Source organism: Rutidosis leptorrhynchoides, chromosome 2 (assembly GCF_046630445.1).
Source record: "Rutidosis leptorrhynchoides isolate AG116_Rl617_1_P2 chromosome 2, CSIRO_AGI_Rlap_v1, whole genome shotgun sequence".
Classification (NCBI taxonomy): Eukaryota; Viridiplantae; Streptophyta; class Magnoliopsida; order Asterales; family Asteraceae; genus Rutidosis; species Rutidosis leptorrhynchoides.
In genome coordinates this window covers 582,152,900-582,224,988 of record NC_092334.1, presented here as the reverse complement: position 1 = coordinate 582,224,988, position 72,089 = coordinate 582,152,900, and the positions used below count along the sequence as shown (strand labels likewise).

Sequence of the window (72,089 nt, the reverse complement as noted above, 5' to 3'; positions counted from 1 at the left end):
AATCTTGTGTTCTATTAAAATTTACGAAATGATTATTTATGTTAAACTAATGAACTCACCAACCTTTTGGTTGACACTTTAAAGCATGTTTATTCTCAGGTATGAAAGAAATCTTCCGCTGTGCATTAGCTCATATTAGAGACATTACTTGGAGTCATTCATGGCATATTTCAAAAGACGTTGCATTCGAGTCGTTGAGTTCATCAAGATTATTATTAAGTCAATTATAGTTAGATGTATTATGAAATGGTATACATGTCGTCAACTTTCGATGAAATGAAAGATTGTCTTTTCAAAAACGAATGCAATGTTTATAAATGTATCATATAGAGGTTAAGTACCTCGCGATGTAATCAACTGTTATGAATCGTTTATAATCGAGATGGACTTCGTCCGGATGGATTAGGATGGGTCTTCACACATTTAACCGAAATATTATGTGTTCTTACAACTTCTCCATCCTCACTCAACACACAAATCCAAACTCAAGCAAAAACAATATCGTGAAGTACAATATCATTTTAGAACTTGGACCTAAATCATATTTACTTGTCCTGACTACTAGTGAGAAAAAAAAATTAAAATTTAAACAAAACAGCTGCTAATGCCGTCGCTGTTTGGAGAAGATGAAAAAAATATGATTTCAATTTCGAACGCATTTTGGACAAAGATTATAACACAACTTGTGTTTCAAATCACCCCTAGAAACTTTCTGAACACTCAATTGAACCTAAACTTTAACAGAAAACTCAAATTTAATCATAGAACGTTGTTTGACTTTTTATTCCTAAAACTTTGACTTTGAAATTAGAACGCGATAAAAGGAATTGGAACATGTAATTTTGCAGATAGTTTGGCTAAAAGATTCCTAACATTATGGCATTAATACATTTTGAAATTGTTTTGAAATCGAGCATTTTGAATTTATACTCCAAGAACAGAGGTCATAAAATAAAAAAAATAAAAATCTGAATTACTTACAATCTGGTTCTGTAAAAAAAATATATATTGTAACTGATACAGAGGATGGAGAAGACGAATTGAATCCCTCAGAATGATTGAGGATTCGAATGCCTTATGGTGAGAAAGGGGTCGACAGAATTGACAGGCGCCACAAAAATAAAATAAAATAAAGAAAATAAAAGAAGAAGTAATTAAAACTGTTGAAGTGGATTGCTAACCAATTTTGTTTGTATTCTGTGATAACATTCGTAATTGGTACTGAATTCATAAACATGAAACAATCATCTACAGTTTCTGAAAAGGATATGAAACAGAATGAGTATAATTTGTGTACCATCATATATATATATATATATATCTATATCTTTATCCGTATATTCATTTATCTATATAAACATATATATAACTGTATTATATATATATATATATATATATATATATATATATATATATATATATATATATATATATATATATATATATATATATATATGTATATATATATATATATATATGTATTTATATTTATATATAACTGATTGTATATAACTGGATAATCGATTATCTTTATATCCTAATAATATTAATTATGCAAACATTAATTTTTAATAATAGTAATGGAACTAATAATAATAAATATATATCATCTTGATACTATTTAAAAATGATAATGATCCTATTATTAATGTTAATAATAATATAATGTATTATTTTCTAATAAATATTAATTATGATATCACTAATGGTAATTATATTAAATATACTAATATTATATATTAATAATGATATTAATTATAAAATGGTAAAAATATCATTATTCATAATACTATTAATAATACTAAATATGATGATATTAATATTATTAATGATAATAATAATATTAATAACAGTTATAATAATTTATACATATCAATCTTATACTCATACCATAATTTGATTAATACTGATGTTTATAATAATAATAATAATAATGAAAATAATAGTATTATTATAACAATTATATTTTAACTTGTGATTTAATACATTACTATTAAATATTACTAATTATGTAATATTTAATAATTAGATAATATATACATATAATATTTATATCTTTTATATATAATCAACTATACATAATAATTATTTACAAAGATTATGTATATTGAGTTATAATTTGATAACCACTTAATTATGTTATTTTATATTTTTGATTTCAATTGATTAAAGTATACATTATTAACTCGAAATTTTATATATACACTTATACTTATATTTATATAAACATTTACATAATTAATTATACACAATTGTTCATGAATCGTCGAGCACAGTAAAAAGGGTAAATGATTACATGAATGCAATTCCAACACTTTTTGAGACTCAACATTACAGACTTTGCTTATCGTGTCGGAAACATATAAAAATTAAAGTTTAAATTTGATCGGAAATTTCCGGGTCATCACATTATCATGATTGAGAAATGGATAAAATAATTCGATTACTCGAAACGTATGAGTGAAGCTATCGTAAACGAGTGAAATGAGAAAATAGGGATTCGTCTTATCTTTTGACGTCATCATGGTTGATCTCCGGATTAAAGAAAATATTTGTAATCTATATAGGATTTGATTCTTCGGTGATTAAGGAAATTATGATCCTCTTCGATTTAATACGATGATTCATCTCGATTTTTCTGTCGGATATTTCACTATAAATCCACCTCCTTCGTTTCCTTTTAATTCACACCTTCTATTCTTTCTCCCTCAATTCTTACTTTAAAATTATTCGTCAATATGCTTCATCCAGTGCTGATTCTAGATATACTCCTCACTTTCATATCTGTCGTTCTTCTTTTTCATCTACCTCCGGAAGAATCTATTTACTTCTACTATACTCTTAGTTTTATAGTGTTTTTAGTTCTCCCGTGTCTTTATATTGCTATATGCATCGATATATACGGTTTATAGTTTCTGGGTTGTTGTTGGGTTTTATATCTTCCCTTATATTTTGATGTCCCTGCTTCTGTCTTCTATAATCATTGTCATCCCCAATTAATGCTCTCTTTTATTTGCTGCGATTTATACCCCAATTTCTATTTCGGAGTTTTGTCCTTTCGTTTCTTCTTCTTGCGATTAAGCACCGCTTGTAATGGTCCAGAATTCGCATATATGAATTTCAGAATGAGCATTGTTAATGTTCTAAGAAGGAAATTGTAATGGCACGATCTTGACTTGTCAAATTACTAGAATACCTCGAAAAAGGCCGAATCATCAAGAAATATTTTCTTGATATTTTAGAGGTTAAAGAGAATACAAGAGTCGTGTAACATAGCACATGATGACGTTATGATATGTGAATCATCACGTTCCATTTAGAAACTCAGCATGACTTACTGTAATATAATCACGTTGATCAAGTGTCATTATATTATACTAGTTCATGCTTCAGTTCCCAACACTACTTCAAAAATATTCCTATTTTAAATTCGAAAGTTTCAGAATTTAGAAACTAAAATAGTTTCTTTTATGATGTAATACAGACAGCGTGAAGAGGTAAATGATTTCAGATAAGAATAATTATGGAAATATCTTCAGAAATATGGAGGATATTTATAATGAAAGATATGATGATATCTTAGAATTTCTAGTATCAGAGGATGATGAAGAATATTGTCCGTAAGGGTTTAGAGTCAGGAGCAAGGTATTTGATAATGACTTTAGCAGACACGGAATCATTTAGATTCTTTGAAGGTAGATTTCGTCCTTGTGATTTATCTACAGCCTTCTTCATGGTTTGCTCATTCCGTATTTTTTCAGTACCAAATCTTTTCTTTTTCTGAGCTTTGCCAACACACTACTCTTTATCATCAAACTTTTTACTGTTAAGGTCGTTTATAGTTTTTGCTGCTTCATCAGCATTTCGAGTACTAGTTCACAGTTTAGGGTGTTTTTCAGAAATTCACATTCAAAGTATATAAGTCCAGAAGATAGACACATATAATTGTTGGCGTAGACATGCTACGAGATTTCAAAATACTGATTGCTAATTCCCGATGATTCGTATGGTAATTCTCGTTACAAGATGCAGATGAGTAAATGATGGGGTTTTGATAAATATAAAGATTTTTTGAAAAGTCAAAGATCAATGAAGTTGTTAATAAGTTTACTGCTAATGTGGCGAGATATGAAAGGTTCCCCGGTAATAATGATGAAGGGGTAATCATTATAATAACGCTTATTCGAATGAATAATTAAAGTTGGTTTGCTGGAGCTGTGACAAAATCGTCTATTTTTAGAAGGGATTGAAAAGTTATTTTAGCTAGTAAATGCCAAAAGGTCTGACATGGATACGTGTTAAATTATGACTTTGGTTTCAAGAGTTTTTCAGGTACGTAACTGTGGATAACATGTGGTTGGATCATCATCTCGATTGTTCATTATTTGAAGTGTCTTCGGGTATTTCGAAGGGCTTGAACACAGATTATAATCGTTAATATACATACGATGTTCTAACACAGTTTTGAAGTCAAATTATAGCTTTGAAAGATGTAAGAATCTAAGAGTGATGATACCGGTTATATCTTGAATTGAATTCGGCGATTTCGAAATCAGAATATGTAAATAGATTTTTAAATGAGTATGGTTGTTTTGATTTCTATAAAAGAATGTATATTGTTGTGAAAGTAGGGAGTATAATGGATGATTTGCTGAATCAGATTCGAAGAATGTAACATATTAATTGTGAATTTATATATCTCTCTGGTATTACCTACCCGTAAAAAAAATGTCACAATTAATATTTTGTACAAAAGAATTTTATTACAGTCTTTATGGAAATATATGTGTATATTTCTTCAGATGTAATATAGATTTAATAAGTTAATATTAAATTAAACTCATTTGATTTATGGTTAAGGCTAGGATAGATAATTTCTAAATTTTAGAAATTACATAATCGTCGTAGAATGTTTTTCCAATGAAGTTATGAATCAATACTTCATCGTTGTGGTATTCCTTAGTATCTACAGGGCGTATGACGTCGATGCTCATGGGACAGATTGTGAAGTTGAGGTTTGCGATGCGGTTGTTGTTGGTGGTGGTAATGGTACTGTTGATGTTGTTGATGGTGGTACTGGTTATGTTGCTGGTGCTGCTGCTGGTGTTGTAACATCCCGTCTTTTTCCGTTTACTTTTCCGTTTAACTATTTAAATTCCGTTATATGTTTATGACATCCCTCGTTAATATGCGTTTTAAAAATATCTCGTTTAGGTAATTCCCACACCCGAATGAAACTAGAGGGACCAAACTTGCCATAGTGCCAAACCTTTGACTAGGTCAAAGGTCAACACTCCATCTCCTCCATTCACTTTATCAATTTCTTTTTCTCTTTTCTTTCAACACTTTCAAACTATCTCTAAAACTCCATCTCCAAGAAATCATCATCTAAATTCGTTCAAGCAAGCTTCAATCAAAACAAATTACATATTTGGAATCCTTGCAACTTCCTCTTCGATTCCATACTGATTTCATCAAGTTTGGGTAACTTTCTAAAAACACTAGATTTTGTGTTCTTGATGTTTTCAACTTATAAAGTTGTTAATTAGTGTCTATGGCTCAAGTCTAACATGAATATATGATTTATATGTTCGATTTTGTTATTTGAAGTAACTAGCATGAACATAAACTTTGGTGTGTTTGATTTGGTGATTTGGTTGTTTGAATGTTGATAAATGTTATAAATGCATGTACTAAATGTGTTCCTAACATCACTAGCTTCAATTTGATGTATAGGTTGCTTGAGAAAACTCCATAAACTTGATTAGTGATTTTGGTGAATTTGGTTTAGGGTTTGATAAGCTTGAAATGAATATTTGATGCATTGAATGCCATGAATTATTGTTAGTAAGTAGTTAGTTGTATTGTATGCTCGATTACCTACAAAACTGCGTGTTGTATGTATGCATTAAATGCCGAATCATAAATGTGCACTTATCAAATTTGAGTATTAAATGTGTGCATTAATTGATCATTTATTTTGGAAAGCCGATTGTTACAAATGATGTTTTTGGTTGTTGAAATGTGCTTAGTTGTTTTCCTTGTCAAAAGAGCTTTTCAATGATATGAGATGCGAGTTCTAAGTGTTTGCGGTTTGTGTTTTATGCATAAAAAGGTTTTGGGTTGAGACTTAGAAAACTGAAACTGGCCAGGTACCAGCTCGCGTGTAATGCCGCGGCGCGATATAAGGCGTGTCCAGCTTCTGACCACCTTGTCCAATATACGAAAAATGTTTGGCATGCTATGGACCTTCGATTCACATGAAACTTGTTCTAACATACTTATATATGAATAACTAGCACATAAAAATAGTTCGGGACCCGACCCGAACGTGTTGACTTTTTCGTTGACTTTGACCCGACCAAAGTTTGACTTTTTGTCAAACTTAACCGAATGATTATGCAACCTTCCTAACTTGTTTCTATACTTGTATCTTGCATGAAACTTGACAATTTGATTTCACATGCTACATAATTGAGTCATAACAAGCCATAGGACTAATTGAACTTCTTTGATCAAACATGATTACCAATATTGATACAACCTATTGTTTAGGTCAAGACTAGCATTGTTCTTTGCACACGTTACTTGTCGAAGTACTTATTTACTCTTGCTCTCAAGGTGAGATCATAGTCCCACTTTTTACTCTTTTGAACTTACTTTTGGGATGAGAAAACATAAACGCTTCTTTTAATTAAGTGAACACAAGTACATGAAAACAACATTCTACATACGAGTTTAGAACGAAAATCCTCAATTCGATTATCATTAATTACACTTGACGGTGTAAGCAAGAACTTATGTTATATGGCCATATGGGTTTGACAAACCCTCATTCGGATGGTTCGCTACCGTTATTCGGATGAAATATATTTTCGGGAAACAGTGTATGTTCTAACACTATTGTGATGGGGTACTAATGAAGGAAACGTTAAGCCTTGATAATTGAGTGCTCGTGAATATTAACTTTTAGAATGTATTACTATTTTATCAATGATGCAAATCTTGTGGTTCGAATTACTTTTACTCACTTACCTACTTAAACCTATGATTTCACCAACGTTTTCGTTGACAGATTTCTATGTTTTTCTCAGGTCCTTGAACATTAGGTGATACATGCTTCAGCTCATTTCTTTTTGATACTTGCTTTGAATGTCGAGTATACTTGCATATGTAGAGCGTCTTTTGACTACTTTTAAACTATGTCGTACATGTTTCATTTGTACTTTAAACATTGTAATGTACTAGTCGTGGAAACTACTTTTGTAAACTTGAAACATCCTTTTACTTATGAAATGAATGCGACATATTTTGGTCAAACGTCATGATAAAGACTTATGACCACGTAACGGGACCTAAGTAGTCGGCGCCGTCAAACATGATTTGGTCGGGTCACTACAGATGGTATCAGAGCACTGGTTGTAGGGATTTAGAGTTCATTGGTGTCAACTCCGAGTCATAGGGTACATTGATGAGTCTAGACTACAACCGGCATATAGACTTGAAGTAGGAATTACTTGACTACTTGTGCATTATACTCGAACTCTTCTATCATATCTAATTATTATTCAATCTAAATCTCACGTTACTTGATTTAATTGACGCGCCACCTTGACTATATGAAATAGTGTCGAATGCACATATGAATTAGGGTAATATAATTTCCGGGATTATATTACGGTAACTCATATGAACATTCTGACATTATGACATAAAGAATTTAAGGCGAGTCAAGGAAAATTTTCTCTCTATCTTTATTCCATATCACGGTTAGTATTATTTAGAATACTGACCAATGGTATTCTTTTGTTTTGAAGGAACAATGCCTCCTCGCCGTGTGCCACGCCGTGAAACTCCCGAACAAGCACTACAACGAATGGTGGCCACCGCCGTAGAGGCGGCCATGGCCAGTCACTCCACCAACAACAACAACAATAACAACAACCACAACAACAACAACCAAGGAGCCGGTAACTCTAGCGAAGGGTGCTCCTACAAGGCTTTTATGGGGTGCAAACCTCACACTTATGATGGAACCGGGGGACCAGTTACCCTCACTCGATGGTTCGAACAAACGGAGGCTGTCTTTAGCATAAGCGGTTGTCGGGACCAAGATAAGGTCAAGTACTCAACCCACACTCTCACCGATGTCGCTCTTACATGGTGGAACACCTATGTACAATCGGTGGGTACCGATGAAGCTCATGCCCTCTCTTGGGCCGATTTAAGGGAAAAGATGATTGTGGAATATTTCCCTCGCGAAGAAACCTGAAAGCTCGAACAAGAGCTAAGAACTTTGAAGACAGTCGAAAACGATCTCAAGGCCTACAATCAACGTTTCGCCGAACTATCCTTGATGTGTCCTAATCTCGTGAACCCCAAATCTCAAAGGGTTGAACTCTATATGGATGGTCTTCCAAAGAGCATCAAACAAGGTGTGATGTCCTCCAAACCCGCTAATCACCAATCCGCTTTGAACATGGCCCGCCAATTGATTGAAACGGTTGATGAAATCGTAGTGCCGGCTCCTAAGGTCGAGGACAAATCGGGTGGCAACAAAAGAAAATGGGAAGCCACTCCATCAAGAGACTACAATAACAACACCTTTACCAAAAAGCCTTTCACCAACGACGGCAAGAAAGGTTATGCCGGAACTCAACCTTTTTGCAACAAATGTTACAAGGACCACTCGGGTGAGTGTGGCAAGCTAATTTGCCACCGGTGCCAAGGAGTTGGTCATAGGGCCAACAATTGCACAAGTGTCGCCCCCGTCGCTCGAAAGGGGCCCAATCCTCCAAAAACGGTCACTTGTTATGAATGTGGCCAAACGGGCCATTATAGGAACGAATGCTTGAAGAAGAAGGCCAACCCCAACACACGCGGCCGAGCCTTCAACATTAACACCGAGGAAGCCCGGGATGACAATGAACTAGTCACGGGTACGTTTCTTCTTAACAACACTTATGTTACTTGTTTATTCGATTCGGGTGCCGATAAGAGTTTTGTATCCAAGACTTTGACTCATTCTTTTAGCACTCCACCACTTCAACTAGATACCACTTATACCATTGAAGTGGCCAACGGGAAACTATTGAGTGCCGACACATATTACCGGGGGTGTACGTTAAACATTTTGGGTATTGAGTTTGAAATTGACTTGATACCCATGGAACTAGGAAGCTTCAATGTAATAATCGGTATGAATTGGCTAGCCAAAACGAAATCTCACATCCTTTGTGATTTTAACACAATCCGAATTCCTATCGAAAATGGTGAACCCTTGACTGTTTATGGCGATAAGAGTTGCACCGGGCTCAACCTCGTTTCATGCATTAAAGCTAGAAAACTACTCCGTAAGGGTTGTTTTGCGATCCTTGCTCACGTTAAGAAAGTCGAGTCCGATGAGAAGCACATCGATGATGTGCCAATTGTTAGTGACTATTTCGATGTATTTCCCGACGAATTGCCGGGTCTTCCACCTCATCGACCGGTTGAATTTCAGATCGATCTTATTCCGGGAGCCGCACCCGTAGCACGTGCACCATATAGACTCGCTCCATCCAATATGCAAGAATTGCAAAGTCAAATCCAAGAACTACTTGATCGTGGTTTTATCCAACCTAGCCATTCACCTTGGGGCGCTCCGATTTTGTTTGTTAAAAAGAAAGACGGAACCCTACGAATGTGCATTGACTATCGTGAACTAAACAAATTGACGGTTAAGAACCGATATCCTCTTCCTCGCATCGATGACCTCTTTGATCAACTACAAGGGTCTTGTGTATATTCGAAAATCGATCTCCGCTCGGGTTATCATCAATTAAGGGTTAAGGGGGAAGATGTCTCCAAAACTGATTTTCGAACTCGTTATGGTAGTTATGAATTCCTTGTAATGCCATTTGGTCTCACTAACGCACCGGCGGTGTTCATGGATCTTATGAACCGCGTGTGCAAACCGTATCTTGACAAATTCGTTATCGTGTTCATCGATGATATTTTGGTTTATTCTAAAAGCGAAGAAGAACACGAGGAACACCTCCGACTTGTGCTTGAACTTTTAAGACAAGAACGACTCTATGCCAAATTCTCCAAGTGTGAATTTTGGTTGAAGGAACTTCAATTTCTTGGTCATGTTGTAAGTGACCAAGGTATTAAAGTCGATCCATCGAAAATCGAAGCCATTAGTAAATGGGAGACTCCTACTACTTCTACTCATATTCGTCAATTCTTGGGTCTCACCGGATACTACCGTAGATTCATCAAGGATTTCTCTTTGGTTGCTCGTCCTCTAACCGCGTTAACTCACAAGGGAAAGAAATTCATTTGGGCGACCGAACAGGAATCCGCATTTCAAATCTTGAAAACGAAGCTAACCACCGCTCATATCTTGTCACTTCCAGAAGGCAACGATGATTTTGTTGTGTATTGCGACGCCTCCAAACATGGTTTTGGGTGTGTGTTGATGCAACGAACAAAAGTCATCTCTTATGCTTCTCGACAACTCAAAATTCATGAACGAAACTACACGACACATGATCTCAAACTCGGAGCCGTTGTCTTTGCACTAAAAATGTGGAGACACTACCTTTATGGAACCAAGAGTACTATCTTTACCGATCACAAAAGTCTCCAACACATCTTCGATCAAAAGCAACTAATCATGAGACAACGAAGGTGGATTGAAACCTTAAACGATTACGATTACGAACTTCGTTACCATCCCGGGAAGGCAAATGTAGTAGCCGATGCCTTAAGTCAAAAAGAAAGAGCGGTGCCTCTTCGTGTACGAGCTTTAAACATTACCATCCACACAAACCTTAATAGCCAAATTCGGGTAGCCCAAGATGAGGCTCTCAAGGATGAAAACGTTTCACATGAGCTCTTGAATATTCTCGTCTCTCGATTCGAAGTTAGGGAGACCGAACTTCGATATTTCGCCGGAAGGATTTGGGTACCTAGATATGGGGACCTACGAAGTCTTATTTTAGATGAAGCCCATAAGTCACGATACTCGATTCACCCCGGTGCCAATAAGATGTACCACGACCTTAAACAACAATATTGGTGGCCGAACATCAAAAGGGATGTAGCTACTTATGTTTCCAAGTGTTTGACATGTTCCAAAGTCAAAGCAGAACACCAAAGACCGTCCAGACTACTTCAATAACCCGAGATTCTGCAATGGAAGTGGGAAAGAATAACGATGGATTTTATCACCAAACTACCAAAAATGACGGGCGGTTATGATACCATTTGGGTTATTGTTGACCGTCTCACCAAATCCGCACACTTTCTCGCCATGAAGGAGACCGAAAAAATGGAGAAACTTGCACAACTTTACATCAAGGAGATTGTAGCCCGACACGGTGTACCTTTATCGATTATCTCCGACCGAGATGGCAGTTTTGTTTCTAGATTTTGGCGTACCTTGCAAGAAGCGTTGGGAACACGTTTAGACATGAGCACCGCATATCATCCCCAAACCGATGGACAAAGCGAACGCACAATTCAAACCTTAGAGGACATGTTACGAGCTTGCGTGGTTGATTTTGGAAAAGCTTGGGACAAGCACTTACCTCTCGCCGAGTTCTCTTACAATAATAGTTATCACGCGAGTATTAATGTCGCACCTTTTGAAGCGTTATATGGCCGAAAATGTCGTTCACCTCTTTGTTAGGCCGAGGTAGGCGATGTGCAAATCACCGGACCCGAACTCATTCACGAAACCACCGAGAAAATCGTTCAAATCCGAGATAGGCTTAGGACGGCCCGAAGTCATCAAAAGAGCTATACCGACAAACGACGCAACGACCTCGAATTTCAAGTTGGTGACCGAGTAATGTTAAAAGTCGCACCTTGGAAAGGTGTAATCCGGTTTAGGAAACGCGGGAAGCTAAATCCGCGGTATATTGGTCCTTTCGAAATCTTGGAGCGTATTGGAACCGTTGCTTATCGTTTAGATCTTCCACCTCAATTGTGTGATGACCCGGGAATTTCCGACCAAATTTAAACTCAATCTTATTATAATTCCGACATGTTAAGCAAAGTCTATAAGGTTGAGTCTTAAAAAGTTTGAACTGTTTCATATATTCATTTAACCTTCGACCATTTCCAACGATTCACGAACCATTAAAATAATAAATTGAGATGTATAAATAATTATACATGAAAGTAATTATATATTATAAAATTAAATATACTAATAAACTATTATATGATCTAGTTCATTATGAAACAATACTTAAATTTGTTATGTAAAATTTGTTTATTTAAATGTAGAAAGTAGATTGAATATACATAATTTGTCAATGCTAACAAAGTATGTAATGAGATTAATTGTTTCAATATATTTAATTAATACCTTTATTTACTTGATATTTAAAACGTAATTAAATATATAGTAGTTGGAATATTTAGATATATATATATATATATATATATATATATATATATATATACACACACACACACATAATTATATATATGAAATACATAATTATTGATTGTATGTATATTGTTAAATATATATTAAATATTCAATGTATGATATTATATATAATATAGGATACTATATAACTAATAAATTGTAATATTAATATATGTAAATATAAGTTAAAATATAATTAATATATGTACTTTCATTTAAAAAATATCAATATTAATATTAGTATTAATATCAGCATTGCTAATATTATTAAAATGATATTACATAGATATAAAATTGATACATGAAATTTGTTTCATTATAATTATTGTTTTAGATTTTATTATTATCATTATCACTAAAAATCATTATATTTTTTTTAGGATATCATTAATATTATAAATATTACAATATATTATTATTATCATAAATAATATCATATTTATAACTATTATTATCAGTACTATTATTAATATTGATATAATTAGTATTAATTAGTATTATTATTATTAATATTATTAATATATATATTAAATGTTAATATAAATAAAAACTTATTTATGCTTTACAAATTTGATTTTTGTTTTCTTCTTACATTTCCTTTTGTCCCGTGAATTCTTGTCGAACCCTACATGTAATAATTATCCAAATTTGTTTTCTTTCTCACTTCTGTATCAATCACCTTATCCCAACAAGTATATCGTTCTTTAAAATGGATTCGAATTCGTGAGTCAAACTTTTGGTTTCAAAAAGTCAACGAATTGGTTCATCCAAAATTCGACCTGTTTTCGATATTTTTGAATCAATTGATTATTGATAAAGATTCTATGAATGATTTGAAAGGTATCTTGTGTTGAAACCATTTGCTAAAATGTACTCATAATCTCAATCAATTTTTTTTTCATCCATTAACCGCGACAGCAGCAGGAGGTATTTAGTTTTTTTTTTTTTTTTTTTTTTTTTTTTTTTTTTTGCGTTTCAATAACAATTCAGTAACTACTCTGGTTTATTATATTTCGGTTAGAAAATTTATAAAATAAATTCTATTACTTGTGGTTAAATTATTTGGATTTTGTTTGATTGTTTATTGTGAAGAAGAAGAACACAAAATACGTATTATAGAAATATTAAGTCATAATAAATCAGAAAAATAAAAGTGGCCGAGTGGTTGGTTGTTGGTTCGGGTTAGCATGTATTCAGGGGTTCGAATCCAGGGGCTGTCATTCTTTTTGGAACTCATTCTAATTGAGGTAGTTTTCTAATTTTTATTATTTTTATTATTATTATTATTATTATTATTATTATTATTATTATTATTATTATTATTATTATTATTATTATTATTATTATTGTTATTGTTATTATAAATTATGGTTATGTTAAAATTGATGATATGATCACTAGTATTATAATTTTAGTTATTGTTATGTAATATTGTTATGAATTAAAAGTATTCTTATTATTATTATTAATATAAAGTATGATTTTTATTATTTTTACGAACAGGATTATTATTATTATTGTTACTACGAAAATAACACAACTTATTATTATTTTCACTAATACTAGTATTAGTATCACTTTTTAGTAATATTATCATTAAACATAAGTATCATTATCAACATAATAATTACTATTATTATTATTATTAGTATTATCATTATTAATAAAGTTATTATTATTATTAGTAACTTATTATTATAAAAACTATCATTTTAACAAATAGATATTAGTTTCATAAAAGATATTTATTACAATCACTATAATTAAGATAATATTCCATATAACTATATATCAAATAGGCTAACATTTAAAATACTTATATAATATCAATTTTTAAATATAATACTAAACACATGTGTATATAAATATATATATATATATATATATATATATATATATATATATATATATATATATATATATATATATAGGTATCAAGATAACTAAAAGTATAATTATTAATTATTGTAATGATATAAATATAAAATAAATATATATAACATATAAGTTAAGATATGATTTATATAAATAAAGAATATGTTTTTAATGAAATTTAGAAGAATAAATTTTAAATAATTACAAGTTATATAAAAGGATATAACAAATAAAATTAGATATATATAAACTTATTCGATTACAATTATGTATATTAATAAGTACACAAATGATATAGGTTAATGAATCCGAGGCCAACCCTACACTTGTTCAATATCGTCATATGTATTTTTACTACAAAATACATTAGGTGAGTTTCATTTGCTCCCTTTTACTCTTTACGTTTTTGGGCTGAGAATACATGCAAATGCTTTATTAACTGTTTTATAATATTTATATGCGTGAGTTTCATTTACTCCCTTTTTACTCATTACATTTTTGGGCTGAGAATACATGCAATGTTTAAATAACTGTTTTTGCAATATTTATATGCGTGAGTTTCATTAATCCCTTTTTAAATGCTTTTGCAATATATATTTTTGGGACTGAGAATACATGCGCTGTTTTTATAACTGTTTTACGAAATAGACACAAGTAATTGAAATTGCATTATATGGTTGAATGATCAAAATCGAATATGCCCCTTTTTATTAAGTCTGGTAATCTAAGAATTAGGGAACAGACATCCTAATTGACGCGAATCCTAAAGATATATCTATTGGGCCCAACAAGCCCCATCTAAAGTACCGGATGCTTTAGTACTTCGAAATTTATATGATGTCCAAAGGAGGATCCCGGAATGATGGGGATATTCTTATATGTATATTGTGAATGTCAGTTACCAGGTGTTCAATCCATATGAATGATATTTTTGTCTCTATGCATGGGACGTATGTTTATGAAAATTGGAAATATGAAATCTTGTGGTCTATTAAAATGATGGGGATATTCTTATATGCATATTGTGAATGTCGGTTACCAGGTGTTCAATCCATATGAATGATATTTTTGTCTCTATGCATGGGACGTATGTTTATGAGAAATGGAAATATGAAATCTTGTGATCTATTAAAATTATGAAATAATTATTTATGTTTAACTAATGAACTCACCAGCCTTTTGGTTGACACTTTAAAGCATGTTTATTCTCAGGTATGAAAGAAATCTTCCGCTGTGCATTTGCTCATTTTAGAGATATTACTTGGAGTCATTCATGACATATTTCAAAAGACGTTGCATTCGAGTCGTCGCATTCATCAAGATTATTATTAAGTCAATTATAGTTAGATATATTATGAAATGGTATGCCTGCGGTCAACTTTTGATGTAATGAAAGATTGTCTTTTCAAAAACGAATGCAATGTTTGTAAAATGTACCATTTAGAGGTCAAGTACCTCGCGATGTAATCAACTATTGTGAATCGTTTATAATTGATATGGACTTCGTCCGAATGGATTAGGACGGGTCTATACAGTTGGTATCAGAGCAGAGGTCTTAGCGAACTAGGTCTGCATTAGTGTGTCTAACTGATAAGTCGTTAGAATGCATTAGTAAGTCTGGACTTCGACCGTGTCTGCATGTCAAAAAGTTTTGCTTATCATTTTGTGTCGAAAATTATCTGCTTATCATTCTTAGTCTAGACACGTCTTGCTGCATTGACTGCATGAATAGTGTATAGACAAAATTCATATCTTAACGTAGCTGAGAATTCATATCTTAGCGTATCTGTTACTGTAGACCTTGCCTGATATCTCTCGTAAATTTCTCCTTAATTTAAGGGATCCTGGTACTATATATATCTATGCAAATTATGCATTGAGAATACCATCCAACTATCAATTGCTGTCACTAAAACTCTTCATACCAAAAATCTTTCCTGAGATCGCGTAAGATGGCCTCTACGAATCAACCAAGTTCCTCTGACTCCGAAGACAGCGTGACAGGAGCACACCAACCAATCAACTACCGTGATTACTGGAGAAAATGGGGGTGGGTTTGTGACATACTCACCCTATGGAGAAGGGAAGAAGGTACTCCATATCATGAACCGAATCTACCACCTAACCTTGGAGTACTTGACCCGCTCACCGGCGAACCCGTTCGCAACACCGTTTATACCCTTTTTGCCAGAATTTTTCGTCTTGAGACTACCATTAATGGAACTAGAGAAGATATCCGATCTCTACCTCACACTGATAACCAACCAGGGTTAGTAGAAGAAGTTAAAGAAATTCGAGCTCGAGTGTTAACTTTAGAGAGAACGGTACACAATTTGCAAGCACCAGCAGTATCACCAACACCAGTAACATCACCAGCCTTGGCACTAACAGCACTAGTACCACCAACAACAACATCCGCATCACCAGCTTCGACGTCGCAATCTATACCTCAAGCATAATCATCGTTCTACGAATCGTTCTACGAAATCGTTCTACATAAACTATCTTCGTCCTTCATGGCGATTATGTAATCTCTAATGTTTTAGAGATTATGTACTCTAATTCTAGCCGTAAATCTAATGAGTTTAATATCACATTGACTCATTAAATCCATAATTACGTCTGAAGAAAATATATATGTATATATGCTTTCATAAAGACTGTAATTAAAATTTTTATTGTACAAACTGTTAATGGTGAAAATATTTTAACGGGTAGGTAATACCCGAGGAATATTTAGATTTCGCATTAATAAGTTACACTGTACATTCATCGAATCTGATTCAACAGTAATTTACTATCCTACTTGCAACCACAGCTATACGAATCCGTTCATCACAGAATAACCATTTTCATTCAATTTCATATTTGGATTTTGACCTATCAGAATCCGACAAGTGGCATAATGAAGAAAACATTGGACAAAATAAAATTTGTTAGAAACAAACAAATTAACCATGACAAATTTTGTTAAGAATCCACGCTAACAAAAATCATAGCTAACTGTTCCTAGCTAACTGATTACATTTTGTTTATCGCAATTTAATTATCGCAATTTTATTTATCGTCATTTAAATTATGTTATTTACTTTACGCACTTTATTTATCGTCATTTATTTTCTGTTATTTATTTTACGCACTTTAAATATCGGGACACGTATACAAGGTTTTGACATATCATATAGACGCATCTATATATATTATTTGGAATCACCATAGACACTCTATATGCAGTAATGATCGAGTTCTCTATACAGGGTTGAGGTTGATTTTCAAACAATATATATAGTTTGAGTTGTGATCGAGTCTGAGACCGGTACACGGGTCACGATACATATTAATTAATTCGAATATTATAAACTATTTATGAGTTATTGAACTACTAACTGTGGACTATCAACTGTGGACTACAAACATTGGACAATTAAAAATGAATTAAAATATTGATTATAACATATGAAACTAAACAATTCTTCAAGTTGCCACTTGAATTCATCTTAATCATAAATTGTATCTTCACGATTATATTCTGCGTTCAAACCTTTCATGATTTTTGAAAACACCTCAATCGAGAGGATGAACCAACCGCACTTCATTTACGGGAGAAAAGATTGATGCATATAGTTATGCACCTGAAAACACTCAGAACCTGAGTAAACGTTTAACACGTAGCTGTGCTAATTCCTTTAGCGTTATTATTACCGAAAATAACTTTGCATCTGCTGTTCGAGATAGCCAGTTTTGTCACAGCTCCAGCAAGACAACTTCGACTTTTCGTACGAAACAACCTTATTATAACGTTGATATATACGCGTGCTCTTTTATTGTTACCAGGGAACCTTTCATATTCCACCATATTACCATCAACGTTTAATCATCTAAAAACACAATTTTCTTGAAACCACCTTGGATTAATAATCGATTATTCGGATATCATAGCATTAAATACAGAGGAAACAGAAAAATGGTAGATGGTCTAAACGACCAAAAGTTTGATGATAAAGAAAGGAGTGTTAGGAACGCTCGATAGAAAATTGGGTATTGAAAAACAGATTGAGCTACCCATGAAGGAGACCAAGGACAAATACAAGGACCAAACCCTATATTCAAAGGATTCAGGTAATTCTGGATCCGTTGAAATCTTTAGAGAATATCTTGCTCCGAAGTCATGTTAAAATCTTGCGGAAAAATCTTTCTCCATTAACCATCGAACTTAGAGATTCCAAAATATCATCATCAATATCTTCGATATTTCTGAGGATATTTTCATAAATATTCTCGTCCGAAATTATATACCTTCTCGTGCTTCCTGTGTATCATTATATTGGAAACATTCAATAGAAAATTTAGTACCGAAAAGCGGGTTATGCGAAACTATGAAGGAAGCCGTGGATAAATCATAAAGAATAAGTTTGACTTCAAAGAATCCAAATAATTCAATGTCTGCTGAAGTCTTTAGCGAATATCTTGCTCCTTACTCTAAACCCTTGCGGACAATAGTCTCCGTCATCCTCTGATCTTAGATATTCAAAGATATTATCGTATCTTTCATTATAAATATCCTCCATATTTCTGAATATATTTTCATAACTATTCTTATCTGAAATCATTAATCTCTTCGTGATATCAGTGTTACATCATATAGAAACTGTTAGTTTCTATATTCTGTAAACTTTCGAGCTTAAAATATGAATATTTTTGAAGTAGTGTTGGGGACTGATGCATGAGTTAGTATAATATAATGACACTTGATCAACGTAATTATATTACAGTAATTCATGCTGAGTTTCTAGATGGGACATGATGATTCACAGAATATAACATCATCATGCGTCATGTTACACGACTCTTACATTTTACCTGATATATAAACATATCAAGAACATATTTTCTTGATAGTTCTATCTTTCCCGAATATTCTAGTAATTTGACGAATCAAGATCATGCTATTACCATTTCTTTCTTAGAACATTAACTATGTTCATTTTGAAATTCATATCTATGAATTCTAGATCATTATTCGCTTGATTTAAAGTCGGGAAGAGAAAACAAAAGCATGGAGCTCCGAAATATAAAGGAGGATATAAAGCCCGATAACAACAAGAAAATTACAAACCGTGTATGTCAATGATTATCGCAACATAAAGACACGGGAGAATTAAAAACATTATAATCCCGAGGGCGAAGTAGAAGAAAACAGATTCCTCTGGTGGGAGTTGGAAGAGGAGAATGAATGTTGCGATAGTCAGAATAAGAACAATGATCAGAACTGGATTAAGCATTTTCACAATCCTTGGAAATGTAAATCAAGGAATGAAAATATAAAAGTGGTGAAAATAATGGAACGATAGAGGTAAATTTATAATAAGAGTATCCGACATAGCAATCAAGGCAGATATCCGCATTTAATTTAAGAGATCTTAATTACCGTATTCAACGAAGAATCAAATCTTTTAGATTTCTAAGATTTTCTTTAAATCCCTTGAATTCTGGAATTCAACCCTGACTCTGTCAAAAGTTAAGATAAATCTTTACTTTCCTATTTCACTCTTTGGTGATAGCTTCATTCGTACTCTTCGAATAATCGAATTATTTTTATCCATATTACTCAATGATGATAAAACTCAATTTATCAGCTCATATTCATCAGGAAAACATATTTATTGTTAACAATGACGATCTCACTCAAATTTCGGGACGAAATTTCTTTAACGGGTAGGTACTGTGATGACCCGGGAATTTCCGACCAAATTTAAACTTAATCTTATTATAATTCCGACACGTTAAGCAAAGTCTATAAGGTTGAGTCTTAAAAAGTTTGAACTGTTTCATATATTCATTTAACCTTCGACCATTTCCAACGATTCACGAACCATTAAAATAATAAATTGAGATGTATAAATAATTATACATGAAAGTAATTATATATTATAAAATTAAATATACTAACAAACTATTATATGATCTAGTTCATTAAGAAACAATACTTAAATTTGTTATGTAAAATTTGTTTATTTAAATGTAGAAAGTAGATTGAATATACATAATTTGTCAATGCTAACAAAGTATGTAATGAGATTAATTGTTTCAATATATTAAATTAATACCTTTATTTACTTGATATTTAAAACGTAATTAAATATATAGTATTTGGAATATTTAGATATATATATATATATATATATATATACACACACACATAATTATATATATGAAATACATAATTACTGATTGTATGTATATTGTTAAATATATATTAAATATTCAATGTATGATATTATATATAATATAGGATACTATATAACTAATAAATTGTAATATTAATATATGTAAATATAAGTTAAAATACAATTAATATATGTACTTTCCTTTAAAAAATATCAATATTAATATTAGTATTAATATCAGCATTGCTAATATTATTAAAATGATATTACATTGATATAAAATTAATACATGAAATTTGTTTCATTATAATTATTGTTTTAGATTTTATTATTATCATTATCACTAAAAATCATTATATTTTTTTAGGATATCATTAATATTATAAATATTACAATATATTATTATTATTATCATAAATAATATCATATTTTTAACTATTATTATCAGTACTATTATTAATATTGATATAATTAGTATTAATTAGTATTATTATTATTAATATTATTAATATATATATTAAATGTTAATATAAATAAAAAAGTATTTATGCTTTACAAATTTGATTTTTGTTTTCTTCTTACATTTCCTTTTGTCCCGTGAATTCTTGTCGAACCCTACATGTAATAATTATCCAAATTTGTTTTCTTTCTCACTTCTGTATCAATCACCTTATCCCAACAAGTATATCGTTCTTTGTTAGCTGTAAAATTAAAAACAAATAAATGAATCCAATAAATAAATAAAAAAAAACTCTGTTCTTGAGTCATTCTTGCAAAAATTCGAATTCGTATTAGATTTCAAAATTCATAGATGCAGTCATGATAGGAATACTCCATGAAATCTTTCTGCAAAACCCTAAGTCCCAATTCTTTAAAATGGATTCGAATTCGTGAGTCAAACTTTTGGTTTCAAAAAGTCAACGAATTGGTTCATCCAAAATTCGACCTGTTTTCGATGTTTTTGAATCAATTGATGATTGATAAAGATTCTATGAATGATTTGAAAGGTATCTTGTGTTGAAACCATTTGCTAAAATGTATTCATAATCTCAATCAATTTTTTTTTCATCCATTAACCGCGACAGCAGCAGGAGGTATTTAGTTTTTTTTTTTTTTTGCGTTTCAATAACAATTCAGTAACTACTCTGGTTTATTATATTTCGGTTAGAAAATTTATAGAACAAATTCTATTACTTGTGGTTAAATTGTTTGGATTTTGTTTGATTGTTTATTGTGAAGAAGAAGAACACAAAATACGTATTATATAAATATTAAGTCATAATAAATCAGAAAAATAAAAGTGGCCGAGTGGTTGGTTGTTGGTTCGGGTTAGCATGTAGTCAGGGGTTCGAATCCAGGGGCTGTCATTCTTTTTGGAACTCATTCTAATTGAGGTAGTTTTCTAATTTTTATTATTATTATTATTATTATTATTATTATTATTATTATTATTATTATTATTATTATTATTATTATTATTATTATTATTATTATTATTATTATTATTATTATTATTATTATTATTATTGTTATTGTTATTATAAATTATGGTTATGTTAAAATTGATGATATGATCACTAGTATTATAATTTTAGATATTGTTATGTAATATTGTTATGAATTAAAAGTATTATTATTATTATTATTATTAATATAAAGTATGGTTTTTATAATTTTTACGAATAGGATTATTATTATTATTATTATTGTTACTACAAAAATAACACAACTTATTATTATTTTCACTAATACTAGTATTAGTATCACTTTTTAATAATATTATCATTAAACATAAGTATCATTATCAACAATATAATTATTATTATTATTATTATTAGTATTATCATTATTAATAAAGTTATTATTATTATTATTATTATTAGTAACTTATTATTATAAAAACTATCATTTTAACAAATAGATATTAGTTTCATAAAAGATATTTATTACAATCACTATAATTAAGATAATATTCCATATAACTATATATCAAATAGGCTAACATTTAAAATACTTATATAATATAAATTTTTAAATATAATACTAAACACATGTGTATATAAATATATATATAGGTATCAAGATAACTAAAAGTATAGTTATTAATTATTGTAATGATATAAATATAAAATAAATATATATAACATATAAGTTAAGATATGATTTATATAAATAAAGAATATGTTTTTAATGAAATTTAGAAGAATAAATTTTAAATAATTACAAGTTATATAAAAGGATATAACAAATAAAATTAGATATATATAAACTTATTCGATTACAATTATGTATATTAATAAGTACACAAATGATATAGGTTCGTAAATCCGAGGCCAACCCTACACTTGTTCAATATCGTCATATGTATTTTTACTACAAAATACATTAGGTGAGTTTCATTTGCTCCCTTTTACTCTTTACGTTTTTGGGCTGAGAATACATGCAAATGCTTTATTAACTGTTTTACAATATTTATATGCGTGAGTTTCATTTACTCCCTTTTTACTCATTACATTTTTAGGCTGAGAATACATGCAATGTTTAAATAACTGTTTTTGCAATATTTATATGCGTGAGTTTCATTAATCCCTTTTTAAATGCTTTTGCAATATATATTTTTGTGACTGAGAATACATGCGCTGTTTTTATAACTTTTTACGAAATAGACACAAGTAATTGAAACTGCATTATATGGTTGAATGATCGAAATCGAATATGCCCCTTTTTATTAAGTCTGGTAATCTAAGAATTAGGGAACAAACACCCTAATTGACGTGAATCCTAAAGATAGATCTATTGGGCCCAGCAAGCCCCATCCAAAGTACCAGATGCTTTAGTACTTCGAAATTTATATCATGTCCAAAGGAGGATCCCAGAATGATGGGGATATTCTTATATGTATATTGTGAATGTCGGTTACCAGGTGTTCAATCCATATGAATGATATTTTTGTCTCTATGCATGGGACGTATGTTTATGAGAAATGAAAATATGAAATCTTGTGGTCTATTAAAATGATGGGGATATTCTTATATGCATATTGTGAATGTTGGTTACTAGGTGTTCAATCCATATGAATGATATTTTTGTCTCTATGCATGGGACGTATGTTTATGAGAAATGGAAATATGAAATCTTGTGGTCTATTAAAATTATGAAATGATTATTTATGTTAAACTAATGAACTCACCAGCCTTTTGGTTGACACTTTAAAGCATGTTTATTCTCAGGTATGAAATAAATCTTCCGTTGTGCATTTGCTCATTTTAGAGATATTACTTGGAGTCATTCATGACATATTTCAAAAGACGTTGCATTCGAGTCGTTGCGTTCATCAAGATTATTATTAAGTCAATTATAGTTAGATATATTATGAAATGGTATGCCTGCCGTCAACTTTTGATGTAATGAAAGATTGTCTTTTCAAAAATGAATGCAATGTTTGTAAAATGTACCATATAGAGGTCAAGTACCTCGCGATGTAATCAACTGTTGTGAATCGTTTATAATCGATATGGACTTCGTCCGGATGGAATAGGATGGGTCTCTACAAATTGAGCTCCGTTCATCCTACCTTCCATGTATCTAACTTGAAAAAGTGTCTTGCCGAACCCGATATCGTCATCCCTCTCGAGGAACTTACCATTGATGACAAACTTCATTTTGTGGAGGAACCGGTTGGAATTGTGGACACCTCCGTCAAGACATTGAAACAAAGCCGAATTCCGATTGTTAAAGTCCGTTGGAACGCCAAAAAAGGACCCGAGTTTACTTGGGAAAGGCAAGACCAAATGCAAAAGAAATACCCTCACTTGTTCCAGGTTCCGAAAATGCAAGATTCCGAGGAAGAAACAACGACTACTACGCCTACTTAAATTTCGGGACGAAATTTCTTTTAAGGAGTAGGTAATGTAACATCCCGTATTTTTTCGTTTACTTTTCCGTTGAACTATTTAAATTCCGTTATATGTTTATGACATCCCTCGTTAATACGCGTTTTAAAAATATCTCGTTTAGGTAATTCCCGCACCCGAATGAAACTAGAGGGACCAAACTTGCCATAGTGCCAAACCTTTGACTAGGTTAAAGGTCAACACTCCATCTCCTCCATTCACTTTATCAATTTCTTTTTCTCTTTTCTTTCAACACTTTCAAACTATCTCTAAAACTCCATCTCCAAGAAATCATCATCTAAATTCGTTCAAGCAAGCTTCAATCAAAATAAATTACATATTTGGAATCCTTGCAACTTCCTCTTCGATTCCATACCGATTTCATCAAGTTTGGGAAACTTTCTAAAAACACTAGATTTTGTGTTCTTGATGTTTTTAACTGATAAAGTTGTTAATTAGTGTCTATGGCTCAAGTCTAACATGAATATATGATTTATATGTTCGATTTTGTTATTTGAAGTAACTAGATTGAACATAAACTTTGGTGTGTTTGATTTGGTGATTTGGTTGTTTGAATATTGATAAATGTTATAAATGCATGTACTAAATGTGTTCCTAACATCACTAGCTTCAATTTGATGTGTAGGTTGCTTGAGAAAACTTCATAAACTTGATTAGTGATTTTGGTGAATTTGGTTTAGGGTTTGATAAGCTTGAAATGAATATTTGATGCATTGAATGCCATAAATTATTGTTAGTAAGTAGTTAGTTGTATTGTATGCTCGATTACCTACAAAACAGCGTGTTGTATGTATGCATTAAATGCCGAATCATAAATGTGCACTTATCAAATTTGAGTATTAAATGTGTGCATTAATTGATCATTTATTTTGGAAAGTCTATTGTTACAAATAATGTTTTTGGTTGTTGAAATGTGCTTAGTTGTTTTTCTTGTCAAAAGAGCTTTCCAACGATATGAGATGCGAGTTCTAAGTGTTTGCGGTTTTTCTTTTATGCATAAAAAGGTTTTGGGTTGAGACTTAGAAAACTGAAACTGGCCAGGTACCAGCTCGCGTGTAATGCCGTGGCACGGCCAGCCTTTGTCGCGGTGCGACATAAGGCGTGTCCAGCTTCTGACCACCTTGTCCAATATACGAAAAATGTTTGGCATGCTATGGACCTCCGATTCACATGAAACTTGTTCTAACATACTTATATATGAATAACTAACACATAAAAATAGTTCGGTACCCGACCCGAACGTGTTGACTTTTTTGTTGACTTTGACCCGACCAAAGTTTGACTTTTTGTCAAACTTAACCGAATGATTATGCAACCTTCCTAACTTGTTTCTATACTTGTATCTTACATGAAACTTGACAATTTGATTTCACATGCTACATAATCGAGTCATAACGAGCCATAGGACTAATTGAACTTCTTTGATCAAACATGATTACCAATATTGATACAACCTATTGTTTAGGTCAAGACTAACATTGTTCTTTGCATACGTTACTTGTCAAAGTACTTATTTACTCTTGCGCTCAAGGTGAGATCATAGTCCCACTTTTTACTCTTTTGAACTTACTTTTGGGATGAGAAAACATAAACGCTTCTTTTAATTAAGTGAACACAAGTACATGAAAACAACATTCTACATACGAGTTTAGAACGAAAATCCTCAATTTGATTATCATTAATTACACTTGACGGTGTAAGCAAGAACTTATGTTATATGGCCATATGGGTTTGACAAACCCTCATTCGGACGGTTCGCTACCGTTATTTGGATGAAATATATTTTCGGGAAACAGTGTATGTTCTAACACTATTGTGATGGGGTACTAATGAAGGAAACGTTAAGCCTTGATAATTGAGTGCTCGTGAATATTAACTTTTAGAATGTATTACTATTTTATCAATGATGCAAATCTTGTGGTTCGAGTTACTTTTACTCACTTACCTACTTAAACCTATGATTTCACCAACGTTTTCGTTGATAGATTTTTATGTTTTTCTCAGGTCCTTGAACATTAGGTGATACATGCTTCAGCTCATTTCTTTTTGATACTTGCTTTGGATGTCGAGTATACTTGCATATATGGAGCGTCTTTTGACTACTTTTAAACTGTGTCGCACATGTTTCATTTGTACTTTAAACATTGTAATGTACTAGTCGTGGAAACTACTTTTGTAAACTTGAAACATCCTTTTACTTATGAAATGAATGCGACATATTTTGGTCAAACGTCATGATAAAGACTTATGACCACGTAACGGGACCTAAGTAGTCGGCACCGTCAAACATGATTTGGTCGGGTCGCTACAGGTGTTTGTAACCTTTACACCATATTCTCCAATGCCACTACCCGAGCGCGAAGCTCGTTGACTTCTTCTATTACACCGGGGTGATTGTCGGTTCGGACGAGCGGATAAATAAGATCTAGAATTTGGTGTAGTATATAATCGTGACGAGATACTCAGGAAATGAAAGAGAAAATGGTGTTTCGGATAGGTTTGCTGGTAAGTGCTTCAGGTTCTTCGCCAAGAGGGCAATGTGGTGGATGTAAAGGATCGCCTTCTTCTTGTCTCCAATGATTAAAGAAGCTACGAACCCATCCCCAATTCATCCAGAATAGATGATGGCTGATTGGTTGATCCATTCCAATCACACTGCTTTCGGAGCTTGAGTGGGATTCCATTTTGGAATCCGAGGAACTTGAACTGATGACGAATTCCATTTCGTACGATTTGATAAAGGATTTTTAGATACGAAATGATTTTCCGGCTATCGGGTGGTATTCTAACTACATAGAATATCTATATATATAGATCAAAAGATTTCATAAATTACGGAGGAATTTACGGAATATGTCAGGCAAAGTTTACGGTAATAGATACGATAAGATATGATTTAGCAGATACGCTAAGATATGAATTTTGTCTATACACTATTCATGCAATCAATGCAGCAAGACGTGTCTAGACTAAGAATGATAAGCAGGTAATTTCCTAAGGATGATAAGTAGGTAATTTTCGACACAAATGATAAGCAAAACTTTGACATGCAGACACGGTCGAAGTCCAGACTCACTAATGCATCCTAACGACTTATCAGTTAGACACACTAATGCAGACCTGGTTCGCTAAGACCACCGCTCTGATACCAACTGAAACAACCCGTCCATATTACTATAAACACAGTACGTTATTCATTGATCCCATAGCGAGGTATTTGACCTCTATATGATGTGTTTTAGAAAAATATTGCATTCATTTCATAAAAGTACACCATTATTATACATAATGCATGTTTTAAACAAGTGGGCGATTATTTAAGAAATAATCCCCATGATACATCGGTTTCCAAATACTACACACGTGACATAACAAATCGAATATAATACATGACAAAGGTTTTATTGAATGCAACACTTCATTTAAACAAAAGCATGAGACTCCATGCACAGCTTGCTCAGATAATGCAACAGTGGAAGACTTTCTTAAGGACCTGAGAATAAACATGCTTAAACAGTCCACACAAAGGTTGATGAGATATATAGGTTTAGCATCGATATAAATATAGACCACAAGATTTTCATAGTTATAAATATATGTACACTCGCAAGTGTATAAAAGTATTCTATAAGTTGTTGAGCGCTTCGGTAACCATACTTAACCATTAATGTGGCATATTCCCTTTATTATGAAATCTCCCTACACTGTACCAAGTATAGTAAAAACGAAGTACTATGCAACCGTTTACGATACTAGAGCGACTAGCCCGGTTGGGGTTGTCAAACCCAATAGATCTATCAATAGGATTCGCGCTTACATATTCTTACAACATGTAAATATTAGTTACCAAGCTATTAGGGAAGATATGCAATGTAGTACAACTTAACGTAGAATATATTTTAAGTACTTGTGTCCATGGCGTAAAACATAAAATGCATGTATTCTCATCCCAAAATATTTTTAGAGTTTAAAAATGGGACTATATACTTACGGTAGTAAAAGTATATTAATAATAAGTTTTTAACTTATTAAAAATATGGCCGTCGTCCTTGGATTCACGAACCTATAATAATAATAACGATTCAGATAATAATACATGTGAACAAAATTAATATAGCAAGTTCATATCATATATTCAATCACATGTGATTGTTTAAGTTTATATTTTCAATCACATGTGATTATTTATATTTTCATTCACATGTGATTATTTAAGTTTATATTTTCAATCACATGTGATTATTTATATTTTCAATCACATGTGATTATTTAAGTTTATATTTTCAATCACATGTGATTATTTAAGTTGTCAAGTTTAGTAGTCCAAAAAGTCCAACAGTCCAACAGTCTAACAATCGGTGTATGTATATATATATATATATATATATATATATATATATATATATATATATATATATATATATATATATATATAATCTTAGAATTACCCCACGGCGTATTGTGTACATATTGTCTTGCATCAATCTAGAGACATATTGTATACGTATTGTCTTAGAATTAACTAAGATGTATTGTGTACGTATTGTCTTAGGATTTATCAAAACGTATTGTGCACGTATTGTCATGGAACATACCAAGATTATTATATATATACAATCTCGAAATTAATCAAGATTATAATATTTTGTTATACTAATGATAACATATCCAAATATATATAGGATATAGGAAAAGTTAACAAGGATATGGTTAATATAGTTTTTATAATATAAATTTCGTCCATACCACGTTAATTTTAGCAGATTTTGTTTTGCTCGCCAAATATTCATTACAACCCCGTTTAAAGTGAATCAAGTTGCTATGGATTCCTTAAGAAGTCAATTTTACAAAACCAATTTGAAAAGTTCATCTCAAGTAGTAATTTTTAGAGCGTTACCCTCTTTTTGTGTCGGTGGACAGATTTGGAAAAATCCCGGCATCCACCCAATATATGATTTTTGATAAAATACTTCCACTTTGTCTAAAATCATTAAAAAAATACTGAAAGTCTTATTTACATATATTAACATATTTCCAAGTCTTAGCCTCGAACTCAAAGTCTAAAATAGGTTTTTAATTCCCAACCCAAAACAGCCCGCTTTTTACTGAATGGAGATTAAAGGATATATGTTAAGTTTCAATGTGTTCTTCATATATACAAGTTATAAGTTCTTATATTAACTTAATATAACATCATAATACATATAAATAAGTGTTGTTAGAGTTAAGTTAGAAAGATTAGATTAGTTTTTCAAACAAGTTTAGAATCAACTAAACTATGTTCTAGTTTATAAACTCTTATATAGATAGCTATAAACATATGAATTGAACAAGAGTTGAAGTAGAGTTTTTACCTCAAGTTTAGAATGTAAAGTTGCTGGAAAGATGTAGTAGAATAAAACTTGAGAGAGTTCTTGCAAGTGTGTGTGAAAATTGGAAGTAAAATTTGGAAAATGAATGTGTAAAAATGAGTTAGAAATGGTGCTTATTTATAGGCTTGAAAATTTGGCTTTTAGTGAAAATATCTAAGATAAGTTAAAATGTATTAAGTCATGGATGACATATTAAATTGATTAGGTCATGGATGACATATTATACAAATAATTGCAGATTTCTATTGGTATATACCAATAGTAAATACTTCTAGAAGCTGTGTATAATACGGGTAAAAATACCGTATGAATGCTAGTAGAATTCTTGAGAAAATTGAACAGAAATACGAGTATAGCTATCCTTTATATGTATTGGTATATTATAAAGTGTATTCAATACTTGTAAGGATGTATTTACACTCATAATACATTATATGTAAATACATTTTAACATAAGTTAATTATGTCGTTTAAATAGTAACATATATATTGTTCAAAAACTCTTTAAATTAGTAGTATGAAAATATATATACAATACTTTGTTAATATACTTAATGAGATATTTAATTATCATATTTTCAAATTATATATATATATATATATATATATATATATATATATATATATATATAAATCCATATATATATACACAATAATTAAACAATTAAACAATTAAATAATTTAATCAAGTTATGACATTTGTGAATCGTCGGAATAAAAGGGTGAACAAAAGTTTGTGTAAAACTCTTTCCGGAGGTTCAAGATTTATTAAAAATTCATTGCTTATCAAGTCGGAATTATATAAAGATTAAGCTTAAATTTGGTCGAAAATTTTCGGGTCGTCACATAACTTATATTATATATATATATATATATATATATATATATATATATATATATATATATATATATATATATATATTTAATTTGTGCATATGTATTTAAAATGATAAATATTTATATAGTTATATTAATATATATATATATATATATATATATATATATATATATATATATATATATATATATATATATATATATATATATATATATATATATATATATATATATATGTTTGATTGGTATTATTTTTTTAAAATACCTAATTTGTTATATATGAATATTTATATAAAAATGTTAATATGTTTGTTATATAATTATATGAAATATAATTGTAGTATATGAAATAAGTATATTCAATGTAAAAAAAATATATTTATTTGTAAAAATAATAATTTCGATTATAATGATTTACTAATAATTATAATAATAATGGTAATAATAGTAATTTTAATACAATTGATAGCTTTACTAATAATTATAAATTAAAGATGATAGTTTTAATAATAGTAAAATCGATAATTTTTGTAAAAATGATAATAACGATAGTAATTTTTAATAATAATAATACTAATAAAGATAATCATATTAGTAATAATAATAATGATAACATTAATAATACTTATAAATATAAAATGATACTAGTACTAATAACAATAATGATAATAATAATTTGTATTGTTTTCAAAATAATAATAATAATAATAATTCTAATCATAATAATGATAATAATATTTAAAATGATAATAATAATGATAGTTTTAATAATAATACCAATAATTATAATGATAATACTAATAATTATAATAATAATACTAGTAATACTAATAATACTTTTAATACTAGTAACAATAATAATAATAATAATACTAATTAGATTAATGATAATAATAATTATCATAATAATAATAATAATAATAATAATAATAATAATAATAATAATAATAATAATAATAATAATAATAATAATAATAATAATAATAATAATAATAATAATAATAATGATGAAAACTACCTTAGGAGCTCTTCAAAAAAAATAAATGCCCAAGATGGGACTCGAACCCGCGACCTCCCACTCACCCATAAACATCCTAACCATTCTACCATTCGTGTTATTCTGTTAATATCCTATTTTTATTTTTATTTAACGCGTTTCTGTGATTCTTCATCTTCTTCCCTTTTTCTTCGTCACAACCATTATCGACCAAGATTAAATCAACATAAACGCGACTTACAATTTTGATTCAAGACTTAAAACTTAATTATAATGACTTGTATTTGGGGAATTTGTTCAAAAATAAAATAAAATAAAGAATAAAATTGATGTTGCTGTTGCGAAAAAAAAAATATAAACTTCAAATTGATTTTCGAATTTCCAAACGTTTTAGCTCATAGTTTCAACATGAAATAGGTTTCAAATTGTTCCTAGAAACTTTCTGGTTCCTTAATTGATCTTGAAACTCCAAAAAAATTTCATATTTTCCAAATAACAACTTGGTTGACTTTTTTTTATAAGTTTTGACTCGAAAATTTGTCGTCGATAAAAAGAATTAGTATTTGAGATTTTACAGATAGTTCAAGTAATTAATTCCTAACAAGACTGCATTAATGGTTTTTGAAATGGATTTAGAATTCGATTTTTTTGGCAAAATTTTACAGAACAGAGGTATCGCAGCAGAAAAAAATATATTTCTGTTTTTTGATTCCTCAATTTGAATTGATTATCAGCAGTTATATATACGATTATGATGAATAATTTATGCAGTATAATTTGATGTTATTGTTGACACTGAGTCATGATCCAAAATAACAAAAAAAGGCAGTCACAATTATATAAAAAAAAACAGCTTTACCTAAATTAGGTATCTGATTATTATTATTATATTTTTATATATATTAATGATAATAATACTAATTAATAGTTATTATTTTAATAATAGTAAATGAAGATGATAATAATAATGATAAACCTAATAATAATGATAATCTTAATAAGTTTATTAATAATTAATAATAATGATGATAATAATAAAAATGGAAATAATAATTATAAAAATGATAATAATAATAATAAAAATATTAATAGTAACATTATTAATAATAATAATATAGTTCTTGTTATAATAATGATACTGGTAAGATAAATTAATACTTTTAATTATAACCATGTTTTTAAAATTAATGTTAATAATAACTTTAATATTAGTAATAATAATAATAATATCAATAATTAATAATACTAATAATAATAATATTAGTAATGATAATACTAATAAGCTTTTGAATGATAATAACACTTATTATCATTAAAGATAATAATGTTAATAACAAGGTTTATGATAATTATTAATAATGTTGATAATCATAACCATATTATTAATAATAAGTTGTATTAATTTATCAATAATGATATTTATAATAATTTTATCACTTTTAGTAAAAGTGATAATACTAATAATATTAATGCTATTAATAATTATAACATTAGTAATAGTTGTAATAATAATAGTACTTGTAAATGATAATGATGAGTGGTAATAATAATATTAATATAATAAATTAATATTAATACATAATTATTTACAAATTATGGTTCGTGAATTTGTCGGAATTAGTCGAAGCTAGGTTTAAATTTAGTCGAAAATTTCTGGGTTATCACAGTACCTACCCGTTAAAAGAAATTTCGTCCCGAAATTTAGTTGTTGCCATCAATCGGCGTTGTTTGTAAACAGGTGAGGATATTTTCGTTTTATTTAGTTTTCACGTTCCCAGGAATGCTCGAGGCCTTGCGTGAATTCCAACAGATAGAATATTGTTTTGTTTCAAGAGTTTAAATCATACGAACCATAAATTCTACGAAGTGCATTTTATTATTAATGCGGAGTTTATCTAAAGAATTTAACAAGAGTGTCATTGATTAGGTTTTCTCAGAAAGAGATGATGACGCTATACAAGCATTTCAATACACATGAAATGGGTTATGAATAATACTGAGTTTATTTAAATCTTGAGCGTTTATGCCACAATATTAGGGTAGACAAAATAGAGAGGAGTTCGTGAAAATCACGATCATGAAATTTGATAGAGATCGTCATTGTTGACAACAAGAATATTTAATGATGAATATGAGTCGAAAAATAGAGTTTTATCACCTTTGAATAGTATGGATAAAACAATTCGATTATAGGAAGAGTATAAGTGAAGCTATCACAAAAGAGTGAAATGTGGAGGATAAAGATAAGTCTTACTTTTGACGTAGTTAAAGTTTATTTCCGGAATTTAAGGGATTAAAGAAAATCTTCATAATCTGTATAAGATTTGATTCTTCGGTAATTACGGAAATTGAGATTTTCTTTGATTAAATGCGGTGAAATTGTCTCGATTGACGTGTCTAGAATTTTGCTATAAATTAGCTTCTTCCGTTTCATTATCTTCACCACTCTCAATTCATACTTTCAAAGATTGTGAAAATGCTCCATCCAGTTCTTATCCTGGATATTTTTCTGACTATTGTTTCAGTTATTCTTCTTTTTCATTTACCACCAGAGGAATTTGTTTTCTTCTACTTTTATCTTGGGATTATAGTGTTTTTAATTCTCCCGTGTCTTTATGTCGCTATATGCATTGATGTACACGGTTTGTAATTCCGGTGTCATTATCGGGCTTTATATTTTCCCTTATATGTCGAAGCTTCATGCTTTTATAAAGCAAGTAATGGTCCAGAATTCGTAGGTATGGAGTTTCGAATGATCATAATATACAAAGCAGAAAGGAAAGGTAATAGCACGATTTGATTTGTTAAATTACCAGAATATCTGGAAAAGACCGAATTATCAAGAAAAATATTTTCTTGATGTGTTTAGAGGTTAAATAGAATGAAAGAGTTATGTAACATGGAAAATGATGATTATAAAGTCTATGAATCATCATCTTCCATTAAAAATTTAGCATGACTTACTGTAATATAATCACGTTGGCCTGACGTCATTATATTATACTAACTCATGCTTCAATTCCCAACACTACTTCAAATCATTCATAATTTAAACTTGAATTTTACAGAATATAGAAACTAAAACAGTTTCCTTTATTATGTAATACAGATAGCACAAAGAGATAAGTAATCTAGGACGAGAATAGTTATGAAGATATCTTCAGAAATATCAAAGATATATATACTGAAAAATATGATGATATCTTAGAATTTCTAAGACCGAATGAGAAAAATTCTTCTGTAAGGATTTAGAATGCGTAAGGAGATTATATGTTTTCTGTAATTTCCATCAGAAAACGAATCATCTGGATTCCTTGTGATTTGTCCACAGCCTCCTTCATAGTTTGCTCAATTCGTTTTCCAGTTCCAAATCTGAGCTTGTACCATTCTTTATTATCAAACTGTTGGCCCTTAAGACCTTCGACAATTTTGTTGTTTCCTCTGCATTTAATGCAGTCATATTTGAATCATCGGTTATCAATCCGAGATGGTTTCAAGAAATTTTGTTTTTAGATGATTAAACGCTGATTATGATCGTCAGGATACAAAGGATGTCTTCAAGATTTTTGAATTTGAAGTGTTTAAGCGTAAGATGTATCCATCAATGGATCTAACGGTTGTCGAATAAATTTCGTAAATGATAATTTCGGTGGTTTGATGTGATAATTCATCACAGAATGCGAATGAATATAATTCAGGAATGTAATGATCTTTAGGAAGATAACACCTGCTAAAGCTTTACTTGCCAAAATCAGAATATATAATTGAATTTGTATGAAGATGGTTGTTCTTTAGTGAACGGATACATATATCTTGTGGATGTATAGTTACTGATTATTGAATTTGAATTTGTAGAGTGTATGGTGTAATATATTAATGTGAAATCTAAACATTTCTTGGGTATTACCTACCCGTTAAAATATTTTCACAATTAATATTTCCGTGACTGCAAAAATATTATGAAATGGAGTTTATGGTGCTGAAGCAGTGATTAATGATTGCTAAGTCATTAACGAAAGGTGTACATCATAGCATATTAGTTATATGAATTAACCAAGTAGTTACATACTAGTTAAGATTCACACGTAATAGCTTAGTACGAAAAGATTTATTATTGTTCCAAACCATATATATATATATATATATAAAGTATACATATATAATTCTTCAGGAAGAATGTGTCAATACATCTTAACTCATTATTACTAATATCCCTTGGTATCTATGGGGTTTATGATGTTGATGTTTGAGGTACCGAGTATGAATGTTGAGACGTGGAATGCGGATGTTGTTGTTGATGAAGCTGATGCTGTTGGTGGTGATGTTGATGGTACTGCTGGTACTGGTGGTGATGCTGGTTATGCTGCTGGTGCTGCTGATGCTTGTAGAATTCGCACCATATTCTCTAGAGCCACCACTCGAGTGCGAAGCTCGTTGACTTCTTCTACTACTCCGGGATGATTGGCGGTTGGAACAAGGGGATGAATAAGATCTAGAATCTTCGATATTATATAATCGTGACGGGATACCCTGGAAAGAAGAGAGAAAATGGTGTTTCGGACTGGTTCACCGGTAAGCGTTTCAGGTTCTTCACCAAGTGGTGAATTCGGTTGGTGGAAGGGATCACCTTCTTCTTGCCTCCATTGATTGAGTCAGCTGCGGACCCATCCCCAATTCATCCAAAATAGATGATGGCTGATTGGTTCGTTTTTTCCGGTTACGCTGCCGTTGGAGCTCGAGGAGTTCAAGGAATCCATATTATGTGTTCGGAATAGGGTTTGATATGTAATGGGTGTTGGATACTGAATGATATATTCGTCTCCTTGAATATGTATATATAGCAAAAAGATTTCCGTAATTTATGGAGGAAATTTAGGAAAAGTGTTAAACAAAGTCTATTGGGATATATATGATAAGATATGATAAGATATGATGTGTCTATACTCCGTTTATGCAATAATGGCAGTATGACGTGTCGAGATTTAAAAATGATAAGTATGTAATCAGATAAACTTTTGATTAAAGACTTTCAATTCGTAATGGCCTATTCAGGTCTAGGGGCTTGAGCTATAGGATCCTTTAAATCGGTAATCCAAACCTTCCATTCTAGAGTTTCGTAGACGCCACTCGTCAAGAAAATTCAATGATCAAAAATAATGAGAAAGCAAGATTTTGAAAGTAATGAATATGAATAATAGAGATTTCAAAAATCATGGATAACATTTCATGTAATACATATGTACTGCACAAAACCATGATAGATGACAAAGGAATGTCGAGAACGGTGTCGCATTTAAATGTGGTGGCGTAATTGGATAGTACTTAGGAGAGTGAACAGAGTTCTTAGATTGGCTCGGCATTCTAAGGAAGATTAAAGAATTTAATAAGCATAGTTTCTAAGATATAGTGTAGCATTTAACAATTAAAGGCAACAATTAAAGGCACTATGGTCAAGGAATGTTGTAGTCCTACATTTCTAAGGTACCTAATTGTATAAGGCACACATAAAATGTAATCCTGGTTCTCTACAACAGCCTGCTCTGATACCAATCTGTCACACCCCCAAATAGAGCCTGGGGTATTTGTGACTAATTATATCAAATCACAGTTGTATAAACGAGAACGACTCTATATGAGACGTTTTATTGATTTTTGCAGCGAAAGATAAATAGATTACAATGTATTTAGAGCATTAAATGTCTTTAATTAATATGATATGTAATGAAGACTCCAAGCATAGCAAGCAATCATCATCAAAGCAGCAGATATACAGCGGAAGCAATATTTAAGTACCTGAGAATAAACATGTTTTAAAAAGTGAACACTAGGTTGAGTGAGTTCATAGGTTTATCATAAATCAATAGTTCAGTATAGCATTAGACCACAAGATTTAAGTTTAAAGTTGATTGATACCAAATATATCAATCGAAAGAGTTGCTGTTTGTAATATCGTGACTAAACAAAGTTACCCCGTGACACTTGTTATTCGTGTCGTTGAATCATTATTATGTATCCAAAGACCAACGGTCAAATGGACAGAGACGTCACTCTCATTAGCGCTACTCACAATAACTAAGCTTACATCTTATACCTCAGCAATTAACGATATTACGGTGGGGATTTAGCATGCCAAAGCACGTATATAGCATAAAAGTTTGAGTACTTGTGTCTAAACGTAAAACAGTTATAAAAGTTGTGTATGTATTCTCAGCCCAAAAATATAGATAAAAAGGGAGCAAATGAACTCACGATACGATACGATAGTTTGTAGTAATTATGCGTATGATGGCACTGAACAAGTACATAGTTGAGTTGACCTCGGATTCACGAACCTATATCAGTTTTATATATTATTAAAACATGTAATCGTAATTAAACAATTTCACATATTATAACTTATATTATATATTATATATATTTAATTTGTGTATATGTATTTAAAATGATAAATATTTATATAGTTATATATATATATATATATATATATATATATATATATATATATATATATATATATATATATATATATATATATATATATATATATATGTTTGATTGGTATTATTTTAAAATACCTAATTTGTTATATATGAATATTTATATAAAAATGTTAATATGTTTGTTATATAATTATATGAAATATAATTGTAGTATATGAAATAAGTATATTTAATGTAAAAAAAAATATTTATTTGAAAAAATAATAATTTCGATAATAATAATTTACTAATAATTATAATAATAATGGTAATAATAGTAATTTTAATACAATTAATAGCTTTACTAATAATTATAAAGTAAAGATGATAGTTTTAATAATAGTAAAATTGATAATTTTTGTAAAAATGATAATAACGGTAGTAATTTTTAATAATAATAATACTAATAAAGATAATCATATTAGTAATAATAATAATGATAACATTAATAATACTTATAAATATAAAATGATACTAGTACTAATAACAATAATGATAATAATAATTTGTATTGTTTTCAAAATAATAATAATAATAATAATTCTAATCATAATAATGATAATAATATTTAAAATGATAATAATAATGATAGTTTTAATAATAATACCAATAATTATAATGATAATACTAATAATTATAATAATAATACTAGTAATACTAATAATACTTTTAATACTAGTAAAAATAATAATAATAATAATACTAATTAGATTAATGATAATAATAATAATAATAATAATAATAATAATAATAATAATAATAATAATAATGCTTTTAATACTAGTAACAATAATAATAATAATACTAATTAGATTAATGATAATAATAATAATAATAATAATAATAATAATAATAATAATAATAATAATAATAATAATAATAATAATAATAATAATAATAATAATAATGATGATGATGATGATGATGAAAACTACCTTAGGAGCTCTTCAAAAAAAATAAATGCCCAAGACGGGACTCGAACCCGCGACCTCCCACTCACCCATAAACATCCTAACCATACTACCATTCATGTTATTCTGTTAATATCCTAGTTTTATTTTTATTTAACGTGTTTCTGTGTTTCTTCATCTTCTTCCCTTTTTCTTCTTCACGACCATTATCGACCAAGATTAAATCAACATAAACGCGACTTACAATTTTGATTCAAGACTTGAAACTTAATTATAATGACTTGTATTTGGGGAATTTCTTCAAAAATAAAATAAAATAAAGAATAAAACTGCTGCTGCTGTTGCGAAAAAAAATATAAACTTCAAATTGATTTTCGAATTTCCGAACGATTTAGCTCATAGTTTCAACATGAAATAGGTTTCAAATTGTTCCTAGAAACTTTCTGGTTCCTCAATTGATCTTGAAACTCCAAAACGATTTCAAATTTTGCAAAGAACAACTTGGTTGACTTTTTTTTATAAGTTTTGACTCGAAAATTCGTCGTCGATAAAAAGAATTAGTATTTGAGATTTTACAGATAGTTCAAGTAATTAATTCCTAACAAGACTGCATTAATGGTTTTTGAAATGGATTTAGAATTCGAATTTTTGGGAAAATTTTATAAAACAGAGGTATCGCAGTAGAAAAAAAAATATTTATGTTTTTTGATTCTTCAATTTAAATTGATTATCAGCAGTTATATACATGATTATGATGAATAATTTATGTAGAATAATTTGATGTTATTGTTGACACTGAGTCACGATCCAAAATTACAAAAAAAGGCAGTCACGATTATATAAAAAAACAAAAAAAACAGCTTTACCTAAATTAGGTATCTGATTATTATTATTATATTTTTTATATATATTAATGATAATAATACTAATTAATAGTTATTATATTAATAATAGTAAATGAAGATGATAATAATAATGATAAACCTAATAATAATGATAATTGTAATAAGTTTATTAATAATTAATAATAATGATGATAATAATAAAAATGGAAATAATAATTATAAAAATGATAATAATAATAATAATAATAATAATAAAAATATTAATAGTAACATTATTAATAATAATAATAATATAGTTCTTGTAATAATAATGATACTGGTAAGATAAATTGATACTTTTAATTATAACCATGTTTTTAAAATTAATGTTAATAATAACTTTAATATTAGTAATAATAATAATATCAATAATTAATAATACTAATAATAATAATAATATTAGTAATGATAATACTAATAAGCTTTTGAATGATAATAACATTTATTATCATTAAAGATAATAATGTTAATAACAAGGTTTATGATAATCTATCTATATATCTATAGTAATTGAGTCCTAGAATTATAAGTATGGTGTATTAAATAGGTTTAATTCAATAAAACTTACCCAAGTAATTTAATAGACTGGTAAAAATGTTAAAATTATTATGGTAAAAAAGTAAAAAATAAAATAAAAACCATATTAAATAAAAATTTCATAAATAAATTTTAAGTAATTGAGAATCAATAAATATATAAACCTTTTCTAAATAACGTAAGTTATTTTTTAGCCTATATATATATATATATATATATATATATATATATATATGCTCATTAACTCAACTCAATTACTATTATTTTTTTACTCAATATAACCACTTAACAACATGGTAAAATTTATAATTTTATTATCTCTCTCTCTCTCTCTCTACATATATATATATATATATATATATATATATATATATATATATATATATTGACTTCAAGTGTCATAAATATGCTCATTAACCCAACTCAATTACTATTATTTTTTTACCTAATATAATCACTTAACAACATAATAAAAGTTTATACTTTTATTACCTATATCTATATATCTTTCTTTTTTTTAGCGAAAAAGTTGAAATGCATTAAAAGGGATAGATTTCTTCATTAAAGCAATGAAGAATAACTATCAAAAAAGATACAATGACAGAACAAAAGTTCGGTCATGAGAAATGATACAAAACGAGGCCTATATCTATATATCTATATATTTTGAGTCCTACAATATTAAGTATGTTGTAATAGAATTAACTAAATAAAAAAGATATAAAATAGTAAAGTAAAAAATTAAGAATTGTTTATGTATATAATGATTATTAAATTATTAAATACGTATCATTTATGAATAACTTAACTCTTGATTTTCATAAGTATGAATTACCTCTTGCCTTTATCATCATAGTAAAAAGGTTAAAAATAAAATTTACTCATACTAATAAATTTATAGACTTATAGATAAATTTATATTATCATAGTTAAAAAGTTTTAAAACTAATCTACCAATTTTAATAAATATATAGACTTAAAGATAGATTTATATCAACATTCATAGCATATTACAGTTCATAATTGGGTAATGAAGTAGATATAATCCTAAAACTAAAGAATTGGTATAGGTGACTATTGTAGTTAATCATCTTTCATCATTAAGCTATTAGCATAATGAAAATGTAATTAATGAAATAATAGTATAATCTATGACATAGTTTAAATTTGTTAAATGTTTATTAAGCTAATTAGTTTTTTTTTTATTTTTCATTTTATCAAATATCTAACTTTTAACCTTTCATTTTTCCTATAATAAATAGTTAAGTTTCAAGCTTCAAGCCTTTCATTTTTCTTATAATAAATATATTAGTTTAAATCTTTTCATTTTCTTATATTAAATAGCTAACTACTTTGATACATTATTATCTATAAATACCCATTTACATTGGTGAAATACTCATTATTCATTTCAAAGTTAGTCACACTTTACAATTGAAGTAATTGATAGAGTTTTATAGACGTTAGTTATTCATCATCATCGTCATCATGAATGATTTGTTCTTTCAATGTCAAACATCCATCCATCACATTAGCATTATATATATATATATATATATATATATATATATATATATATATATATATATATATATATGGAATAAATATTTATCTTATTTTACGTAATTTTTATCTTCTTTGATAATTGTTTAGAATTCACTGAATACATTTGATTATGTGTGTAGTTTTATTAATATATGTATATATGAGTGCGCTTTCTTTAATAGTTATTTTTATCTTTTTTTATGGTTGTCAACTCTTGCTCACTAACGTTTCGATACATAAATTTTAAAATATTAAAATTTGGAGCAAGTCGTGCAACGCACGGGCATTGCCCACTAGTTATTAATAATGTTGATAATCATAACCATATTATTAATAATAAGTTGTATTAATTTATCAATAATGATATTATAATAATTTTATCACTTTTTGTAAAAGAGATAATACTAATAATATTAATGTTATTAATAATTATAACATTAGTAATAGTTGTAATAATAATAGTACTTGTAAATGATAATGATGAGTGATAATAATAATATTAATATAACAAATTAATATTAATACATAATTATTTACAAATTATGGTTCGTGAATTTGTCGGAATTAGTCGAAGCTAGGTTTAAATTTAGTCGAAAATTTCCGTGTTATCACATCTATTAACACTCGAAAACACTGTTGCAAAACACCCCATCTCGAGCCGTTGCGACGCCCGTTGAGACAGTTTCGTGACTAGCCCACCCCGTCTCGAAGAAAACCGTCTACTATGACTGTCAACGGTCAAAATTCAGGTCAAAGTTGAAAAAAAAATCAGGTCAAAGTTTCTCAAAATTCGAAAAAGCAAGAAAATCGATAAAATCGGTCAAATTTGTCGTATTTTAGTTTGAATTTTTTGTATTATATTAACGGTGATAGCTGGGTACAAACTAGTCAATTAAAGTTGTTACTTTAAAATATGTACACATATATACATTTATATACTTATATATTTAAAAGTCAACTTTGGTCAACGTCCGTCTTGACTCCCCGTCTCGACCCCATCTCGAACGTCTCGACCTTTTTAGGACCCGACCATCTCGACCCCGTCTCATGACTTTTGCAACATTGCTCGAAAAAAAATATATAAATACAAAATATTGATATATGCTTACATATTTACTATTATAAATGTATTTAATATTAAATTTACATGTTGCTTTCAACCTTATAATGAAATAACTATGATATCCCTCTTCTTATTAAAGCAGAAGCTTAATTCAGTAATAATCTTTTCAAATAATTGATCTTGACCATCCATTCTAACTAAACAAATAAATACAACCGTTGGATTTAATCTTGAAAAAATTATTACCTAATACAATTTTCAATTACAATAATAATGACATCAATAACCTCACTTTAACTTACATTTACAATTAAGTTCAAACGTAAATAATTAATATTTAAAACCAAATTTCAAAAATACAAATGTATATCATAATCGTAACTGTAATCGATCTTATGCCCAATAAATCGGGAATGAGGTTTCAAAAATTAAATGGATTTGATACAATTTCAACAAGTCCATATATATGATGGTCTTTTTATTGTAATAAGTTTTAATATACCAAAATTATCATCATCACAATTGCGAGAAATCCGGAATCATCATCAATACTGAACATATTCTTCAATTTAACAAACAGAATACTTCATCATTTTATCTTCCACGTTCATAAAATCCCAGCCACCACCTCAGCATTTTTATCTTCCCAAAAACCATTTTGAATGCCCAAACACGCAAGTATACAACATGAATATTTTCGATAAACTCTAAATCATTGATTCCTCACAAAAATCGTCAGACATAATCAGAATTCGATTATATATCTTTGATTCAAACGATTTAACATCTTCCATTTAAAAGCTAAGGTTCGTTTCATCAGATTTTGAGCATACCGTTATCTATTTATGCTGTTATTTATCGATTGATAAATTGATAAATGGATTATCGCTGTTATTTGGAAACCCAATTGTATATTGATGAATCAATTAATCATTGATTTAAGAAGAACCATCTTAGACATCAAAGAAGGTTTTTTTAATATTATTTCTTATAATTGAATCTGTATCTAAAACTTTTTGTATATATGTTCATATTTGCTATTAGGGTTTATGGATTTTGTTTAATTTTACTCAATTTTAACATATTTCGTTATTTTGTTTATCTGTTATTCTTTGTATGATTTGGTTGAAGGATCTACGTTGATAGGTAACTGACTCTGTTAACTTAATAGAGTAATGTATTAAATGTGCGGTATAAATTGATGTGTTTTCCTTGTGTAGGAGGAGATTATGATTTGATGTAGTCTCGTCTTCTAGTGGAACTTGATCATCTGTAGAGGTTTTAATTTTTCTGTTGGGTTCTTATTCAGTTTTTCTTACGATGTTATGAAGGTATACATCTAACTCCATTAATTCTCAAATAAGAGTATTATTATGCCTTCATCTTACAATGTTATGAACACATTGCTATCTACTGATTACAAGATCCACAAAGCATGGAAACAATATAAACAATATGCTGGTGTACAGGTACATATGGCTCTTTTAAATGTGCTCATTAACACCTTTTATAAACAATATTGTGTGTTGGATAATTGAGCTGAAATTAGTTGCAAAATTCAAGTATTAGTTGATAATGTAAAAATGCAAACCTGACCAAAAGGCTTTGACTTATTTGTTTGGTATAATGATAGGTTTAGTACATGCTTGATAGTTTTCTTATATAGTTGATTGCAGTTCACATGGCTATGTCTAGCCTATTATATCACTCCTATGAGTATATTTGCTTTTATATACGTAACATGATTCTCAGTGAGTCGTTGTTAAACATGGATATATGTATTCTTGATTGCATGATTTGTATGTTGAAAAATGGAAGCCTCCTGTTCAGTCGGTAGAAAAATGAAGAATCGTGAAGCGATTAGTGCTACAAGAAAGTACATTATGTTTTTGTGTATCAGTTTGGTTCTATTGGAAATAATAAAGGTGACTAAACAACCTCTTATCAAAGGCTGCATACATACGTGTCGCGGGTAACTTCAACATGAGAACTCCAAGTGACTGCCCATGTAAAAACTCTTTACAAGGTGGCGGTTCAGTGTTAATGTCAAATTAAGAGTAAGTTATGGCATGTTGCACTTTTGAACGTATACTGATCTTATGATGCTACAACTCCCTCAAGGTTTCACTATCTCGACAATATTATGATGCTACAAATATTCCAAGAAGATCTAGATGGTTTAGTTGTATTGGGAAAATGAGTGGGTTTGGAAAGCTATCAAAATGGGCTAAGCTGGGCTGTGATGGATTGAAACTTATATTTTATAAATGAGATGAAGTAGCCATATTTATCTGTATTCCATTTTTAGTTCTTTTTACATTTTGGTAAAACAAATTCGAAACTTGAAAGCATCCAGTTTTTTTTCTATCTTCAGATCAGCTTGGGAAATGTAAAAGCCATCAGCGAAGGTCTGGTCGCTTATATACAGCTCTTACGAGATCTTACCCAGGTACAACTATCGTTAGGATTTTGGATATTTCTGCCATATGAAAAAGAACAATTGGGTTTAATTGTAAGTATTAATTTTGTACACGCATTAAGATTACATAACAGAATCACAATGTTAAATGTTGTACGGGCCAGTCTAAAATTTGGCACGCTTCTCTAACATTATTTTTTCCATATCTTACCTAAAAAGTTATCAATTTGTGGAACTTGACAGATGTTGCATGATCATCATCAATAATAATGCAAGGTAAGTTACCTTAACTGGGGATTTCCTTTATCTATTTAACATTGATAGTCAAGCATGAGTTATTTTTTATAACATCAGGGCAAGACTGTTGACAAATATGAGATTTGATGTGCTAATTTCATGGATGCACCGTCTTTCAGCGGACAACTTATTTTGATGGTGATTGTGTTAAGTTTACAGTAACTTTTTAAATAAATATTTCTAATTAAAGTCATACTTGTGATATTGTTTTTTCTTCTATTCTGTTTGGACTTTTTTTGAATGCGAGAAATTGCATAAGGGAAATTTTCAAATTTAAGAACATTTACCCCAATTGTAAGGCATGGTATCATGTTACCATTTCTTTTAACTAACTGGCGACTTATCTTTTTTAAATATGTTATTGGATCCTTTAGCAGTATAAGTATGTGCAGAGTTTTCGGAAGATTTAGAATGTTTTATTAGTATGGAGCTCGATATTACGTTTTCATTTTTTTTGCTAAGCTTACTTTGGTGTCCTTTAAATGTATTTTTTTTTCAACAGCGATTGGGATCACCTGAGGGGGACTAAACCACCCGTTACGATCATCTCCCGTTTCGACTATGCCGATGCAGTGATAATAACCCCGCCCCCATTGTTGACCGGGAGGAAACCTTGAAACCGATCCAATGGCACGACCAAGTAAAACCCCCCACCCCTTTACCCTCAAACGATATGGAAAAGGTGTCATTGGTGAATACTTCATGGTATCCTTTAAATGTATTATGTATTATAATCATGGTTGGGTTGACTTGATAGAACAAGGAGTGACACCAAGACAAATGGCTTTGTTTGTGCACGTTAACGGCTTTAAATAACATGATATGCACAAATGGTTTCGTTAGATCAGTTGGTTATAGGTACTAAAATCATTTTGATGACACAATGTATTGAGAAAGTTATTGACTTTGTGAACCACTATATCTTTAAACATTTCATTAAATTAGTGAGACTAAAAAGTGATGCATTAAAGATCAACGTGTTGATTATTTTTTTGAATCTTAGATGCCTCATGAAGAACAATTTCTTTCATGGGTTGGTGGATTTCGACCATCAGATATAGTCAGGATAACCAATTTTTTTTTATCTATATATGTACCTTCATTAAATAAATTCTTTTCATTTGCTTACAAATAACAATGTCAATGTCTACTTATAATCAATAATCAATAGAATATGATTTTGTATTTCAGTTTATTAGTAACCATGTCCTAATCAACGAACAACAAGCGGAAAAGATGGAATCATTGAAATTAACTGCTCTAAAGGAAGAAATGAACATTACAAACTCACATTGAAAATTTTCATTATACTTTAACTAATTCTTTTTCAGGAAAATCATTTGTTGATAAAAGAGACTTTTCTTCTATGAATAAAACATTGGAAATTGCTTGCAAGATATACTAACCATAAGACAAAGATCGATGACATTGCTTGCATTTCACAACTACCACAAACGAATAATTTCCTTTAATCGCCATTTGGAATCCATACCCATATAAATAATGTTTATTTCTTCTCTGTAGTTTTTTTATTAGATATTTTTCCACAAAGATAGGGGGAAGGATTGTTAACATCCCACATCCCCCATACACCACACGTGTGGTATTGGGTTTTGTTGTTGTTGTATTTGTTTTTCACGAATGTTATGTTTTTATCTCAATACAATTTCAGCTTATTTCATTTTCAACATCAAAATGCTTAAACATTTATTACGATTCTTCTTATCCGTAACTATTTTTATAATAAAACCCGCGAAGTCGCGGGTCTTTGACTAGTTTTACAATAAAACACGTAGTATATCTTTTTTGTGTGACATTTTAGATAGCGTAATTATTTTTTTTTTTAGCTTCAAACTAGTGACACCCGTGAAAACAACTCCTAGATCCGTCACTGCTTCTCAAATAGATTTTTTGTAGTAATTTATTTACGACGTGTAAGTACTATAAGATTGAATCATAAAAAGGTAAAATAAAAAATTAAAATTTCCGGTAAAGGGAATATCACTTTCACATTGCCCAATAATGACTCTAATTTCAATTTGGTGTGTAAAAATATATCTGATTAGAAAAGCATTGCAATTGTGGTAAAATCAGACATCTTGAATTTTTTATATTTTTATTACTGATGTGTATTTTCATCTCTAAGTGATATTTACTTTATTTATTTATTTTTTTTTTATTTTTATTTTTTGCTTTTATGATACATTTGCAAGATATTACCCTTACATCGATAAAAAATATGAAGATGACGTGGAATTTACACATAAGGAGAAAAATGAAGAAAATATCTCATAGATCGATTTTTATCTCAATCGCAACGTTTATTTCACTTAACGATCTTTTTACACACCAGAACTAAATCATAGTTCTTTCTGAGCAATTGTATTAGTGATACTCCACTTATTAGGAAATTTTAATTTTTTATGTTATTTTTAAGCTATTTGCACTTTATCTTTTATCAGTTACTTTTATATATATTAATTAAAGAGAGTTATCATTATCATTAGATACATCCCTACGACAACAACTATGTTCTTAGTTAAGTTGGTTTGTTGAATGAGTGTTGAAATATAATTTTGAAATGATTCTTGGATGATAAAGCTATGGAGGTCATGAGTTTCATGACACTTTATATTTCTTCATTTCTCAAGTCAGTATCGATGTGGTTGTTGTCTTGCCACCTTTTGTGCCCCTTGTCTCCTTCGTCGAGTCATTGTCGTTGTCTTACGTTCCCCGTTCGGATGGTCGTTGTTGCCACAATTATATCGATCATTTTGATTCAACTAACATGCTCACCACTTTTGATTAATAAAATTTTTATTTACATGTATAAATATGAAGTCTAAATATTTTTTATGTTATCTCTACTCATGTTTTCACTTTTGATTTTGACAAGTAAACTTTCTGCACAACGTGTTTTATTTATTTTGCTTTTTTTATGCGCACAACCTTTCTTAATTACAATTATTCCTTTGTTTCTTACCAACCAACTAAACAAATACAAACACCCTATCTAATTACGCTGATGTTGTTGTCGACTCCAACGCCCGTACTAGCCTTGAACGAAAAGGTCGACTCGATTCCGATTCCGTCACCGGTGGAATTCAAACCAGCATTTCTAAACTCGTCAAGAAACCCCCCTTTTTCTAACACACCACCCGACCCCGAACCCACGTAAGACCACTTACAATCCCCGTATTTTTGAGTGTCTTTGAAGGTTTTTTGAATCGCAACCTCCACCTCGTCATCATCACTACAATCCTATAAACAAAACGAGTTATCCGTCACGGTCTTCTTCATATCCCTATCTTTCGTTTTGACCCCACCTTTAAAACAAATTTTCTTCACTCCGCCTTTACGAAATTTGCTCACATGAACATGCCAACCCCAACAAAAACCTTTCAAGCCGTATCCGCACAAATACAAAACTTTCTGTCCGCGCTATTACCCGTAAACATTATGTTTTCGCTTATGAGTTATTAAATGTGTTTAAATAAAGAAATTTTTTAATATTTTTAAACGGGTGTATGAAGATGTCTAAGCGTCTTTTTTCATGCATAAAACTGTTTGATGAAGTGTTCGAATACTAATAATTTTGTAAATATTGTGTTTGGTTCAACATCAATTGTGTTGTGTGAGTTGTTTTATAAGCGTTTATGATTACACTTATTTATTAGATGACAGTTATTGTGTTCAATGTACATGTAGTAGTTGAGGTCATTGTTCAAGCTTTGGATATATTAGTAAATTTTCTTCAAAGTCACATTATGTCATTGTCATATATGAAATGTTTGGCTCATAAAATCGCTTTAGGTACTCTATTTGCAATCTTGATTTATTCAAGGCATCATGTTTATTAGAATTGATCAAACCCACATCCATGTAAAAATTCATAATAGGTGAAATATCAATGTTGATTGCCATCCTACAACTATGGGAATCCGAACAATAAATAAGCATCTAGACAATAAACCCGATGAGCTAAGAAAATTAATGGGCTCTTATAGAATACGGGCTAACAATACATATATATACATATATATATATATATATATATATATATATATATATATATATATATATATATATATATATATATATATATATATATATATATATATATGGGCAGGATCAATGGGGAAATAACCAATCGGGGGGAAGCAAAAATTTTTTTTTTTCCGTTTTTTTTTTTTGGAATTTTTTTTTTAGTCATCAAGTTCACACGAAAATATGAACATTTAGAAAAGACACTTCGTGATGAATGTTATTATTTAGGCGGGAAAACGATCGACAAAAATAACATTCAAGATAATATTGTTCGTGAAGAATGTTAACGTTTTTTGTCTTCATGTTTTGTGAAGTAAAATTTTGCCCGATTTAGAGTTTAGGGTTTAGGGTTTGGTGTTTTGGGTTTATTTTCATAAACTCAAAAAACCAAACTCTAAACCCTAAACCCTAAACCCTAAACTCTAAACCGTTCGTGTTAAAAACTCAATCTAAATCTTAAACCTTAAATTTCTAAACCCTAATATCTAAATCCTAATATCGAAACCCTAATATCTAAAACCTCAAAACATACGCTCGAAAAACACGATAATTGTTATATATTAGTTCTTCGAGCGTTTTTCCGCCAAAATAAAAACATTTATCACAAAGTGTCTTTATTAAATGTTCATATTTTCATCCAATCTATAATGTTCGTGAACAAAGTTTTTTCAAAAAATGAAAAAAAAAATTGCTTCCCCCCGCTTCCCCCGATTGGTTACTTCCCTCTTGATCCTACCACTATATATATATATATATATATATATATATATATATATATATATATATATATATATATATATATATATATATATATATATATATATATATATATATATATATATATCCCCTCGCAGTTATAGCGGGAGCAGAGCGGACGCTCAAACTGGATATGAACTCATCAAAACACGCTGTATGGAGAACTTTGGTCAAGATGTCAAGTAGTGAGATGGAACATGTGAAATGTCCCGTTCATATTGATTATAAACGTTCCATATTAATTGATTTCGTTGCGAGGTTTTGACCTCTATATGAGACGTTTTTCAAAGACTGCATTCGATTTTAAAACAAACAGTAACCTTTAAAATATTACGACGATTATCAAATAATGATAATCTAAAATATAGCGTTTTTCACACGACCATTACATAATGGTTTACAATAATATTACACATCAACATAAGTTTTCGAATGCAGTTTTTAAACAATATTATACAAGCATGGACTCCAAATCTTGTCCTTAATTTAGTATGCAACAACGGAAGCTCTTAACAATCACCTGAGAATAAACATGCTTAAGAAGTCAACAAAAATGTTGGTGAGTTATATGTTTAGCCTATATATTTATCAATTCGTATTAATAGACCACAAGATTTCATATTTCCATTTCTTGTAAACAGCATGCATAAAAATCATTCATATGGTGAACACCTGGTAACTGACATTAACAAGATGCATAAAAGAATATCCCCTATCATTCCGGGACATCCATCGGACATGATAAAACAACATCGAAGTACTAAAGCATCCGCAACCATGGATGGGGTTCGTTAGGCCCAATAGATCTATCTTTAGGATTCGCGTCAATTAGTAGATCGGTTTACTAATTCTTAGGTTACCAAGCAAAAAGGGGCATATTCGGCTTCGATCATTCACCCATATTGTAACGACCCGTCAAAATCGCTATTGACGCGGCACGTTAATCATTGATTCCACAGTGAGGTTTTGACCTCTATATGATACGTTTTGATAAAATATTGCATTCATTAAAATAAGTGACTTTCTAAACATAGAAAGTTATAAACATGCGGGCGAGTGCTTAGGTATAAGCAAAACCCCGAAATACATAAGTCTTTAATTTACAGGTTGACATCACAGTCCAATTATTTATTACACAACGCAGTTTTATTTTGAATGCAATAAACTTTGTACAAAGCATGAGAGACTCCATGCAGGCAACAAGCACATCACAGCGGAAGCATTCTAAGGACCTGAGAATAAAACATGCTAAAAAGTCAACACGAATGTTGGTGAGTTATAGGTTTAATTGCTCGAGTCATAAACATATATAAAGATAGACCACAAGATTTCATCAAAAGTTTATCAATAGATTCTACGTAACAGAGCACCCTAGTAACTAAACTTAACGCTATAGTGATAATTACCCCATTCGTTTTAATACACGCAAACCAACGTGTCTTAAACTCAAATAACATACGTCCGTTAAAAGGCTAGCGCTCTAGCTCAGACGGGGATGTCAAGTCCTATGGATCCATATACAATTATTCGCGCCCACCAGTCCATATCCTATGTACTGGCAGCTACTAGTTATAACAACCCTCATATTTCCATACCTGAATTGACTAATTTGACTATAGGGTTGTTATCCATACGTAATATATAATTAAATTTGACATTGATCAAATATTTATTTTTAGTCGACATTTTTGTTAACTAAAGTTTACACTAATTATATAAAATAACTTTAGTTAATATTAATATTAATGCGTATTATATTTAAAACTATATGAAACATAATTATTAATTAAATGATAAGTTATTTTAATCATTATATATATATTTTTAGCTTATAAAAAAGAGATTTTTTTATAAATTAAATAATGAGCCCATGAATTTTGACTAAATATTTTCAAAAATAAAAACTTATTAAAAACATTTTTAACATATTTTTATTTTTTGTCAAAATTGGCACCTTTATTTTATTTATATTTTTTCTTTTCACCAACCATTTTTTTCCTATAAATACCCACTTCCATTTCATAAAAACTTGTATCAAATCTTTGAAAAAACTCTCTCACAAACTTGAGAAAGTACTTGAGGTATTTTCTATATTTTTTATCGAATTGCTTTTATTTTTTTATATATTCTTTACAAATTCAAATTTAATATATATAAATTATGTTTACATGTTATAACTAGTATTTTAAGCATTATGATGTATAAAAATAGTTTTGATAATTTATGGAATATTATTTATAATTAAATACGAATTATGTTATATTTAAACATAAAAAAATATAAAATTCGTAATAAAATATTAAAGAGTAATAAAAATAATTATAATTTTTTTTTGAGATTATTATACTTTTATAAACAAGAAAAAATTATAAAAATTAAATAAATGGGACAATTAGTATTTAAAAAGAATTTACTTTTGCATTATTCTAAACCGAGAGTAATAATAAAGAAAATACAAAATAAATACAAACGTGTATTAAATATTTTTATAAAATTTTTATATGATTAGTAGCATCACTAGATACTTTAAAAAAAATATAAAAATTAATTTTAAATTAATTTTCCTATTTATTTAATTATAGGCCGATTACAATGGTTAAATAATTAGAAAACATTAAATAAATAATATTTTGATACAAAATTTGATTTAATAATTTTTATAATATTTTTACATAATATAGAACCTGTAAAAAATATAAAATTATTTATTTAGGTCGATTTAATATTTATTACCTAATTAAATTTGATTAATATAAACCGAGTATATATATAAAGAAAAGTGGGAAATAATACAAAAACTTGATAAAATTATTTTTATAAAATATCCTACTGAATTGTATAATTAACTAAGTTTATAAAAATTATAAATATAATATTTAATGAATTAATATTCGAATTAACATATATTAGTATGATTTTCGATTAACATAAGTATATTACATATACTAAATTAATATTATTATTATAACTTACGGTTAATAACTAAGTATACTATATAATAAAGTATAATGCTTATAATGTAAGTTAATAACAATACATTATTAATAACCACTTATTTTATAACTATACTAATTTAATAATAATAACTTATAGTATATAATATAAGATAATCAAATTGTTAATACATTAATAAATATAATATAACATATATAATAACATATAAACGTAAAGTGAAGGTTAATCAAAGATAATGTACAATTCATGTGAACTTCATCGCTACTCACGGTCGTAAGTGAATGATGTCTAGGTTGCCATTTATGGGTAAGCTTGTGGATCTCGAATGCCATGACTTAGATTCTGGTCAAGAGTCCTGGGCCCCCGATTATATCTGGTCATTCCGGACTTATTTGATAGCAACGAAGTTTGAGTAAAGTTGTACAACGTCTTGCTAAAGATTAACCCGAACTTTCTAAAATTGGAAAATTACTATAAGTGAAAACTTTCCATAAATAGTAACCTTCCGAAAATAGAAATTATTTAGTGAACCATTACTATCAATATAGTACTATATACTATTTTCTGTTAGGCAATGTCTGATCATACGTTCTATCTCTAGGTTGAGATCTCGGTCACGTCCTTCCGTTCAATTCTTTCGTGGAATACTCTTTTGTGCTACTAAGGTGATTTTCATAGCCCCACTTTTACTGTTTAATTAACTATTTATAACTTTTGGGGTGAGACACATGCTTGCTTTATAACTGTTTTACACTTAGACACAAGTACTAAATTGTTAACTATGCTGTCATGCTTTGATTCATGCTAAATCCCTACCGTAATATCGTCAATTGCTACGTTTAAATGCAAACTTAATTATTGTGAGTAGGCCTATTGAGAGTAACGTCTATAACCATTCGACCGTTGGTCTTTGGTTACATAATAATGATTCCACGACACTGACAGTACAAGGTGTCATAGGGTAAACTTGTTTAGTAGCGATATTACAAAATGTAGCAACACTTTTAGATTGATATTTCTATATCAATCAACTTTAAACTAAATCTTGTGGTCTAAAACTTTGGATATTATTTATAAACCTGTGAATTTCACTCAACCTTTTTGGTTGACACTTTAGGCATGTTTTGTCTCAGGTGATGATTGAGCTAGCTGTTTGCAACTTTGTGATGATACATTTGATACTTGCATGGAGTCCACATCGCATATTATATTTTAGTTCATAAACATTTATTTTACGTTTTAATAATAATGTAAACATGTATTACTGCTTCCGCTGTTTTATTAACAAAGGTTTTATTTAAAAAGTCTCATATAGAGTCGTTCTCGTTGATACAACTATGTTATGATATGATTGGTCACAATTACCCCTGGTCCATTTTGGGGGTGTGACAGATTGGTATCAGAGCAGGTTGTTGTAGAGAACCAGGATTGCATTTTAAGTGTGCCTTATACAATTAGGTACCTTAGCAATGTAGGACTACAACTTCCTTCGACTATAGTGCCTTTAATTGTTGCCTTTAACTGTTAAATGCTACACTATACTTTAGAAACTTTACTTATCTTAGAATGCTGAGCCAATCTAAGAACTCTACTCATTCTCCTAAGTACTATTCAATTCCGCTACCACATTTAAATGCGATACCGTTCTCGACATTCCTATGTCATCTATCATGGTTTTGTGTATTACATATGTATTACATGAAATATTATCCATGATTTTTGAAACTCCAATATTTGTTACTATTCATACTCAAACGTATATAACCTCCTTGTTATACCACGTACCTATATGCTTTATGCCTTTATGCATCGGTTTGCGAACCGGAAAATGTCATTGAGTTATCGAGAATCTCGAAGATATTATAATGTCATCACTACTCATATTCGTTACTTTTAAATCTTTGTTTTCTCGTTATTTTTTATCATTGAATTTTCTTGACGGATGGCGTCTACGAAACTCTAGAATGGAAGGGTTTGGATTACCAATTTAAAGGATCCTATAGCTCAAGCCCTAGACCTGAATAGGCCATTACTAATTGAAAGTCTTTAATCATTATCTGATTACATACTTATTATTTTTAATCTAGACACGTCATACTGCAATTATTGCATAAATGGAGTATAGACAAATCATATCTTATCATATCTATCCCAATAGACTTTGTCTAACACTTTTCCTAAATTTCCTCCGTAAATTACGGAAATCTTTATATATATATACGTATTCAAGGAGACGAATATATCATTCAATATTCAACACCCATTTCATATCAAACCTTATTCCAAACACATAATATGGATTTCTCCTCTGATTCCTCAAGTTCCTCTAGCTCCGAAGATAGCGTGACGGGAGCACACCCACCGATCAATTACCGAGATTTCTTCAGAAAATGGGGATGGGTTCGCGAAATACTCACCCTATGGAGAAATGAAGAAGGTACTCCTTATCACAAGCCAAACTTACCACCAAACGTCGGAGTACTTGATCCGCTTACCGGCGAACCTGTTCGCAATACCACTTTCACTCTTTTCGCAAGGATTTTCCGCCTCAAAGGTCGACTCGATGTAGCCCAAGACAGTATTCGTCTTCTACTCCCGAATTCTAACCAGATAGGGTTATTAGAAGAAGTTAGAAGACTTTGAACTAAATATCAAGAATTGATAAACCTTACGGAGGAATGGGTAGAAAAAATCCATAGACTCGAGCAAAAAGTAGAAACCCTGGAGGAAACAGTGCACGATTTGGAAGCTAGGCTCACACCTACTACCCAAGTACCACAAGCAACACCAGCAACATAACCAGCACCACTAGTACCAACAATACCACCAACATCACCAACACCACAAGCATTGTAAGCACCATCAGCATCACCACCAACAGCATCAACATCACCAACAACAACATCTGCATTTCACGCCTCAACATCACACTCAGTACCTCGGATATCAACATCATACGCCCCATAGATACCAAGGAATATTAGTAATAATGAGTTAAGATGTATTGGCTCATTCTTCCTGAAGAATTATATATATATACTTTATATATATATGGTTTGAAACAATAATAAATCTTTTCGTACTAAGCTATTACGTGTAAATCTTAACTAGTATGTACTACTTGGTTAATTCATATCACTAATATGCTATAATGTACATCCTTCGTTAATGACTTAATTATCGTTAATCACTACTTCAGCACAATAAACTCCATTTCATAATAAATCAAGTGTATTATTCAAATACATATCTGATTTTACACTTCCATTTTCGATGTACTCGAAACTTTTTAGAAAACATTATTCGTGTCATGTGAATTTCACAAGAATTCCACGAGCACCAACATCATATACCGAGGTATATCAATAACAATGAACGATAAAGTATTGATTCATAACTCCATTAAAGAAATATTCCGCGACGATTATGTAATCTCTCAAGTTTTGAAGATTATTTATTCTTGTTCCAACTGCAAATCAAATGATTTTAATATTATATTAACTCATTAAATCTATATTATATTTGAAGAATACATATATGAACGTATATCTCCATAAAGATTGTAATTAAAGTTCTTTTGTACAAACGGTTAATTGTGAAAATATTTTAACGGGTAGGTAATACCCGAGAAATATTTATATCTCACATTAATATGTTGCATTGTACATTCTTCAATTCTAATTCAATAATCAGTAACTATACTACTTACGTTCACAAGATATATGTATCCGTTCACTAAAGAACAACCATTTTCGTACAAATTCAATTACATATTCTAATTTTGACATATCAGAATCCAAGTAAAGCTATAGCAGGTGTTATCTTCCTAAAGATTACTAAATTCATATATATATTCATTCGTATTTTGTGATGAATTATCACGTCAAACCACCAAAATTAGAACCATTGATGGTTACATCCTACGCTTAAACACTTCAAATTTAAAATTCTTGAAAACACCTCGGATTGATAATCAATGATTCAGATTCGTTAACCTTGAGAATGCTGACGAAGCAGCAAAAGCTATAGGTGGTCTTAATGGCCAAAAGTTTGATGATAAAGAATGACATATTGAAAAAGCTCAGATTTAGAACTGAAAAATGGATTGAGCTAACCATGAAGGAGACCATGGACAAATCACAAGGACTAAACCTGTAATCAAAGAATCTAGATGATTCAAATTCTGATGAAAACCACAAAAGATCTCCTTACGCATTCTAAATCCTTACAGAAGAATTTTCCTCATTATCATTGGATCTTAGAAAATTCTAAGATATCATCATATCTTTCGTTATAAATATCCTCTATATTTCTGAAGATACCTTCATAACTATTCTTGTCCGAAATTATTTATCACTTCGCACTATTTGTGTTACATAATAAAGGAAACTGTTTTAGTTTCTATATTTCTATAACATACAAGTTTAAATTTTGAATGATTTGAGGTAGTGTTGGGAATTGAAGCATGAGTTAGTATAATATAATGATGTCAGGCCAACGTGATTATATTACAGTAAGTCATGCTAAATTTTTAATGGAAGATGATGATTCATAGACTTTATAATCATCATTTGCCATGTTACATGACTTTTACATTCTACTTAACCTCTGAACATATCAAGAATATATATTCTTGATAGTTCTATCCTTAGTAATTCTAGTAATTTGACAAATCAAATCGTGCTATTACCTTTCCTTCTGCTTTGCATATTATGATCATTCGAAACTCCATACCTACGAATTCTAGACCATTATTCGCTTGACTTGAAGTCGGGAAGGAAAAACAAGAGCATAGAGCTCCGACATATAAGGGAAAATATAAAGCCCGATAACAACACAGAAATTACAAACCGTGTATATCAATGCGTATAGCAACATAAAGACACGGGAGAATTAAAAACACTATAACCCCAAGGTAATTGTAGAAGTAAACAGATTCCTCTGGGGGTAAATGAAAAAGAAGAATGACAGAAACGATAGTCAGAAAAATATCCAGGATAAGAACTGGATGGAGCATTTTCACAATTTTTGGAAGTATGAATCGAGAAAGAAAGTATAGAAGTGGTGAAGATAATAAAACAGAAGAAGCTAATTTATAGCAAAATTCTAGACACAACAATCAAGGCAATTTTAATTTCCTTAAATTACCGGAGAATCAAATCTTATACAGATTATAAAGATTTCCTTTAAATCCCTTGAATTCCGGAAATCACCTTTAATTATGTCAAAAGTTAAGGCAAACTGATATTTTCTTATTTCAAAATTTTAAGATAACTTCATTTATACTCTTCCTATAATCGAATCGTTTTATCCATATTATCCAATGTTGATAAAACAATATTTTCAACTCATATTCATCATTCTTGTTGTAAAGAATGACAATCTCTATCAAATTTCATGACTATGATTTTCATGAACTCCTCTCTATTTTGTCTACCCTAGCGTGGTGGCATAAACGCTCAAGGTTTAAATGAGCTCGATATTATTCATAACACATTTTATATATCCAATTTACTGAAATGACTTGTATAACATCATCATTTTGAATGATCTCCGCATTAATAATAAAATGCACTTCGTAGAAGAACTTGTAGAAATTATGGTTTGTATGATTTTAATTCTTGAAACAGAACAATATTCTATCAGTTGGAATTCACGCAAGGCCCCGAGCATACCTGGGAACGTGAAAACCAAATAAAACGTAAATATCCTCGTCTATGTACGAACAACACCGATTAATGGCAACAACTAAATTTCGGGACGAAATTTCTTTTAACGGGTAGGTACTATAACAACCCTCATATTTCCATACCTGAATTGACTAATTTGACTATAGGGTTGTTATCCATACGTAATATATAATTAAATTTAACATTGATCAAATATTTATTTTTAGTCGACACTTTTTGTTAACTAAAGTTTACACTAATTATATAAAATAACTTTAGTTAATATTAATATTAATGCGTATTATATTTAAAACTATATGAAACATAATTATTAATTAAATGATAAGTTATTTTAATCATTATATATATATTTTTAGCTTATAAAAAAAAGAGATTTTTTTATAAATTAAATAATGAGCCCATGAATTTTGACTAAATATTTTCAAAAATAAAAACTTATTAAAAACATTTTTAACATGTTTTTATTTTTTGTCAAAATTGGCACCTTTATTTTATTTATATTTTTTCTTTTCACCAACCTTTTTTTTCTATAAATACCCACTTCCATTTCATAAAAACTTGTATCAAATCTTTGAAAAAACTCTCTCACAAACTTGGGAAAGTACTTGAGGTATTTTCTATATTTTTTATCGAATTGCTTTTATTTTTTTGTATATTCTTTAAAAATTCAAATTTAATATATATAAATTATGTTTACATGTTATAATTAGTATTTTAAGCATTATGATGTATAAAAATAATTTTGATAATTTATGGAATATTATTTATAATTAAATATGAATTATGTTATATTTAAACATAAAAAAATATAAAATTTGTAATAAAATATTAATGAGTAATAAAAATAATTATAAATTTTTTTTGTGATTATTATACTTTTATAAACAAGCAAAAATTATAAAAATTAAATAAATGGGATGATTAGTATTTAAAAAGAATTTACTTTTGCATTATTCTAAACTGAGAGTAATAATAAAGAAAATACAAAATAAATACAAAAATGTATTAACTATTTTTATAAAATTTTTATATGATTAGTAGCATCACTAGATACTTTAAAAAAAATATAAAAATTAATTTTAAATTATTTTTCCTATTTATTTAATTATAGGCCGATTACAATGGTTAAATAATTAGAAAACATTAAATAAATAATATTTTGATATAAAATTTGATTTAATAATTTTTATAACATTTTTACATAATATAGAACCTGTAAAAAATATAAAATTATTTATTTAGGTCGATTTAATATTTATTACCTAATTAAATTTGATTAATATAAACCGAGTATATATATAAAGAAAAGTGGGAAATAAATACAAAAACTTGATAAAATTATTTTTATAAAATATCCTACTGAATTTTATAATTAACTAAGTTTATAAAAATTATAAATATAATATTTAATGAATTAATATTCGAATTAACATATATTAGTATGATTTTCGATTAACATAAGTATATTACATATACTAAATTAATATTATTATTATAACTTACGGTTAATAACTAAGTATACTATATAATAAAGTATAATGCTTATAATGTAAGTTAATAACAATACATTATTAATAAACACTTATTTTATAAATATACTAATTTAATAATAATAACTTATAGTATATAATATAAGATAATCAAATTGTTAATACATTAATAAATATAATATAACATATATAATAACATATAAACCTAAAGTGAAGGTTAATCAAAGATAATATACAATTAATGTGAACTTCATCGCTACTCACGGTCGTAAGTGAATGATGTCTAGGTTGCCATTTATGGGTAAGCTTGTGGATCTCGAATGCCATGACTTAGATTCTGGTCAAGAGTCCTGGGCTCCCGGTTACATCTGGTCATTCCTGACTTATTTGATAGCAATGAAGTTTGAGTAAAGTTGTACAACGTCTTGCTAAAGATTAACCCGAACTTTCTAAAATTGGAAAATTACTATAAGTGAAAACTTTCCATAAATAGTAACCTTCCGAAAATGGAAATTCTTTAGTGAACCATTACTATCAATATAGTACTATATACTATTGCTGTTAGGCAATGTCAGATCATACGTTCTATCTCTAGGTTGAGATCTCGGTCACGTCCTTCCGTTCAATTCTTTCGTGGAATACTCTTTTGTGCTACTAAGGTGATTTTCATAGCCCCACTTTTACTGTTTACTTAACTATTTATAACTTTTGGGGTGAGACACATGCTTGCTTTATAACTGTTTTACACTTAGACACAAGTACTAAATTGTTAACTATGTTGTCATGCTTTGATTCATGCTAAATCCCTACCGTAATATCGTCAATTGTTACGTTTAAATGCAAACTTAATTATTGTGAGTAGGCCTATTGAGAGTAACGTCTCTAACCATTCGACCGTTGGTCTTTGGTTACATAATAATGATTCCACGACACTGACAGTACAAGGTGTCATAGGGTAAACTTGTTTAGTAGCGATATTACAAAATGTAGCAACACTTTTAGATTGATATTTCTATATCAATCAACTTTAAACTAAATCTTGTGGTCTAAAACTTTGGATATTATTTATAAACCTGTGAATTTCACTCAACCTTTTTGGTTGACACTTTAGGCATGTTTTGTCTCAGGTGATGATTGAGCTAGCTGTTTGCAACTTTGTGATGATAGATTTGATGCTTGCATGGAGTCCACATCGCATATTATATTTTAGTTTATAAACATTTATTTTACGTTTTAATAATAATGTAAACATGTATTACTGCTTCCGCTGTTTTATTAACAAAGGTTTTATTTAAAAAGTCTCATATAGAGTCGTTCTCGTTGATACAACTGTGTTATGATATGATTGGTCACAATTACCCCTGGTCCATTTTGGGGGGTGTGACACTAGTTACCAAAGCTAAGGGATTTTCGATTTAACTCAGTGTAGAATTTAGTATGTACTTGTGTCATATTGCGTTTAAAATAAATTGCATGTATTCTCAGCCCAAAAATATTTAAAGCATTTAAAAAGGGAGACTATAACTCACAGTTCAATATTGCGATTCAATATTGTAGGTAAATTGCGTAGACGTAATGATGGTAGACGACTGTATGGTTGGCCTTGGATTCAAGAACAATACCCCGAACAATACCCAATACTTCCTTAGCTTAAAGCGGTTTGAAACCCAAATTAAAACACTCTCGTATATACCTTATTATTATTATTAAACTTAAATTTAAAATTATAATTATAATATAAATAAAAATAAATTACAGAAGAAAATTTATGAAATATTCGTCGAGCAAAACGGACCTTTTATAGTACTTTTCGATTTACTGTAGCTCATACGATCGCATGAGTTTTCAGTGTTTTTGCCATGCAATCGCATGGCCGCCTTTTCTGTTTTTGTTTGCTAGTTCGTCGACATCAAATAGTATTTTTACTGTAGCAAATAGTATTTTACTGTAGCAAATAGTGTTTTACTGTAACAAATAGTATTTTACTGTAGCAAAGTAATTTTTACTGTAGCAAATAGGGTTTTACTGTAGGAAAGTCATTTTTACTTGTACATATATATATATATATATATATATATATATATATATATATATATATATATATATATATATATATATACATACATATAATTGTTCATGAATCGTCGAGAGTAATCAAAGGTTATTATATATATGAAACAGTTCTAAAATTTTGAGACTCAATCTAACAGACTTTGTTTAACGTGTCAAAATAATAAATCGTATAGAGAATTGGTTTAAATTAGTCGAAATTTTTCGGGTCATCACAGTACCTCCCCGTTAAAGAAAATTTCGTCCCAAAATTTTGAGTAGTACCTGCTTCATGAGCGATATCAGTGAACAAATGTGGATACTTTTGCTTCATTTGATCATCACGTTCCCAAGTAAACTCGGGTCCTCGTCTAGCGTTCCAACAAACCCTAACTATCGGTATTTTGCTTTGTTTTAATTGTTTGACCTCACGGTCCATGATTTCAACAGGTTCTTTGATAAAATGGAGTTTATCATTGATTCGTATTTCGTCAAGAGGAATTACGACATCCTCTTCAGCTAAACATTTCTTCAAATTTGACACGTGAAATGTGTTGTGAACACTACTAAGTTCTTGCGGTAGCTTTAATCGATAAGCAACTATTCCAATTCTTTCGGTGATTTCAAAGGGTCCTACGTACCTAGGAATTAGCTTTCCTCGTTTACTGAATCGTACAACGCCTTTCCAGGGTGACACTTTCAACATGACTTTGTCGCCCACTTGAAATTCTAGCGGTTTTCTTCTTACATCAGCATAACTCTTTTGGCGACTCATGGCCGTTTTCAATCGCTGTTGTATTTGAATGATCTTTTTGGTGGTTTCGTGAATAATTTCTGGTCCAGTAAGTTGTCTTTCTCCTACTTCACTCTAACATATAGGAGATCTGCACTTTCTACCGTAAAGTGCTTCAAATGGCGTTGCGTTGATGCTCGTATGATAGCTGTTATTGTATGAAAATTCTGCCAACGGTAAGTGTCAATCCCACCTGGTTCCAAAGTCAATCACGCATGCCCGTAACATGTCTTCCAATGTTTGTATTGTTCTTTCACTTTGACCATCTGTCTGTGGGTGATAAGCGGTGCTCATATCTAATCGAGTTCCCAATGCTTTTTGTAATGATTGCCAAAAACGTGATGTGAATCGGGTGTTGCGATCAGATATGATGGAGATGGGTACACCATGACTGGAAACTACTTCCTTCAAATATAGGCGTGCTAATTTCTCCATACTGTCTGTCTCCTTTATTGGTAGGAAGTGAGCTGATTTAGTTAGACGATCAACTATCACCCAAATAGTATCATGACTACTTGCAGTCCTTGGCAATTTCGTAATGAAATCCATGGTTATTCTTTCCCATTTCCACTGCGGAATTTCTAGTTGTTGCAGTAATCCTGACAGCTTTTGGTGCTCAGCTTTAACCTTTGCACACGTCAAACATTTGCTTACATAAGTAGCAATTTCTGTCTTCATATTAGGCCACCAATAGAACTTCTTGAGATCGTGGTACATTTTCCCATTTCCTGGGTGAATTGAGTACCTCGTTTTGTGTGCTTCATCTAGTACTAGTTGCCTTAGGTTACCATGTCTTGGTACCCATATCCTACCAGCAAAATACAGGGTTCCATCGGTTTTTACTTCAAGTTGTTTTTCTAACCCTTTGCTCATTTCACCTTTTTCATTTTCTTCTTTTAAAGCTTCTAACTGTGCTGCTTAAATTTGCTTTGTGAGATCAGTACAAATTGTAATATTCAAAGCTCGGACCCTAAGAGGTTTTACTCTTTCTTTTCGACTTAGGGCATCAGCTACAACATTAGCTTTTCCGGGGTGGTAACGGATTTCACAATCGTAATCGTTTAACAACTCTACCCAGCGACGTTGCCTCATATTGAGTTGTTTTTGATCAAAAATATGCTGAAGACTCTTATGGTCGGTGTACACTGTACACTTGGTGCCATATAGATAGTGTCTCCATATTTTGAGTGCAAAAACTACTGCTCCAAGTTCCAAATCGTGTGTCGTATAGTTCTTTTCATGAATTTTTAGTTGTCGTGAGGCATATGCGATAAATTTTGTGCGTTGCATTAATACACATCCTAAACCTTGGCGCAAAGCGTCACAATAGATCACGAAATCATCATTTCCTTCCGGTAATGACAAAATGGGTGCAGACGTTAACTTCTTCTTTAATAACTGGAATGAGGATTCCTGTTCCGTGGACCAATCATACTTCTTTCCCTTTTGAGTCAATGAAGTTAAGGGTTTGGCGATTCTAGAGAAATCTTGAATGAATCTTCGGTAGTAACCAGCAAGACCTAAGAATTGGCGGATTTGTGTTGGAGTCTTCGGTGTTTCCCATTTACTAATGGCTTCGATCTTGGCGGGGTCAACTTTAATTCCATGTTTACTGACAACATGGCCCAAAAATTGTACTTCTTGTAACCAGAAATCACACTTCGAAAATTTTGCGTACAATTCTTCTTTCTTGAGTATCTCTAGTACCAGTCTTAAGTGTTGCTCATGTTCTTCCTTGTTCTTCGAGTAAATCAATATGTCGTCTATAAAAACAATGACAAATTTGTCTAAATACGGTCTACAGATGCGATTCATTAGATCCATGAATACTGCTGGAGCATTAGTCAATCCAAAAGGCATGACTAAAAATTCATAGTGATCGTAACGGGTTCTGAACGCGGTTTTAGGAACATCTTCTTCCTTCACTCTCAGCTGATGATATCCGGAGCGTAGATCAATCTTAGAATAAACACTTGATCCTTGCAATTGATCAAACAAATCATCAATCCTCGGTAATGGGTACCGATTCTTGATCGTTAATTTATTTAATTCTCGGTAATCTATGCACATTCTCATAGATCCATCCTTCTTCTTGACGAACAGAATAGGAGCACCCCAAGGTGAAAAACTAGGACGAATAAATCCACGGTCCGATAATTCTTGCAACTGGTCTTGTAATTCTTGCATTTCTGAAGGTGCAAGTCTATATGGAGATCGGGCTACAGGTGAAGCTCCTGGTATGAGATCAATCTGGAATTCTACACATCTGTGTGGAGGTAGCCCCGGTAATTCTTCTGGAAATACTTCGGGATATTCTCTTACAACCGGCATGTCATCAATGCTTCTTTCTTCAGTATCGATCTTCTTAACATGTGCCAGAATAGCATAACAACATTTTCTTATAAGTTTCTGGGCCTTCATACAGCTGATAAAGTTCAGTTTTGAGTTGTTCTTCTCCCCATAAATCATTAATGACGTTTCATCCTTACGAGGGATGCGGATTGCTTTCTCAGCGCAAACAACTTCCGCTCTTGTTTTGGACATCCAGTCCATGCCAACGATTACATCAAAACTTCCTAATTCTATGGGTATCAAATCAATTTTGAAGATTTCACCAGCGAGATTCATTTCGCAACCATGGCAAATTTTATCGGCTTTTATCAGTTTACCATTAGCTAATTCAATAGTATATTTATCGTCTAGAGGTAATGATGCACATTTTAGTTTAAAACTAAAGTCTTTACACATATAACTTCTATCAGCACCCGTATCAAACATAATAGAAGCTAGTTGATTATTAACGGTAAACGTACCCGTGACAAGATTAGGATCCTCACGTGCTTTACTGGCACTAACATTAAATGCCCTCCCACGTGCGGGTTCTTTGTTCTTCTCCTTATCAGGGCATTGATTTATAAAGTGACCAGACTTCCCGCATCCATAACATTTCTTGACATCGGTCGATTTTGTCTTTACTTCAGAAATGGTGGCATAACAATCTTTCGCCACATGTCCTTTCTTGTTGCACTTATCACAGACAACTTGGCAATAGCCTGCATGATGTGTGTAACATCTTTTGCAGAACAGATGAGGTCCCTTATAGTTTGGACTTGCAGTTGCCCCATCTTGTTTACCTTTAAAAGTTTCTTGTTTCTTCAGGTGAGTACTTTTGCCCTTATAGTCTTCCCATTTCCTCTTTCCTTCAGTTGTCTTGACTTCGGTAATTGGTGCCTTAATCGAACTCTCTGTGATCTGGTCCATGAGTTGGTGTGCCATTGTCATGGCTTCCTGCATCGTATTCGGTTTGGACGATGTAACATTTCCTTTGATATTGATCGATAAACCGTCAATATACATTTCTATCTTTCGTTTCTTGTTTGGCACCAATTCGGGACACAACAAGGCTAGTTCCATGAAATGCTTTTCATAGTTATTGAGATTCGCGCCGATAACCTTCAGATTACGTAACTCAGATTCCATTTTTCTGATCTCGTTTCGAGGACAGTACTCCTCGATTAGCATCTTTTTCAGTTCTTCCCAAGAGATATCATATGCCGTATCTATTCCTTCTGCTTTAGCATAATTGTTCCACCAAGTAAGTGCACCGTCTTGCAACGTGCACGAAGCATATTTTGACTTGTCTCCATTCGCACAATTACTGATTTTGAAAACGGACTCCATCTTTTCAAACCATCGGGTTAGACCGACTGGTCCCTCGGTTCCACTAAACGTCTGTGGTTTGCATCCTTGAAAAGTTTTATATGAGCATCCGTTTCGTGAGTTTGTGTTTACGGCTGCTGCTTTGGCTGCTGCTTCGGCTGTTGATTTTGCTGCCTCGGCTGCAGCAATTCTTTCATTCACACGTTTCTCGACTAGTTGCTCAAACTCAGCATCCGACATTTGAGACATGTTTCTTCAATAAACACAACAGATATAATTTAATCATATAGAATATTATAGGTAAAATGAGTTGTCAATAGTTAATCGTAGCATATTAATAATATGAACCGATTATTATAAAACCCTTTTCTTCTTATTAGTATTTTATAATTATTTCTAGGGTATTACCTACCCGTTAAGTTCATACATAATAGCTAGTACAAGGAATTAACTACTAAAATCCTAATAATATTCCACTATGAAAAATTATAGCGAGTTACTACGTTATTATGTAATAATAATAATAATAAGTATTAATAATACAAATAATCATTCCATGCATTTATTATTAATAAACCAAAATAATACAATACCATACAATACCGATATTTTACATATGATTATTCTACATAACAAGATAGAGTAGCACACATAAGCAATAGGATAGCGCATGGAAGATTTATGGTTGCGAGGTCGTTTATTCAGAACTATCAGAAACTTCTTCCCATTTGGTTCTCTCTGCCAATTGTTTGTGTGCACATGGTCCGACAGACATTCTGGCAGTGTATTTTATTTTTGGTTGGGGTTTTGAGGTACCCGTTGCCTCAGTTTGTTTAATACAATAAGGGTGGTTATGGATCGAATGGTCCTGTTCCTTTTTAATAATTAAGGACTTTTTATTATTGTGGTTATTTTTATTATCAATAGCAAGTTGGAATTTCTCCTTAGTGATCTCTTTTATTTCATTAGCGAAATCCTCCTCCTTACTGATCTCGTCTGATGACGAACTGTCTAAGTCATGTGTAGGAGAATATGATGACGAACTGCGAGAATATGTACCAGTGGTCATGAACCGAAATCTGCCAGGCGTAATCGGCACAACCCGCCCGTCGGTGGTATATCTGGGCCAATGTCCATATTTGTTTAGAAATGGACGATCCTCGTTTACTCCAGGGATCATGGGGCTATGCCAATGATACTGTGGCTCCGGAAAACTAGAGTTGGGTGGAGATGGAACCTCCTCTGGGTTTACCGGGAGTTGAGATTCCCCGGCTAACACAATTTCTTCTTTAATAGGTATTGGAACGCCCTTTTCAGTTGTGGATAGAATAGATTCAGTGTCCGATTCCGAGTCGTACAAAATGATAGGATTAGAAGAAGTCATCTATCACATAATTGAAACAACAATTACGTTAGCATATAAATATATTACATATAATGATTTTGACCAAATGATAAGCAAAAATCGGTAAAAACAAATATGGTCATAGTCCAGACTCACTAATGCATCCTAACAATTACCAGTTAAACACACTAATGTAATTTCTAGTTCCCTATGACCTCAAGCTCGGATACCAACTGTAACGACCCGTCAAAATCGCTATTGACGCGGCACGTTAATCATTGATTCCACAGTGAGGTTTTGACCTCTATATGATACGTTTTGATAAAATATTGCATTCATTAAAATAAGTGACTTTCTAAACATAGAAAGTTATAAACATGTGGGCGAGTGCTTAGGTATAAGCAAAACCCCGAAATACATAAGTCTTTAATTTACAGGTTGACATCACAGTCCAATTATTTATTACACAACGCAGTTTTATTTTGAATGCAATAAACTTTGTACAAAGCATGAGAGACTCCATGCAGGCAACAAGCACATCACAGCGGAAGCATTCTAAGGACCTGAGAATAAAACATGCTAAAAAGTCAACACGAATGTTGGTGAGTTATAGGTTTAATTGCTCGAGTCATAAACATATATAAAGATAGACCACAAGATTTCATCAAAAGTTTATCAATAGATTCTACGTAACAGAGCACCCTGGTAACTAAACTTAAGGCTATAGTGATAATTACCCCATTCGTTTTAATACACGCAAACCAACGTGTCTTAAACTCAAATAACATACGTCCGTTAAAAGGCTAGCGCTCTAGCTCGAACGGGGATGTCAAGCCCTATGGATCCATATACAATTATTCGCGCCCACCAGTCCATATCCTATGTACTGGCAGCTACTAGTTACCAAAGCTAAGGGATTTTCGGTTTAACTCAGTGTAGAATTTAGTATGTACTTGTGTCATATTGCGTTTAAAATAAATTGCATGTATTCTCAGCCCAAAAATATTTAAAGCATTTAAAAAGGGAGACTATAACTCACAGTTCAATATTGCGATTCAATATTGTAGGTAAATTGCGTAGACGTAATGATGGTAGACGACTGTATGGTTGGCCTTGGATTCAAGAACAATACCCCGAACAATACCCATTACTTCCTTAGCTTAAAGCGGTTTGAAACCCGAATTAAAACACTCTCGTATATACCTTATTATTATTAAGCTTAAATTTAAAATTATAATTATAATATAAATAAAAATAAATTATAGAAGAAAATTTATGAAATATTCGTCGAGCAAAACGGACATTTTATAGTACTTTTCGATTTACTGTAGCTCATGCGATCGCATGAGTTTTCAGTGTTTTTGCCATGCGATCGCATGGTCGCCTTTTCTGTTTTTGTTTGCTAGTTCGTCGACATCAAATAGTATTTTTACTGCAGCAAATAGTATTTTACTGTAACAAATAGTGTTTTACTGTAACAAATAGTATTTTACTGTGTAAAATAGTGTTTACTGTAGCAAATCACTGTAGCAAAGTCGTAAAATAGCGTTTTCACTGTAGTACTGTAGCAAAATACGGTTTCACTGTAGCAAATAGTGTTTTACTGTAGCAAATAGTGTTTTACTGTAGCAAAGTAATTTTTACTGTAGCAAATAGGGTTTTACTGTAGGAAAGTCATTTTTACTTGTACATATATATATATATATATATATATATATATATATATATATATATATATATATATATATATATATATATACATACATATAATTGTTCATGAATCGTCGAGAGTAATCAAAGGTTATTGTATATATGAAACAGTTCTAAAATTTTGAGACTCAATCTAACAGACTTTGTTTAACGTGTCAAAATAATAAATCGTATAGAGAATTGGTTTAAATTAGTCAAAATTTTCCGGGTCATCACAGTACCTCCCCGTTAAAGAAAATTTCGTCCCGAAATTTTGAGTAGTACCTGTTTCATGAGCGATATCAGTGAACAAATGTGGATACTTTTGCTTCATTTGATCTTCACGTTCCCAAGTAAACTCGGGTCCTCGTCTAGCGTTCCAACAAACCCTAACTATCGGTATTTTGCTTTGTTTTAATTATTTGACCTCACGGTCCATGATTTCAACAGGTTCTTCGATAAAATGGAGTTTATCATTGATTCGTATTTCGTCAAGAGGAATTACGACATCCTCTTCAGCTAAACATTTCTTCAAATTTGACACATGAAATGTGTTGTGAACACTACTAAGTTCTTGCGGTAGCTTTAATCGATAAGCAACTATTCCAATTCTTTCGGTGATTTCAAAGGGTCCTACGTACCTAGGACTTAGCTTTTCGCGTTTACCGAATCGTACAACGCTTTTCCAGGGTGACACTTTCAACATGACTTTGTCGCCCACTTGAAATTCTAGCGGTTTTCTTCTTACATCAGCATAACTCTTTTGGCGACTCATGGCCGTTTTCAATCGCTGTTGTATTTGAATGATCTTTTTAGTGGTTTCGTGAATAATTTCTGGTCCAGTAAGTTGTCTTTCTCCTACTTCACTCCAACATATAGGAGATCTGCACTTTCTACCGTAAAGTGCTTCAAATGGCGCTGCGTTGATGCTCGTATGATAGCTGTTATTGTATGAAAATTCTGCCAACGGTAAGTGTCGATCCCAACTGGTTCCAAAGTCAATCACGCATGCCCGTAACATGTCTTCCAATGTTTGTATTATTCTTTCACTTTGACCATCTGTCTGTGGGTGATAAGGCTAAAAAGGAACATATATTTCATAGCATTATCCCTCAAGAAAGACAAGATTTTAGTTGCAATTGTTCCATTTTCAAGTAATATTCGTTTATATTAAATAAGTGCGAAGACAAAAGGCGAAAATGACGATTTGAAGATGCAAAGGTCCAAAAAGCTCAAATGTACAAGATACAATTAAAAAGGTTCAATTTATTGATGAGGAACGTCTAAAAATGACAAGAGTATAAGTTACAAAACGCAAAGTACACGATATAAAATAGTACGCAAGGACGTTCGAAAATCCGGAACCGGGACATGAGTCAACTCTCAACGCTCGACGCAACGGTGTAAAAATTACGAGTCAACTATGCACAAGAATAAAATATAATATTTAAATAATTCATAATAAGAATAATATTAAATAATAAAAAGTTGTTAATTGAGCATAGTTCAGGGGTCATAAATGAAAATTCAAATCTATATTTCGCCTATAAAAGGCCTCGTTCTCTGCTCGATCTATCCATCCCTTTATCAATCAAAATCTCTCTCTATATATATATATATGTAAACGTATATGTAATATATATATTATAATTTTAATTTTACTTTTAAATTTAATAATAATGATTTAGTTTTAGTTATGGTACAATTAATTTACGGGTTTTAAGTCAGAACTCTGTCCGGGTAACGCTACAAAATTAATACCCACTGTAAGTTATGAACTTCCTTTTTAATTTAATGTCTAGTAGCTAAGCCGTTATTATGCTTATTTAATACCAAAGTAATCGTGATGTTGGACTAAATTAAGACGGGACTATTGGACTTTGGACCATAA

General features: G+C 30.4%; 1 long non-coding RNA gene across 2 annotated transcripts; it reads left to right on the top strand.

Moving 5' to 3' along the window:
• The first annotated feature begins 43,532 nt into the window (after positions 1-43,532).
• Positions 43,533-46,443, top strand: LOC139893252 (uncharacterized). Of its 2 annotated transcripts, XR_011774427.1 has the most exons (4): positions 43,533-43,814; positions 44,229-44,339; positions 44,433-45,457; positions 45,671-46,443. It is a non-coding gene; the product is annotated as an uncharacterized lncRNA (long non-coding RNA). The 2 variants fall into 2 exon arrangements; XR_011774426.1 differs by having other exon boundaries at positions 44,433-46,443.
• The last annotated feature ends 25,646 nt before the right edge of the window (positions 46,444-72,089 follow it).